At 36.5% G+C, this 72,089-nt stretch overlaps 4 protein-coding genes and 1 pseudogene across 5 annotated transcripts in view; 1 reads left to right on the top strand and 4 right to left on the bottom strand.

Annotated features, from left to right (window-relative positions):
- Positions 1–9,818: 9,818 nt before the first annotated feature.
- LOC146002270 (cuticle protein 19 pseudogene) lies at positions 9,819–11,131 on the bottom strand (annotated as a pseudogene). Its single transcript, XR_014443687.1, has 3 exons — positions 11,107–11,131; positions 10,192–10,260; positions 9,819–10,076 (listed from the first exon to the last, which is right to left on the bottom strand). The product of XR_014443687.1 is annotated as a cuticle protein 19 pseudogene (transcript).
- A 6,477-nt stretch (positions 11,132–17,608) lies between these two features.
- Positions 17,609–20,168, top strand: LOC146002576 (cuticle protein 19-like). Its single transcript, XM_083140516.1, has 3 exons — positions 17,609–17,659; positions 19,372–19,443; positions 19,862–20,168. Exons 1-3 carry the CDS (start codon positions 17,645–17,647, stop codon positions 20,117–20,119), a joined length of 345 nt encoding a protein of 114 aa, XP_082996642.1. The 5' UTR covers positions 17,609–17,644; the 3' UTR covers positions 20,120–20,168.
- Positions 20,169–35,314: 15,146 nt separating this feature from the next.
- On the bottom strand, positions 35,315–37,717 carry LOC146002101 (uncharacterized). Its single transcript, XM_083139821.1, has 3 exons — positions 37,686–37,717; positions 36,384–36,464; positions 35,315–35,756 (listed from the first exon to the last, which is right to left on the bottom strand). The coding sequence occupies exons 1-3, from the start codon at positions 37,698–37,700 to the stop codon at positions 35,364–35,366; spliced, it is 489 nt and encodes a 162-aa protein (XP_082995947.1). The 5' UTR covers positions 37,701–37,717; the 3' UTR covers positions 35,315–35,363.
- A 6,389-nt stretch (positions 37,718–44,106) lies between these two features.
- LOC146002103 (uncharacterized) lies at positions 44,107–47,516 on the bottom strand. Its single transcript, XM_083139822.1, has 3 exons — positions 47,492–47,516; positions 45,215–45,295; positions 44,107–44,493 (listed from the first exon to the last, which is right to left on the bottom strand). The coding sequence occupies exons 1-3, from the start codon at positions 47,504–47,506 to the stop codon at positions 44,122–44,124; spliced, it is 468 nt and encodes a 155-aa protein (XP_082995948.1). The 5' UTR covers positions 47,507–47,516; the 3' UTR covers positions 44,107–44,121.
- Positions 47,517–69,604: 22,088 nt separating this feature from the next.
- LOC146002269 (larval cuticle protein A3A-like) overlaps positions 69,605–72,089 on the bottom strand; it is a 6,310-nt gene continuing 3,825 nt past the window's right edge. Inside the window, exons 2-3 of the mRNA XM_083139986.1 lie at positions 70,785–70,865; positions 69,605–70,080 (exon numbers count right to left, since the gene is read on the bottom strand). Of these exons, the coding sequence (XP_082996112.1) occupies positions 69,667–70,080; positions 70,785–70,865 (495 nt within the window). The 3' untranslated portion in view covers positions 69,605–69,666. The remainder of the gene's footprint in view (positions 70,081–70,784; positions 70,866–72,089) is intronic.

Genomic DNA, 72,089 nt, shown 5'->3' with positions numbered 1-72,089 from the left:
CTCCAGTTCATGGACCATGGCCATGTTGCAAAGCTGGTTAAATGGTGTCTTGCGTGTACAAATATCTATTGAGATATCCATCCTTCTTTACCCCTACCTCTCAAAATTTAGTTCACAAAATTTGAACCCATTTTCAGAAGCCTAAATCTCAAAACTGACGCTTCTAATTGTATCATCACCGGAGAGAGAGCACAACCAAGTTGTTTTGAAACCTTGGGTTTCATTTTGGAATCCAGCTGCCGTATTAGATTCAAAATGCTGGAATTCATATTTTATATCACTTGTTTATCGGCTATTTATTAACGGATTTTAATTTTCATTTTTAAATTTGAATACTCTAAATAAGATCTTCAATTGTTGTTTTTGTATTTTTTTCGCTAATATCAAAAGTACTGCTAAAAAAATTGAAAAATAAAAATGATGTAGAAAATTTATAGTAATGTGACCAGTTTCAATTTCAATTTCCTTTATTAAAGGGTGAGGTTCAGCCTGCGGCTGTTCTACCACCTAACCCGAATGGATACATAATACATAAACATACATACTACACACATTATACATACTAAATGTTTGTACAAATAACAAACAAAAAAATAGAAAGAAACAAACCTAAAACACAAAAAGAACAAATACAAAATTTAGAAGAAAGATTCATCTATAGATTCACAAAAGGGGGAAAATATTGAAAACAAATACACAAAGGATACACAATTTAATTGACACAATTGTGCTTGGTGTGATATAGTTAAATCTAATACAAATTAATATTATGTAAAAAGATATAAATGTTCTTAATATACATGAAAGGACAGTTTGTGTGTTATGGGAGAAATTTACCTATAATGTAAGGTTCTCTTGTTTCTTAGATCAGGTAGATCATATCTGTCCGACTTTAGGCCGGGGGAGGCCATTTATGGCGCAGGGTGCCCAGAAAGTAGCTTGTTCTGATTCCGGATCTCGTATGTGTTAACGATGAGATATTGGCAGGTTCCAGATAATAATTATAACTAACGGATATGTCTGCACAAGTGAAAATGTAAGATTAAGGCATGTACGGTATGCCAGGGCCGCCAAAACTACGGTCCGAAGGATCATATCGGAATCACCATTGCTTCTTATGGTATGGCCATAAACTTCTAAAATAATCTGCAACTAGTCTCATATATAGTCGCTTTCTTTCTCGTAATAATGTTATTTTTAATTTGGTGCAGTTTCAGCGCTAAATGACAAAATTGGAGATTGTGGTTAAACCATAATATTTGTACTACTTCTATTGTTACAAGTTTTAAAGGAAGTGGTTATTCATTTCTTGTCATTATAATCTCCGAAGGCACATCTTTAGACTCAAGTACATGGCATTGAGAGAGAAACGTGTTGTATGGGGTGGAAACTGCAACAATTGCCCTCCCCCCGTGAAGAGACTTGGGAGCGTGGGAATGCGCAATAATTTTCGCTGAAGGAAGAGAGCATAATTCAAATTCATATTACAATAATAGGTCATCTTGGTTGTTTGTAAGTTAATAAATACTTATAAAAGGTAATTTGAGTTTTCGAATTCACATTTAATCTAATTCACGTTAAATCTAAAACCACAATTAGAATACAATTATCACAGAAATAAAACTAAATCTAAAACCAATACCTAATTCCCATTCATTACAGAAGAGACAAAGCCCATTGACAAGCATACGTACAGATTTTAAGTAGCCCATTAGAACAATGGGAAATGGAATATATTTTAGTATTTAATTTTCTTGGTATTTCTCACAGCAGACTTTTTCTTAAGGGCTGAGGTGCTGGGATTGTAAATTGGACAATACATAGCTGCCTTATAGGAAGAGGGGAGGGATACACAAAGAAGTATTTCGTATGTTTGGTGCTTTTTACTCAATTAAAATTGTACTTAGAGACAAGAGTGTTAATCAGTATTAAGGGAAGTCTGCATACACCACCTTGGTATTTCCAGATTTCTTTACTTGGGAAAAGTTTGATATTTTTTTCCCAAGTTTGTACCCTCCAGGAATAGACTGACACGGAATGCTTTGATTGTTGACAAACGAATAAACAGGTGGAATAAACAATTAAGAACATTTTGTGGAATTAAAAAATTTGGTATTTTTATCTAGGCTTCGGAAAAGCAACTAAGTAAATAAAATACAGCCGCTAGTTATTTATGTTTGTTCTTTTAATAGCAAACCTGTTTCCAATATAAATTTATACTTCTAATATTATCTTTAATTAATTCAGTGTGACATAAATAAAAACAACGGAAAATTTTAGTTTGTGACTTATGTGCATTTTTCGGAACACTCTAAATATATCATTCGGAACATCACACAAATTTGAATCTTCAGAAGCTTCTGAGATATCGAGGTAAGGCATATTCTTCTTGCTGACTTTCATTTCTAAGAATATCATAGACAGGTATGTTTTCAGGTCGAAATCCTATGTATTAATTTAGAATACAACTTGATCCATGTTTTTTTTTTTCAATTAAATATATTGATAATCCCCATTCAATGTGTGGTCTAGGAATGTACAAGCACGTTTGATTAATAATTTAAACAGATATAAATGCGACAAATTTTAATATGTATAATATTGTGTAGATTCATAAACAAATTGTGAAGTATAACATAAATATATTTCACATTATGCTATGTAATAAGTCTTTCAGTAAATAACATTCATCTTTGTATTTGAAGCGGTAGCTCTTTCAGGCCGCTGAAAAATATCTAAGTGTGACTACAGTTTCTGTATATTCGATTGATAAAAATGTGTCGATTCTTAACTATAGAACAGACAGATAGCACCCATGACACATACACATATGCATATTGAATCGCCTTGACACTTCAGTCTTCTCTTAGTTGCGTAATTGAAAGGTATAGCAATATAAAATTAACAGACTACTGTTTTCTGATGATTTTTCTGCAAGTAAAAGAGGGACACGATAGTTTTCAACTTCTGAAAAGCACAAGTCTTCAGATACTTGTATATTAGTTTGTGAAATATTGACAGGTTACCTAGATAAATTTCCCACAGACCTATTAATCTAATTATATTATTTATTATCATGGTAGAAAAAATTGGTAATTCATTAAGTTACCTAACTTCGTCTGTGTAGCTTGTTCTCTATAGAATATCAATATTTGACAACCGGTATGGAGTATACCAGGTGTGGCTAGAAAAAAAGAAACGGATTGATGTTGCTGTCGACAAACGGAAAGCGCGTCAAGGTCAGCGGTACATGAGTGTACGATAACGTGATATCCTGCCTATCGACTGTGTAATTGCCCAGGGTGCGCGGCGCTCAGTTCCGCTGTAGCTTGTGGACGAAGTGAACCGTACATCTGTGCTCCGTCGGAAAAATGTTAGTGTGAAAGTGGAACAGCGTATCAATGTGAAGTTTCTTATGACACTCTGAAACTCCGTCACAGAAATTTATGGTTTGTTGAAGGAAGTTTTCGGAGATTAGTGTTTATCAAGCACGCAAGTGTTTGAGTGGTTTCAAAAGTTTAAAGAGGGACGAGACGTGATCACGGATGACTCTCGTTCTGGACGGTCTTGCACGTCAACAACGAAATCAAACATTGCAAATGTCGGTTAATTGTTTCGGAAGGATCATCGCTTGAGTATTCGAGCTATTGCTGAATTAACAGGAATTGACAAAGTTGTGTTCGTCAGATTTTACAGGAAAGTTTCAACATGAACAAATTGTGTTCGAAATTGGTGCCACGAAACCTGACAGTGCAATAAAGGACAGTCGATTGAACATTTGTGGTGACATTTTAACAATAATTGAAACGGACCCTACATTCTTAGCGAGAGTGATAATCTATGACGAATCGTGGGTTTTCACCTACGATCCTGAAACCAAGCGCCAATCAATTCATTGGAAGAGCCCGAGTTCGCCACGACAAAAGAAAGCTCAAATGAGCAAATCAAAATTGAAAGCCATGATGATTGTTTTTTCGACATACGTGAGATTGTGTACGTTATTTGGGTACCCGAAGGTCAAACTGTCAACATACATTATTACATTACGGTGCTGACGATCCTTCGTGAGCTAGTAAGAAGGCGACAACCTGATTTGTGGAAAAGCAAGTCATTGATTCTTCATCAGGACAATGTTCCTGCCCACGTGGCATAGTCAGTGTAGCATGGGATCCCAGTGTTAGAATATCCACCCTATTCGCCTGATCTCGCTCCGTGTGACTATTTTTTTATTCCCAAAGGTCAAATCAGCACTGAAAGGAAACAGATTTAATACCTTAGAACCTGTGAAAACAAAAACGACGGAGGTCATGAACATAGTTTCAGAAAATTATTTCCAGCACTGCTTTCAACAATGAAAGATTTGTATGGAGCGGTGTATCAATAGTGCAGGGGAATACTTTGATGGGGATAATGTTCGTATTGTACAAAATATCCAATAAAATAAATTGTAGCAACAGTCCGATTTTTTTCTAGCCACACCTCGTAAGAGTGGTTTTTCAAATGTATTATACTCAACACCCTAAACAAGCTAATTAGTCCAGGCAAACTAAGACAATTTTACCTCAAACTTGGGCAAAATTGCTTCAGAAGGTTTTTAAACAATTTCTAGCACAGCAGTCATTGCTGAATTACATATCCAAAATCAGACAAACTCGGACCACGGGAAAGAAAACCAAAACAGATTTCATAATGAAGGACTGCGTATTGTGAATTTCCTAACATTTTATGTTTATTTGTGAATATCTTTTTAATATTTTGGGTATTATTACTTATAATTTTTGCTTAAAATTACATATTGTCTCTTAAGAATGTCAATCTCTAAACTGTGCATGATTTTTGAGAAAAAATTGTACAATGGACAAGAGGTAGTAAAAATATAATCACCAAGAATGACAAGCATTGCATGAAACTTGAGAAATTCTGATAGAACCAGCTCGTGGACGATTTGGAGCTGCAAGCTATGCTGAAGATTCTCTCCATCATTACAGCAGGCAGAAATCACAATCACCTTAATCCCCCGTACTTGTACTTACAGAAAACATTGTTTGTCGTCTGAAAATCCAACCATTGTTGGGAATGTTCCTGGGAAGTAAATTTCTGACAAGATGGAGTGACTGATTATGGGCTGGACTCGGATGGAGTTTTGAGTTTTTGTTTTAAATCCACATTATGCGCAGAAATGCAAATTTGGACTAGGCCTACAGTTTAAAGTGGGATCCGAACCAATATGTTCCTCCGCCGGGTATCGAGTCCGGGACCCAGGGTCGGACTCTGATCAAACCTCGTAATAGAACAAGTACTAATGCATTCCCTGCAAAGAGGGTTAGGACTGACACGAGGAAGTGGATTTGCAGAAATCCAGAAAACAATATGGCTGTTTTTTATAGACTTACACTTGCAACTATATATATATACACACCAGAGTTTTGTTGGAGTGGTGAACGACACAATGAACAGCGAGATAGTAGACAGGGGACCGTAACGATATTAAAAAAGCAATCGAATCAATATCCCCATTCCATATTCACTCCCTGCAGCACTGGTACAGCACAGCAATCGCAGCTAATCCAGGAGTTAGTACGGACATAGTCTTCAAAATAATTGAGACAGAGGTATTCAAATATTCTGCCAAATTGTCGACAAAGTGAAAATCCTAGAAATTACTGTTCTGCTGCTGCTGTTGTATCGTATATGCGACAGGGCTCACAAGTAGTTGCAGCACTCTTTCAGAAAATGATGACTTTGCCACTGCAGTGCCACTGGTAGATGTCATATCTTACGAGTTTATGCTCATCCTCGTGCATCATTAGAATCACAAGTCACAGTTAAGTCATGCAATTCTCAAATACACAAGGAAGTTACGAATGGAAGAAGTTCAGTGTATAAACCAGTGCATTTTGAATGATGGATCTAACCTACATTGAGTTAAACTACGTAAAAATGAAACACAGAACAACATTGCAATCACTTCTGTAGATTTTACTCTGAAACAGATGGAAAAGCTATAGTTGTTTCTGATGGCTACAGAGGCTTTCCTACGATCAAGGACATAACCCTCAGAAGACTACATCAAAACCAGTAGCGATGTTAAATTCAACGCCGGCAAGAACGAACTCTTCCTGGCAAATGAAATCAACCACCAAGCAATTATTTCAATTATATGTGAGATGTTGAAGAAGCACCGGTGTGTTGTGTACAACACAGGTGAGGATGCTCATGTGGACATCGTTCGTGCTGCAGTCTCACCATCACAAAATGCAAGTATTTGTACAACAGTAATAGAGGGAAGAGGCCGACTTGCTTCTGTACCATGTCAATGACAATGGGTTTAAGTCGTACTATCGCAGTGACATCAGGCAGGGAACATCATCCAAACCTGTGTTCGATATTCTCGGAATTCAATTATTTTCACGGGCTGTAATACCATACTAAAAATGTTTCTGGCATCCCCGATGGCGTAGTGATAACGTCCATCGCCTTGTATTCAATGGGCTCAGGGTTTGATACCTGGTGGAGGCACGTAGTGATTACGATCCCACTTTAAGCTGCGTGTCATGTCCTGATTGGCGTGTATGTGAAAAAAGTGGACGTAAAACGAAAACTCAAAACCACGCCCAGAGTGTGTTCGATTAGAAAGTCCTCTGCATTAGACAAACTGATAAAGGTAACACCATTCAGGTGCAAATTCATTTTCTTTATATTCCTGTCAACATTCAGATATCAAAGAGTTCGAAGAAAATCAATGATTCTGTTGTGTGACTGCGAGTCGATGAAATCCACAAACGAACTCTGTCGTCGATCGTTAATTGAAAGATAGCTGCAGGTACATAGTTTGTTACACCTGAGTGTTTCCCACCTACCGATTCGTCTACAAATTACTATAGCTTTCGCACAAACTTTCAAAGATGAATCTGAAAGTATACAGCAGAGATCAAGGTAGAAGGGTGGAGTTGATAAGTAAATAATAATTCCTGTTATAGCTGTACTCAGCAATGATTTCTGAGATAGAAACTCGTTAAAAACCTTCTGAAGTAAAATTTTGTCCAGGTCAAAGGAAATTGCCTGAACTAAATGGACTCGATTACAAATTGACAAAATCAATTTATATGTACACAATGTTTTTGCCTTGTACATTTAATGTAATTTTCATTAATTTGTTTTGATAACGAATGTACTATGAACTTACTAAAGCTATTACCTCTAAGCTGTAATATTAAAAATACTCTTTTTTTGTTTTCAAGGTGGTTGTCAATTTATCAAAATATTGTTTGAAAGCAACATTTATTTTTTGCCATTTTTTGTTTTGTGATCTAATATTCCTTAGTATTAACATTAGATATAATATCTTATGGAAATTTAGATGAATAGAAAAGGCATATTTCATATGTCATTAATATTTTGCAAACAGTGTTATCCTATATTTACCTTCTTTAAGAATGTAAGAGTTATTATCTACAATCAGCAATTGCTCAAAGGGCCTTCCGAATAGCATAGTCGTTAACGCTCTCAATTTGTAAACACGGAGGACGAGGTCTATTCTCTACATAGAGTGGTTAGGTGAAAATGAAAACGTCACGCGTATCTCGAAAATGGTACGTGATGGAGAAAAATAAGTAATAAAACCGAAATCAGCATGCCGAAATTAGTTAAGAACACATATTCGCTAACATGATACAAAACGGCTGTTCCCTAGTGTTATCGTCATAGGACTAAATTTCGCTCTGATTGGCTGTTCTACAGAATCCAGCAGAGGGAACCAGTTGCAATTAGAACACTTTCTAATCGTCAAAACCAGCCAAGCAGGCATCAAGGCAGCCATCATTTCCGTCCAGGTAGCTAGTACAGAGCCAACTAGGGCATTTCTACTGGAAATGCAGGTCCGCGTCATTCGGCCTTAAGTTACTTCCTCATCACATAGTAACTTGTTTTGTTAGTGAGTAGGTCTTTAGGTGGGAAAAACTATTTATCAATGGATTTTCATATTTCTCTGTACAGAAAATTCCTATAAATTTAGCCATTGAGCTATATTTAAATAAACTTACCTAATTTCTACAAGACTACATAGAAAATGTAACATTCTATAGGCATTAGAGATGAAGTGTTATAAATTTTAATAGATTTTTCCTTCTGCATTGAAGTAATATTTATATTCACTTGTGCAAATGAACTAATCCGGAGACAAGTACTAAAACAATATGTGCAAAGATTTAATAATTAATTAAATGTGTGCCGTTGTAATTGAAATTTCGTGTTGCACAGATTTCCTAATATTCTTAAACGTCAGATCCACTTGAAAAACTTAGAAAGGAAAATTTCATTAATGCTAGCTCAAACATGTTGGAGCTGTATTTGTGATATAGCTGGTACAGTGGGAGCCATGAATATTACCGTGCAAAATTGTCCATCACCATGTTCGTGCACTTTATTTGACATAGTAAGAGCTTCAATAATTAAATGTAAACTCAATACAAACTGTTCATAACTTCTGCAACAGCATACATAAAAATCCATCGTTAAAAAAACACATAAGATATAAGAGAAAAATTAATGAAAATAGTCATGGACAATTTACACAGTAATACTCATGGATCCCACTGTACATGCCTCATGGATATTAATCAGATCATAATTGCACATCCGTCGACTTATTGGTTACAGATGTTTAAATAAATTGCTAATGAGGATAGTTTATATTATAATTGATTTCCATGATTAGTTAATGAATCTGGATCGATTAAAAAATATATTGTTGTGAGATATGTAGTTTCTGTAAAAGAGAAATCTAGATAAATGTCTTGCATACTAATTAACCCACAATATTATGTTGTTTCACCATTTTTACTATTTGTGTTATTTACTGTTAATCGACTTAGGGACACAAATATCAATATATTAATATATACTGGAATTTCACTCAGTCTCCAAAATTATATATTTTATCTGTAGCAGTTTTCATGTAATCAAGTAATATCGAGTGGTTCGATTGTTGTCATGGACAGACAATTGAGGAGGCTAATCAAGACCGTTCCCTAGAATTAACTAGATATATTACGTACCTTTCCGTATACTATATTCGTTGCTTGTAGCTCCCGCAACAATTGTTTATAAGTCATAGGCGCAGACTCTGATCAAGATTCTTTACGTGACATACAATTAGTAGAGCTATTGGTTACATTTTTCAGTTCAATCAATGTTTGTCAATTGATTTGGATTGTTGCCTAGAATTCTGTAATGATAAGCCTTATCTTGAATATAAATATCGTATTGTGTTGGAATTTAGCACATTTTTCTGGTTACCATTTCTTTTATTTTAAACTCAAATGTTTCGGAGACATCGTAACAATAAAAGAATGCCGATTCTTGATTTCCAATTGTTTGAACCCCCTAGACTGAATGCGAATAATGTATGTCGTCTTAAACATGCAGCTGGCATGCCTACAACTTTAGAAAGATATTTAAAATCTCCATATCTGATAGTTTCAAAATGTGGAAATTTCATTTTTTATGGATTTTTTTTCTCACGGCAAAACAGATGAGATTATCTTGTTAGCTAATGTTCCATTTTCTAATAATTGGTAAATATATCAAACCACTACATTTTTTCTTTATACGTTTCAGAAACTGACACTCACAACGGTCGCCTAACGGTAATTTTCTCACATTTAGCTCATTAGTATTGTCAAATGACATACACATCTAATATTTAAACACTGATGCATCCATAATATTAATTATGTTTCCCTGAATATTGAAAAGAATAATGACTACACGTAGGTATATATTGGAACTGGTTTATTAAGAATTTTTAAGGTCCTTGTTTATCCAAGCAAGCCAATGCCAGCGTGGCCAAGACCAAGATGGGGTTGGACGTGAAGGTTGTGTCCGTGTTTCTTGACCACTGCGTTGAATCCATTGTGAACGTCAGCCACGTAGTCCACAGTTCTAACACTTCCGTCTGGTTCTACAAGACTGTACTGTCCCTTCACAACAGGCCCATCACGTACTTCATACTGGCTCTTGTGATCTCCAGTGTGGTGGTCGCTCACGGCGTACTTGAACTCGTATTTGGGATAGGCCTGAAATAATTATCAAAACTTTATTAAACCCGGAGCAGTGACTAGTAAATATTAATAAAACATTGCACTACAATTTTATGTAAAGCTAACGGATAATGTACGAGATTTTACTTACATAGTAATCCACGTGTCCCAGTGGCGGAATGGCTTGTGACAAAGCCACGACTCCAAAGATGGTAAGTATCTGAAAAACAAAGTATTGTATGAAGTATTGTAGAAGGTATAACAAAGAAATTAACACTACACCTACCTTTTCAACTCGTCATTTGAAATTTGAAACTACTTAAAATTAATTTGTTCATATTATATGAGTCTAACGTGAATATTGTTTACGTTATATACATGAAATGATAAATTTTAGAACAGCAAGTTCCACTATAATACTTCCCACAATTTGCGATGTTTCAAAAATCCACATAAATTATTACATAGATTTAGAGAACCATATTTTCTGTAAATTGAAGTGATGTAGAAAAAATCAAAATCGGAAAAAGCTTGATTGTATTTTAAGTCCAGTTTGTATCAGTAAGGCTAACAGGGACTAGGCTTACAGTTTGAAGTGGGATCCCAACCTCCATGAGCCCCCACCGAGTATCTAACCCAGAACCCATTGATTACAAGGCGACGACGTTACAACTACGCCATCGAGAAGGCTCAAAACGTTACCGTGTGCATAGGAAATTTTAACATAGCTCCCCTCCCACACACATGAAATCCTTCTATTGTTATGCAACTATAGAGTTACAAGTAAAAGAACCTTTCGACGAAAATTCTCCGCACAGTTTCCCTTCTTCCGTTCAGCTCGGGCCATAAGGAAGCATGCTCCACTCTGCCCCCTCCCCTCCAGGCAAGAGTACGGTGTACAGGAGTCGCAGGTTTTCTTGCTTGTGGTTCGGCTATAATTCTTGGCTTGATGTTCAGTAACATTCAATGACACGTTAAGGAAATAATACACTAGACTCCATAATTTTACTTTCTAATTCACATTGTCATTACCAATAAATGCACAAGTTTTGTATATGTTACTCACCACTATCGTGTTCATTTTCAACTGGAGTACTTCAAGAGTACGAATGATACTCAATGCACGATTTGAAAGGCTTTTATATGAGCGTGGAGTGAAACTTCGTGAATGGTTTCGTTTCCGTAAGATTCGCTTTTAATGAGAAATTTCCTGTTGCTTCCAGAAGTGTGAAAGAATCCGCAAAGAAGTTTTAAAGTAGGAAGATGGCGTTTAATATTTTTTCCCCTGAGTGAGTAAGCAATATGCAAAATTTAAAAGCATAACCGTTAAGGGTGCGTTGAATTTAATATGTAATTTAATATTTCAGACTAAATGTTTGTACTCTACAATCTACATAATTTTACCTTCAATTGAAATAAAAATCTATTTTAGCAATAACTTTTCTAAAAGTCAATGTATAATAGGAATATTATAAACACATACACTGATGATCTGGTATTGCTAAAGAAATGGAAGGTTGCACAGACCAAATGCATAATAGTATTCCTTGAATGATGAGAGAATCAATTAGGAAATGATAGGTCGACATTTTGTATTATGTTAACGATACATACAACATACTTTTTATCTTTGGTCATGGATCATATGGAATTAGTGTTTCGCTATGAACTGCATTCCGAAATCATTTAATGTCCGTCCAACTTTAATACGCAAGTCAGCCAGTTACACAATTTGCCTATTTTAACCCTTAAACATTTTCGACGCTCGTTGGGCCTACCTTAACCGAGTGGGTCAAAGCGGTCTTTCAGCAACGTAAAATGGTAAATCTTCCCAGATCGGTATCATAGTGTTAGTACCGAAACATGCAAAGCCCGCAGAGATCACTCATTATCGCCCCATTTCATTACTGTGCGCAAATTATAAAAGTTTCTGACGCTGTATGCTTGCACGACTAACGCCGCACTCTGTCAACTTGGTAGGTGACACACAATATGTGTATGGTGAAAACAAGAACATCTATGCCGTCCTGCAAACGTTGCGTGAAGTTGTTACCAGTAATCAAAATAAAAGAAGTACACTTGATCAGGCGATTCTAGCTCTGGATTTAGAATGAGCGTTTGACTCTCTGAACCATAACTACATGTTTCACGTATTCCAAAAATTCGGAATACGGGGGACATTTCTCTCAGCCCTGCACGGGCTTTATAACAACTCCGAATCGAAAATACAGATTAATGGTTTCCAGACAAAATTACGACAGGAGTACGGCAATGTTAGCATTTTGTATTTCGCTACGTCCCCTTCTTGCCTCACTGGAAGCTCGGTTACAAAGCATTACTATTCGGTCAAAATCTCTAGAAGCGTTAGCTTACACCGATGACGTCAGCATTCTAGTTAAGTCACATGCCACGGTACATAAATTAACGACGGAATTTGGTGTGCATTCAGACCTCCACATTAATGTACAAAAATCTTGTCTGATGCAATTAAGTACCGACCCGACACACACACCCGTACAATACTTCCCTGTTGTTAACATCTTTAAAATACTTGTTGTGATATTTACGCATTCTCTGCAAGGAATGATACAAATAAATTATGATCGAGTGATTGGAGGTGTAAAAGCAGTGCTGTAAATTCATATGTTTCGAAATCTCAGTTTGCAATCACGTGTCACGTTTGTTAACTTGTATGCTCTTTCGAAAGTGTGGTTTGTAGCCAAAATACTTCCGAAACGCAAGCTTGATGTAGCAAACCTGAAGAGTGCAGTGAACTGGTTCGTGTGGAATGGGCAGTTTCTACGTGATAATCATGAGACCTTGTGTTTACCTACTGCAGGCGGATGCTTGAACCTCGTTCACGTGGAACACAAGAGCCAGGCTCTCCGCATCCAAGCGGACATAAACACGATGATACAGCGCCCTGATAGCCTTACTAGTCATATCCTTCGAGACTGCTTGGCTCACATACAATTTGAATCTCCCATAAACGTTACTATCCTCCCCCACAACCTTAGGTACCTCAGAGATACTTTAGTGGAGATCTGCTACGCCTTGTTGCAAACTCCTACCCTGCCAGTTCCAGTGGTGTTGCAAATGTACAGAGGAATGCGTGCAGCGTTTCGACAGGCGTGTAAAATAGTTACAAGACACCCAGACGTTCGTTGTCCTGCGGTGTGGAAAAACATTCACGCGAGACATCTCCCCTCAAGGATAAGATCGGCGTGGTGCGTAATTGTGCATCAAATACTGCTGACCGGCGTGCAACTACATGCCATGCACATGGCAGAAACCTCACTTTGTTCAATATGTCACGTTCCTGAAACCTTAGTGCATAAGCTCAGTGAATGCCAAATAACTGATATGTCCTGGAAATATGTCTCAAAACTCGTGAGCGTAATTTGTCGCACAAGCGAGAGGAATATAACAGTTGATCACCTTCTATTTCCCACCTTTAATTATTTTCCAAGAATGAAACAGAACAGTGCACAGTGGTTACTGGGGCATTTTGTTGGTTTTCCTCCACCTATCAGCAACCTGACTTTCACGTACAATTTGTAAATTACTTACATCACATATTTCAAACTATGTCGTCCACCAAAAATAACATTTTATATGAAAATTTTTTAAATGTATTGTATCCTAGTATGCAATGACCTTTAAATGTAATAATGAAATAAGCTTGTTCCACTCAACTGTAAATAGTAAATTCAGGTAATAAAATTTAAAGATATATAAAAAAAGCCCTGTTCGAAAAAAAAGTCGTTACGGGGTCTGACTAGCATGCGAGAGACCCGGGTTCGATCCCTGGCGGGGGAGAACCGGGATTTTTTCCACCTGTTCAAACGGCTCCGGCGCCCACCCAACGTCGCGTAAAGTGGGTGCCTGGAAGAAACTCTGGGGGGTAAAGCCGGCCAGGGACGTGATGCTGATCACATCAACTCCACCTTCGGCCGTGATCAAGAAAGTGTGTGGCCCTAACTCCACACCCCCTATACGCCTTCATGGCTTGGTGCAAAGCACAGGAGAGCACTTTGCCTTTTATAATATATATTTTATTTTATTGTAATAATAATAATAATAATGATAATAAAAATAATAAATAACCATTTTATGGAACATTTTGTGCCTGTTCAGTACCTCAGCCTTGTTGAGTCTGTGATCCCATACTGTGGATAATATTCCTACAAGTAATTTATTACAAGTAAACCTATAAGATTTGATTACAAACCCTGCCAGGTGCTTGAACACTTTCCGTTGATACATAATTAGCTTTGGCATCTATCAAGACAAGAGCAACCAGACCTGTGGCAACCATAGCAACCAGACCGGACCCTGTGGCCTAGTGGTGCAACATCGCGCTGCAACACTAGGGGTCCCGGGTTCGAATCCAGCTCGGGCTTGGTTGTTTGTGAATGACCATTCATCAATTTCTTCATTTCATCACTCATCCCCATCTTCGCAAATTAGCCAAGAGGCACAAAACTCGAAGTAAAATAAACTCAATCAATCAAGAGCAACCAGATTCCACTGACATTGAAAACAAATTTAGAAAGGATGCAGCCCCTCTTATACACATGCTAAGTGCACATGAATATCTGAGGCAAAAATTCTCCTAACTTGAATTTGGATGGCAAAGCGCTCAATACTATATGTCATAATTTCGTGTTAAATTGTAGGGAGATTGGCAGCCCATTATAACACAAAGGCATATTTTGAAAGACTTGATGTATGCTGTTGGTCTACCAGTAGTGTTCATATTGAACATATCAAATGTGTTGTTGGACTTCGCATTCCATGTTTCGATGACAAGTGAATATTCAAGAGTGATGAACAATATGTGAACATAAAGCAATCATTATGCACTAAATAGTTACCTGAGCACGTTTAGCTCCGAGAATGTGTGATGAATGTACAATGGATGCATGATATTTGTGTTTTTAAAAAAATATATCAAATTTTGAAAGTAATTTTAAGCTTAATTCGAAAATTTCCAACTTTTCAAAAATAATCAATTTGTAGGGGTGTACGTTACCATATGGTAACGGGCCATATTTCGTAGAGTAAGAATGAAAATTTTCTAAAAACGATTCAAAATCGCTTAATAGTGCATAACAACTGATATTAGTCTAAAAATAAGAAAAAAAGTGACACAAAATAATCCGTGCGTTTAAGGGTTGATAAAAGGTATACGACAGAAAAATTATAAGAATCAACCAGTTCACCTCATAGCGCCAACTACAGTCCATAAAAGCCCAGATAAACTTGATAGTTGAACAAATTTTAATCAAGTATGCATTTTTATATGACAGGGATAAATGTATGTGACTTAATCTACTTTAGCCTTCCCATCAAAAAACCCACACATCCGCATTCGATTTTATCTGATGACGTTTCTTCAGAAATATATTACATAGGATCTTTGGACATGGGCTTGAGAAATAAGTCTTCAAAGCAGAGTAATTTTTACATTCATGTGGTTTCATCATACTGTAATTATCAAGGAGTTCGCTTCCTACCACCAAAATCAGAACAACTTTTCAGAACAATTTTTGAACCCCTACAAACATGTCACTTTTGTATTAATTATAATTATTTTCGAATTCAGTAACATTGCAATTTTTATTTTCTGTTCTACTTTTAATATGGTTCAGTAGCGTTTCGTCCGAGTTGCAGTTCGTCCGAAAGCGAAATTCTTTGAAAAATGCCACAGTTCGTCCGCGACCGTTTAATGAGTTGCGTTTCGTCCAAGCTTGGATCCAGAAATTTTAGTCATGGCAGATGGCAAACACTTTCTTACTAGCTGACGACTGTGAAGGTGAGAGGTTATTAATATTTGCAAGTCCCAGAGGGAATAAAATATTAAAACAACAAAAAAATATTTTCTTGGATGGAACATTTAAGAGGGTTATCAAGCAGTTTGCTCAGTTGTACACAGTTCACGTAGATTTAGGAAGCACTAGAGAAGACACAAATGTAGTATGTATGCTTCGGGATTATGAGTTAAAAGGGATTTTATAAAAATATATATATATGATATTTTGACACTGCACTTGGATCAGCCCGGTACAAATAAGCATAACATATTTGTGATATAATTTATTGGATGGCTGAAGCCCAACAGCACGTTTATAAGAACAGATACGCGTAGATTTCAGAAATACAAACCTTTTTCGACTAACCACATACAACACACACAGTAGTGCGTGTGGATTAATCTTTATTTATTCACAATTTCTATGTGTAGGATTCTGTTACTTCCCTTAGCATCTTGAAATATTTTGTGTATTAAAAAGAAAAGAACATAATGGTGAATGAAAGTGAAAGGCTGCACTAAAAGGAAATAAAAATATACAAATTCTAGTTCCTGCTTGGAAATATATTTAGGTTTGGTTACACAAATAATAACAACAATTTTGTATCTATAACTCTTAATAGGTACAGAGAAATAGCATGAATATTACGTTAATTATGATACTTTGTACTCTACATTGTTTTTTTAATCCGAGTACCGAAGGTAATATGTAACTTAATGTGCAGAGTTCAGCCACTTAGCTAGATATTTTGCTGCTCTAGTCAGGATTATTGTTTATAGCTCTATCTCTGCCCTACGCATACGCACTATCAAACATGGACGTCTTATGTTCTTCTTGTGTGATGGTTTCTGCAAATCTTGAAATGAGAGAATAGAAAAATAATTAAAAATATAGCATAGGTAATGTTTACACTCCTGAAAATTTTCCTTGCGAATAGTAATAATACTGAATTACACTATGCACTATTGTATAGTATTACGTATTCTTAATATATTGTTGTCTTTTTAAAATAAAAGCTTTGGATGACGCCCTCTTTACATGGAGCCCCCCCCCCCCCAAGCCTACCCCTCGCTATGGGGTTGGTAGACTTGTAATAGATGTGAAAGCTTCGGTTGATTGATTTGCTTTATTTTAATTCGCCCTTTGTGCCACTTTTGGCTAATTTGTGACGATGTGAATGAGTGATGATATGATGAAATTGATGAATGGACACTCACAAACATCCATGCCCTGGCCAGGATTCGAACCCCTGGCGTCGTAGCGCTATGTGTTAACCACTCCGCCACGGGGGCCGGCTTCGAGAAAGTTAAGAACATCATATACAGTAAAAATTCAATGAGCGAAAATATATGTCTAAGTGCATGTAGCCAGGTAGAAGATAAAATAATACCAATTGGTGCTTGTGTAACTTTGGGACAGTAAAGACGTCCGCGTGATGTAACTTTTATGCACGTGGGTGCACCACCCAACTTGAAAACAACTGATTGCGTGTTCTCAAACGTCGACAGAAATATTTGGAGAAGAATCTAGCTTCCGTTTCCACTGTTATGAAACTTTTATTTCCCTCACAACAATTACTGCGTAACGTGATCCCAGCGTGCTTCTTCCTTGTAATGGCAGATTCGCTTTGTGAATTTCACGCCTCGTCTCTCCCATGTGGAAATTACGCATTGCTTCTTAACTGTACGGGAAAGATCGCTGGAATTTCACTTCTGAACCGTATAAAAGATGTTTTACTCCTTTCATTTTCGTCAGAACTACTGTGGAAGTACCGACAATTAACTCAATATGAACACCATCGTGGTAAGTTATCGCGAACGTGCAGTTACTTCATGAGCATTTGCTAGCTTCTACTGTGTGGTTATCATATAATAACATTTTCTTTACTTTGAAATAATTATGTTTAAGATGTGTGCAGTTCGTGCGTTTTTACTTCATTATACAGAACACAAGCTGATAAAATTACTCTCTGATGCATTTCTCAATGTATTTTGATATACTAAAAGTGCATCATTAGTTGCTCATACGCTTTAATGTGATGTTGGAGTCAAGATAATGAAGCATATTTTGTATCAGTTGTTACGTTTTGGATTATGTGTTTATTTCGTATATTCAACACTCATTTACATTTTCTCGATTAACCTTAGAGAAGTAGATAAGCGAAAAACAGAACTTCAATTTGATTTAATTTTTGTATTAAGTCCGCTTAATACACATATAGGCTAATCGCGACTGGAACTACAGTTTAAAGTTGGATGTGAAACACTGTGCAATGTGCCTCGGCCGTGTATCGAAAAACGAAAGTAGAATAAGTTTCGTACTTACTTACTTACTTACTTACTCCTTGGCACTTTAAGTGATAGCGTATATACCAATTAGTTTTACTTATTCTGTCCTCTTTCTTGACTGAAATATAGATGTGTCAATAGTTTTTAATTGCAGACAGTCAAAAATTCAATGTCAACAATTATTTATCTGTAATCAAAGAAAAAACCTTTTAATCGAACAAATCACAATAAAATGCCCTGTTGCAATCGGTGTGATGTATACACCTTACAGTATGGTAATTATTGATGCACAATATTTGCAAAACACCTTATTTTATCTATACATTAACCAGGAGAGATAACTTAAGAAGTTTCAATTATTGTTTCTCACTTAGAATCAATATGTCTGATTAATTCTTTGGATATTCTACTATCTCACAAATGTTTTTACATAGTTTGTAGTTGCAACAACAACAAAAACAAATAGTTACATTGTAACACACTGCCAAAATACCTGTATACTTAAGTTCAGCTACTGAATTACCTAAACCAGAAAGTTTAAAACATCCCAAAGCAAATAACTTCTTCATACTACAACTAACGTAGGCAAAGTGAATCATTTCAGACAATTTTTTTTAAAAATTCAATAAGTATTAAACAAGTGTTTTCACATAAGCTGTATAAATATGCAAAGCGTATGATAATATACTCTCGTTCGCAAAACGCTCATTACCAAGGAACATTCACAAACATGTTTTCGCCGCATAGTTTACCTAAAAGGGAAGAGTAAATTGTCACTTTTAATAAACTGAGTGAAAATTAAAATATATGTTCAGAATATATTATACTTAAAATAAGTGAAGGTACATTTGTTTTATTCTTGTGTAGTTCAGTAGAAATGTTGCCACCAATATTGAAATGCGAGAATATCGCTATTATCATCAAAATATAAATTTGTTTACATATAAAAGATGTATGTATGTCGGATGGTGTACACTAGAAGAGAAAAATCAAGGCTTTATATAACATTTCTGCCTACACAAAACTTTAATTACTTTCATAGAACTTCATATTGGATACTTTTCTGCATGTATATTATATTAAAGCATTGAAAGAAACTATGTCTGCATTGGGCCTGTTAAGGCAAAGGAAAGTGGTTTTGATGATTTGGTACACTATTCTTCTGTAATTCATGTGATATATTGCAACAATACATTAGTAATTTAATTTTTCCATTTCTATTTTCAGATCGTACTCGGAATTCTTGCATTAGTGTCAGTTTCTCTGGCAGTTCCTCCAGTTCATCATGTGGATTATTACGTAAGTCTAAAATATTTGTGCTATCCTCTGCACATAATTTAAAAATAAACTTTCAGTTATCATTATATGTGTATCTACCCCAAACATCTATCTAGAAGAGAGAGAAAACCTATTTTGAAGTTCTCCATACCGTTCGTATGAACGGTGTAGATTTTATGTTGAAAGTTTAGAAAAGTAAGCCGACCGTATCATGCAGTAAACTAAGTTCAATTGAACATCAATATATTGAAATAATATATTTCTTTTACAAAGCAGCATTTTCAATTGTGGAACATTTTATGAGGTTTCAAATCAAATCTACTTAGTTCAATCGCATTCTTACTTTGGCATAGAAAACAGTTTTGTGGACTAGTTCTATCATTATGTTAAAAGGAATCAGATTACAATCGTTCCAATAATTCATCCAATGCATTTTCAGGCCTATCCCAAATACGAGTTCAAGTACGCCGTGAGCGACCACCACACTGGAGATCACAAGAGCCAGTATGAAGTACGTGATGGACCTCTAGTGAAGGGACAGTACAGTCTTGTGGAACCAGACGGAAGTGTTAGAACTGTGGACTACGTGGCTGACGATCACAATGGATTCAACGCAGTGGTCAAGAAACACGGACACAACCTCCACGTACAGCCTCATCTTGGAGTTGGTCACGCAGGCATCGGTTTGCTTGGATAGAAAAATTTTAGTAATCTGTTCATGCATAATTTATTAAACAGTAACAATTATAAAAGCCTCTTTTTTGTACCATTCTGATTACCTTAACCAGAAAGGAACAATGGTTTTCGGACAGATGTAGACGACGGTGTTTTATTCTGCAAAAGTTTTGGTTCTATTGGTCACAATTGTAAGAGGAAGTGCAAATTGTTCACATACCAAACATTTGGCAATTCGTGAGTAAATGGGAAGCAAGAGAAGCAAGCCAGAGAAATTAGATGATTATGCTTGAAAATACTATCGTGGTGAGATTTACTCTGAATATTACAGTTCTTTTTATGTTTTACTTCTTGATATTAAATGAGGACGACGAAATTTAAGAAGATACAATTCCTAGGGAAGTAGAAAATGCACAGGTTTTGTAAAATGAAAGAGAAACCCGATAGTTTCTTTTTACATCAATTTAGTGTTTGTGCCGGTTTATCTATAATACTATTTCGATTTTTTGTGTGTCTCTTTTCTGTTCCCTCCGTTAATCGTGTCGATGAGGATGAATAAGAACTTGTTAAATACGCGTTACAAAATGTTTCCAATCATGTGACCTCTGGTTTTACAGAACCAAGCACTGAACACTATGTCATTTGAATCGAGAAATCGAGTGTGTTCTCGGGTTTCTCTGAATTTCTGTGATGATAATGAACGGTTCTGAGAATATTCTGTTCATCTTCAATCCATTTCTCATTTTTTGGCATGCGGCCGATGGATTGACAATAATATCAGATGGGCCTCCCCGATGGCTCAGTGGTAGGTAGCGTCGTTGCCATAAAATCAAGGGGTCCCGGGTTCGATACCCGGTGGAGGGACATAGTGGTTCGGAACCCACTTTAAACTGTAGTTCTAGTCCCAATTTGCCTTACTGTGCATAAAGTGGACTTAAGACACCAACTCAACCAATCAACCAACAACAATATCTCATTGGATTTCTTCACTGCAGCTCTAGAAGAGATAGCCCTGCGATATTTCAAAGTTGATTCTAATATTCTACTGAAACTGGACTGTAGAAAGACTATAACAGAGATAACTTTCACCTCCCTCGATTCATGAAGTGCACTCGGTGTAAGTTATATTTATGCAGTGGCACCATGATCATGGTCAAATACCACACATTAAGTCTTGGGCAATTTTACGGAAATGTCAACTTCCAGTCCAAAAAGGCAAAAAGTTTGTACATAAAAATGAATATGGTATCATACGAGAGTTATACTTGTAGTTAATTAATGGAACATGCCGTTATTTCATTAAAGCATTATACGTATTTACGTTATTATACGTATAATACGGTAGGTGCTTAGAAACTCTATTTTTCAAGATGGCATGATATGTTGATTGTGCATCTTAACGATCCATGAGCTCACTATATAGGGAATTAATATGTTAGTAGGGTAAGATTAACATGCCCTAGAAGAAATAATTGGTGTATGTATACTGAGGCGTAAGACAAAATGGTTACAATACGTAAGACAAAATGGTTTTCCGTCACATTTTTTTCAAATTCTTTGGCATAAAAACGCCGGTTGCTGATTCATGGAAGTAAAACTTTCCGTGCAAAGGTATGTTTTGGTACTACTTGCATGCGCAACACTTACGTGTCCAGCAATGTTCATGAAATGGCTGTGCATCACTGACGGGAAAACCTGGTGTATGTGACGGAATTACCAACTGTGTCGTGATGGAATTACCAGTGATATTTACGAATTGCTCCAAATGGTATTTGCGATGTAACATAATGTTACCTTATTATCCGCATATTTCTAACTCATTTTCGTGTGAATCTGTAATGTTGCTGGAGTAAAATGGCTAAGACAGCAGCTGAACGTCAATACGAAAGTAGGAGAAGGAAGAAAACAGGTTTTTATGATAAAATGAAAAAGAAGGACTATGAACAGAAGCGAATGAAGAGTAAGTAGACGAATTCACAACTGGTAATATTAAAGGAACAGAGAGCTAATGGCAGCAAGGTGCTTCGGGTACTTCAAGCATCAAGGAGATACTTCAAGTGGTATGTCTTCATACAAGATTAGTCAGAGGGCCTCCCTGATGGAGCAGTGGTAGTGTCGTCGCCTTATAATTAAGGGGTCCCGGGTTCGATACCAGGTAGAGGCACAAGTGGTTGGGATCCCACTTTAAACTGTAGGTCTAGTCCCGATTAGCCTTTCTGCGCATAAAGTGGACTTAAAACACCAAATCAAATAAAAGAAAGATTAGTCAAAGTCTTGGTAAACTATCCCGCCGTGTCCAAGGAAGACTCCACAAAAGTTTTCGAAAGTTACACAAATTGTACAGTGCCTTCAACATCAGTTCAGTCACGGCCATCTTTAATCCTAGGGAGGCCGGAGCCTTCAATTTGGCAACCCTGTAAACCGTGACATCAGCCGGCCGATGTTACTCGGAAGAAAAAAAACATTAAAGAATGAACGTCTAAAAGTAAATAATAATAAAAAATAATAATTTTATGTAGCCTATTCATCCCGTAATCACTTCATTCGCTCAAATTGTATTCGCTTGTGTATTGAACGTTATTTTTCCTAAGTAAAGCAGTATGTTATGAAGTTGTTAAAAGTATACATTACATTTCTTGAGCCGCATACCAGCATTTCACGGAGAATTCCGTACGTTTCACATGTGGTGAATCATCGAATATAATAAATATACAATATTGATGTCATTAATATTCTTAGTTATCATGTGCAAAATAAATTAGCGACGTCGAAGAGCTATAACCAAGACATAGAGGCTTAAAACATATGTACGCAAAAAGCAAATTCCACACGCTACGTTTTTACTTGTATTAAGTACAAGGATTAAACTACAACACTTAAACAAGAATTCGGGAAACAATACAAACTCAATCAAGCCTCTAAGAGCATAAAACTGTCTGACCTAACAAAAACAGTAGAACACAAAATCACTAATTCCTTCACTGTATCATATCTCCACAAGAGAAAAAAAACGGAAATGTATCATCTTCTAATCTCTAAGCCATGCAAAATTATCCACTTTCTCGCAGGGGGTACATAGTCTCCAGTACTCGGCATTTTTTTAGCCTTGTACATACACGGGCTATATGTCTATCACATCCACAACTACTTTGTACGTCTTACTTTTAGAACTTTTAGGCCAGTATGTTAGATCTTCCATCATTTAAATACATAGTTGATAGATTCGAATGTCATTCCGAAATGCTAGCAAATAAAATAAGGGCAAGCTACACATTATTGGAAAGTTCCATACTGCGTATGAAATGCAAAATTGGCATTGTATTTTCTGCTATTATTCAAGTTATGTAACGGAAAATTTATATTTCTATTGTTAATGTATGTTTTCCACTTACATCGTAATGTCAATCTTCTGTCCAGAATTTGTAAAAAGAAAAACATTTTATACAGATTCCCGTGTTTCTTTAAGAGTCAACATCAATTTTGCTATTCGCGCCCATGCGCCCATGCTATGTAGTCTACATAATTTGAGCATTTGCAAGAGATGTTTGATATGTGCAAATATAGTCAAGGACGGAGGCCCAACCACAATTTTTTGTGGGGGGGGGGGCGAAGTACCAGGATAAATGTACCAATAATAATCAACAACAAGAATAACAAGAGCAATAATGGTACTCTTATTATTATTATTATTATTATTATTACTAGTGGTAGTATCAAAGATTTGAAATATTTTTTCAACACCGTCAATTTTGCATTAGCTAATAATGGAAAACAAGCAAACAAACTGTATTTTTGAATGGCAGAAAATAAAGGATAAATGAATTCCGAAGATAATTCTCTTTGTACATATAACATGTATAACTTTCCTACACAACATATGTTTTACACATATGCAATATGGACGACACAAAATAAGAAAATACATATGCAACTATAAGTTGTGTACGTATTCAAAGTTTGTTCAATACATATATACAACACATATCATTTAAATAAATTACATTAAGAAAAGAACTACATTCCAAGCGAAGAGAGCAAGAAAATTTTTAGATCCAATTTTTGCAATTGAAAACAATATTGATTTAATAGGTCGCAACGTTTTTTTCATTTAGATCGCTCTGCATCCATGGCCGACTCCTGTCGCCCCTAGCTACCGCTCTGAACTTGACGAGTCTGAGAAAAGAAGGTCTTGCGAGTGAAACGAGAAAGATAATTTTACGAAATGTATTTTTATTTGCATAAAATTTGAAATCAAGGGTGCAATTGCTCCCCTGAGCCCCCCGGAGGTGCCCTTGGCCGTCAATGTTTGCCCCCCTTAGAATTGTCTTCTGTCGAAGGTTGGGGGTGGGGCAATGCCCCCCTGGGGTTGCGCCACTGGTCAAGGAATGATCTTTTCCTATCCAAAATATATGTGAAAATTATCAGGATAATGTCCAACTTGAGTCTAATTTCAGTCTAGAATATATCCTTATCCACTATAAAAACAAAAAAAAATGAAAATAATTTCCCGTTCATGTAAACCATGTCACGTTGATGTCCAAAACGAATCCCTGAAATATCAAAAGAATGTCCAAAAACATTATTCCTGAATATCGTATGTATGTCCCCTGAGCATGCGTATAGATATCCAAGGTGTATCCAATGAATATTTTTGGATAACCACGTGAGACCAGTTGCTGTGGGTATCTGCACGATTTTATTAATTTATTTTACAAATACTAGTTCATTAAGTGGAAGATATTGTCACTTTCGTAATGTTCCTGTTTTATGACCATTCCAATACCCTTCCATCTCTCGAGAGTAAATCCAGTGTTCACGTGATTTCATGAATTGAAAACATGTATAGACCTCATCGCAAAATTTTTAGGTCCCGTTTTCTTAAAGTTGTGGTTAGTGCATGTAAATTCTACCACTGCATATAACCTAGTCTCACGAGGCCGGTTGCCTATTCAGAACTTTGATATGAATATGCAGAAGATATGCATTAGATGACTCCTTAATATTTGTGTGCTGTATCAGATAGGACAAGCACAATCCATGCGTAGCAAAACAATAACAGAAATGTTATATTTATTTTTACTATTCTGTTGAACAATTGTATTAGTAACTTCGCAGGAGATATGTGTCTACAGGCGAGAATGAATTCTCGAGCATTCACTAGAGAAGATATTCATATTTTTAAAATATTGTAACAGTAGAATGACAGCACTATGTTCCTACGCGTCAGCAAAAATTTGATGCGCCTGGTGTTATGTTACATCCGGTCGTAGCGGGCCACGAGCGGTTTTATTGTTGAGTCAGCAGAACGTGTCTGATCACCTTGAAGACATCGGAAGCGGTGGGGGGAGGGGGTCAATGGATTTGTCACGTTGTTTCTTGATGTATGCTAACCTAACACGTGCATATGTTTGTGTGTGTGTGTGTGTGTGTGTGGAGGAAATGCGCGCGCGCGCAACTATTGCGTATGATGGAAAGACATGAAGAAATGATTTAAAGATGGCGCCGAAGGTGCTGTACCCCCGAAAGTTTAGCGGCTAAGGTTATTGCTCTGTAAAACAAGAGGCGTCGAGGGTTCGATTCCTGGTAGTCAATATTGATTGATTGATAGATTGAGTTAGTTTTTTTTTTTTAAGTCCGTTTTATGCACGGTAAAACTAATCAGGATTGGACCTACAGTTGAAAAGTGGTGATTCGGACCACTATGTGCCTCCACCGAGTATCGAACCTGGGACCCTTTGATTACAAGGCGACGATGTCAATATTGAATGGTCTCGATTAGCCTGTGTGTAAATAAAGGCAACAAAATGGTTGAGTTCGAAAATCGAGTTGGGTTAGTGGTTAATGTTGTCACCTGGCAATGAAGAGGTCGCGGGTTCGATTCTCTAGGTAGTTAAATTAGGCCAATTGTTTAGTCCCGCCATTATAGGTCCTCGATTAGTCCATCTGTGCATAAATAGTGTTTGAATAAAATCAATATGGCGGCCTTGGGTTAGTGGTTAATGTTGTCGCCTGGTAATGAAGAGGTCGCGGGTTCGATTCTCTAGGTAGTTAAATGAGGCCAATTGTTTTGTCCCGCCATTATAGGTCCCGATTAGTCCATCTGTGCATAAATAGTATTTGAATAAAATCAATATGGCGGCCGCGTTTTGTGTTTAGCGGCGACCGGGGCGCGGCGCGGCGCGGGGCGGAGCGGGGGGGAGGGGGGGGTGTTTTTTATTCCGCGAGATGTTTCAACCAAGTGGTTGAGGGTTCGATTCCCAATGTTGGTGAAAATTGGATATTCAATTGTATTTGTTTAAAAGTTCCGATTAGCTTTTTGTGCACAAAGAGAAAATGAACTAATTGGAAATAGGATGTTTATGCTGTAATGAAAAGGTCCCCGGGTTCGATTCACAATGTCAAATTGGCTGATAATGATGTTGTTTTTAAAATAAAATAAAAAAGAAGTGTGTTGAGTCCCTATTAGTATTTATGCAGGAACAGATATTAAAAATCAAAACAAAATGGCTGTGACTGGTGTTTAGTATTCGAAAGGTTTTGCTGACGCGTAGGAATGAATAATTTCTACGCCATTCCTACGCGTCAGCAAAAATTCGATGCGACTGATGTTATGATACATCCTGTCGTAGCGGGGTACAAGCGGTTTTAATGTTGAGTCAGCAGAACATTCTACCCCCCCTCTACCTCTACTGCTATTAACAGCAATCAATCCAGACCCTCTGTCTCTATTTCTAGTGAGACCAACCAACATGTTGAAATGTTTGCTAACAAGTATAACAACCAGGATACAGGGATATTTGGGTGTATTGGAACAACCGATGAAAAATGTGGAGATATTTTCCATTTAGAATCTGTTTTAGAGACTAAAGAATTGGAGCAATGTACAAATGATATTTCGCCAGCGTTATACCAAATGGTTCTTCGGGATTGTATTCAGGAAGCGGAAGTGTGCAGACAGGTAGGCGGTGGCGATGATGCAGTGTTACATCATGTTGAAGTTATAGAAGAGACAAGAAGGCGTTACCAAAGATTCAATATGGAAGGACGAATGGTGCGTGCTCGGTTGCGGGGGGCACCACACAATGAGAATCCGGTGATATGGGTTCAGGAGGGATTGCAAGAACTGATCCAATATCTTCTACGTGATGTGGCCGAGCATGACCAAGTTGGTATTACTATCAGGAATGAAGATCACCCTGATCTCCCTTTTTTGTTATCTTTTCGGGAAGCACAGGCGATAAATATGGAGATATTGTGGGCAGCATTGGAAAAAGTATTGCAGAGCAATGCAACATTTCTTTCTGACAACAATTTCTATGTATATCTCCATCATGTCCAAATGCCACGAGGGGGGAGGACGTGTTCGCCAAAATGCAATGAATGGGGAACAATTCTGTAAACTAAAAAAAGGAATTATAACTATTAAAAATTCCGATAGCAGGTGTTTGGCTTATGCGTTGGTTGTGGCAAGAGGTATTAATGTTTACAAAAATGAACCTAATAAACGTTATCAGTATGTTAGACAACATAAATGTGTTATGGAAGAAGAAGTGGATAAACTGTGCAGAGAAGCTGGGGAAAATTTGAATGGTGGTGGAGGAACTACCGAAATTCAAAAATTTCAGGACTATTTATCTGATTTCAAGATTACCGTATATAATGGATTTTCCGGGAGTGATGTGATATATGAAGGTCCTTTATTACCTAAGCGCGAAACTTTAAATTTGGTGTACATAAACAACCATTTTAATGTTATAACATCTCTTACAGCTGCATTCTCCGCTAATTTCTATTGTGAAACTTGCCATAAAAAATATGATCATGTTTCTAGACATCTAGGATCTGTACAGCTGTTTGTTCACAATGCCAAGAAAAGCCCAAATGTACTGTTTCAGAAACCAAAATAAAGTGCACTGATTGTAACAGATTTTTCTATGGTCAAAAATGTTACAATAATCATAAAACATGTTACAATAGAAAAAACTCTCTTTGTCAGACAGTAAAATGTTGTGAAAAATGCCTGAAAGCGTATGCTATCCGTACAAACAGAAATCCTCATATATGTGGAGAGAAATTCTGTGTCAGCTGTAAAAATATGGTACCATCTGAACATCTATGTCACATCCAAAAAATTTATAGCAAACAAATATCTTCTATTATATCAAAAAAAGCAATGCTTGTTTTCTACGATATTGAATCGAGGCAGGACACAAAACTAGAAGGCACTGAAAACAATTTTCTGCATATTCCAAATCTTTTGGTGTGCCAAAATGTATGCTATAATTGCATTGAGAACAAAGATATGTCTCAATGGTGCAGTGTATGCGGAAAAAGACAGCACATTTTTGATAGTACAGAACCTGTTTACAATTTTCTGCAATTTGTTTCAGCTCACCACACCAAAATTAACAATATTGTGTGTATTGCACACAATAGTAGAGGGTATGATTCGCACTTTGTACTGCAAACTATGATCGAAAAAATGAAATGGACACCGTCTGTGATCATGAATGGAGCCAAAATATTATCTTTGAAGATGCACAATATCCATTTCATAGATTCTCTCAACTTTATTCCAATGGCGCTCAACAAATTACCGAAAGCATTTGATCTCCCAATGTCCAAAGGGTATTTTCCTCATTTTTTTAATACTTTGAAAAATAAAGAATATGTCGGATGTATCCCTGGTACTGAATTTTACGCTGTTGATTCTATGATGGAGAATCAGAGAACCAGTTTTTTGGAATGGCATAGTGAACAACAGAAAACAGGGGTAGTTTTCGATATGCAGAAGGAGTTGAGAAAATACTGTGTAGAAGATGTTAATGTACTACGTGCTGCCTGTTTGAAATTCATGACCACTTTTGAAAAAGAAACAACAGTGAACCCATTATTGGAAGCCATCACCATCGCTTCAGCTTGTAATAAAGTATTCCGTAAAAGATTTTTGAAAGCAGAACATATAGGAATTATTCCTAAAAACGGATACAGATGGTGTGATATTCAGTCTATAGAGGCTATTCAATGGTTGGTATGGGAGGAAAAAAAACATAAAATCGAAGCCAGAGGACCAGAAGTAAAAGTTGGAGGAAATTTGAAAGTAGATGGATATTTTAAAGATCAAAAGGGGCAAGAGCATGTATTTGAATATCAAGGATGCAGAACACATGGTTGTGTCAAATGTTTCCCTACTTCACGTACAGAACCTCTTCATGATGACCCATATGATACTTTGTCTTTTCGGTATGAAAGAACAGAAAATAAAATTACTAGATTAAAAGCACTTAACTACATTGTCCATGAGATGTGGGGGTGCGAATTTCACCAGCAGTTGAGAAATAACAAAACCATGAAACATTATGTTGAAAAACATCCGTTATCAATTAAAGCCCCCATAATTCCCCGGGAGGCGTTTTATGGTGGTAGAACTAATGCTACCAAACTACATTACACTGTGAAAGAAAATGAAACAATTCAATATAAGGATGTATGTAGCCTGTACCCTTATTGTTGTAAAGTTAAAAAGTTTCCAGTTGGCCATCCGGTGAAAATTTATGTGGGGGGAAGAATGCCCCAATATTTATTCTTTTGAAGGACTTGTCAAAGCAACAATACTTCCACCGAGAGATCTGTACCATCCTGTGTTACCATATCGAACCAATTCAAAATTAACTTTCCCTCTATGTAGAACTTGTGCCGATGAAATAAACCAGGCGGAATGTAACCATACTGCTAGGGAAAGAGCTATAACTGGAACCTGGGTTGTGGATGAAGTTCAGAAGGCAGTTCAAAAGAAATAGAAAATTTTAGAATTACATGAGGTATGGGAATATAATGTTGAACAATATGATCCTGCAAAAAAATCAGGTGGTGTTTTTGCAGAGTACATCAATACATTTCTCAAAGCAAAAGTTGAAGCAAGCGGCTGGCCATTGTGGTGTATTGATGAAGAATCCAAAAAAAAATACATAGCTGACTATTTTGAAAAGGAGGGTGTGTTGTTGGATGAAAACAGAATATGTGCTAATCCTGGATTACGAAGCTTAGCAAAACTTATGCTGAATTCATTTTGGGGTAAATTTGGACAGAGAGAAAACCCTGGTCAAGTTAGTATTATCAACAATCCTAAGGATTTTTTCGATAAACTAGAAAATCCCAATGTTGAAGTACATCAAGTTATACCTATAAATGAAGATATGTTGATAGTTCACTGGCAATATCTCGAAGAATCTGCACTTCCATTATCGACTGTAAATGTAGTTATTGCAGCATACACTACAACACATGCACGATTAGAGCTTTATGAATATTTGGATACATTAGGCGAAAATGTATTGTACTATGATACCGATAGTGTTATTTATATTCAAAGGCCAGGTGATGTTGATCTGCCTGTTGGAGACTACCTAGGGGAGTTAACAAATGAACTAGAACTCTATGGGAAAAATGCTTATATCAGAGCATTTTCATCCAGTGGGCCGAAAAGTTATGCATTTGAGGTAGTAAATCCAGACAATACTAATGTTACTACTGTTTGCAAGGTGAAAGGCATATGTCTAAACCATAAAAACAGCAGCACAATCAATTTCGAATCACTCACCAATGCTATTCTCAACAACACCTCCTCTTTAACTTTACTCAACTCGAACAAAATCGTACGCACAAAAACACATTCCGTTGTTAGTAAGCCGGAAATAAGGGTTTTTCAGGTGGTATATACCAAAAGAATAAGATGTGCATCAAATTTCGAGACTTTACCATATGGATTCAAACAACAGAAAACAGAATGAGTTAATTTTGTAATGCAGTGGAATATATTTTTATTAGATTAAGTTAATGCTATCCTTAGTAATAGTATATCTGTGATTTGGTCAACATACAAACTGGATACCAAAACAAATCTCATATTATATGCAAATGTTAAAGCTTTTCATTACCAAATCTGTTACTTAGTAAAAAATAAAAGTGAAAACCATTCATTTGAAACCATTTGCTGTCATTGAAATATAATTATGCATCCGCTATAATTTTTTTGCTTATTATCAGTGCAAATCTGATATTATGTTGTGCACTTTAATGATGGAGTGAGTGACTAGTTGACAAGTTGGTTCTTCGGTGCAACGTTGTATGGTACAAACGGCTTTGTGCCCCTCTCCAACTTAAAAAAAAAAGAGGCCCCCACAGATGGTAGCCACGTTGATGTCGTTGTGGGGCTTTCTACAAAAAGCTACCTGTACCAAGCCCAAAAACTTATTTTGAGATGGCGAATAAAAACTTTCCATGCCTGTTGACCTTTAGTTTCCTCAACACACATACCCAGTTGTAATCGACCCCTCGACCCCCTTTTGGTTTCAAAACACATCTGTTTGTGCATAATGGCTAATCGAGACTGGTAACGCATTTTTTTAAAAATTCGATACTATTATTTATTTTTGGTTTTAAAACATAGCATACATTAGTGGTAAAGTCTTTGCATTGTAATCAAAAGGTTCCAGGTTCGATATTCGTTGAAACAGCTTTATGCATTACGGTTAATCGGGACTGCGTTAAAAAAACGCCAACATTAGCCCCTTGGTTGCAAAAACTCCAAAATCACCCCATTTTCTATTTGTGTATCAAAAATAATCGGGAATAGTAACTCACTTTTTAAACAAATCAATGTTATTCTGCAAATTTGCCAGCATTGGAACCCAAAACCTTTTGAATACTAAACAACAATATCAGCTATTTTGTTTTGCTTTTTGAATATCTGTTCGTGCTAATCGGTTCTGATAACACACTTCTTTTTTATTTAAACAGAAAATCATTATTAGCCACTTTGACAACAATTTCTATGTATATCTCCAACATGTCCAAATGCCACAAAGGGGGAGGACGTGTTCGCCAAAACGCAATAAATGGGGACTAATTCTGTAAACTAAAAAAAAAAAATATATATATAACTAGGAACTCGAACCTGGAACCTTTTGAATACTAAACACCAGTCACAGCCATTTTGTTTTGATTTTTAATATCTGTTCCTGCATAAATACTAATAGGGACTCAACACACTTCTTTTTTATTTTATTTTAAAAACAACATCATTATCAGCCAATTTGACATTGTGAATCGAACCCGGGGACCATTTCATTACAGCATAAACATCCTATTTCCAATTAGTTCATTTTCTCTTTGTGCACAAAAAGCTAATCGGAACTTTTAAACAAATACAATTGAATATCCAATTTTCACCAACATTGGGAATCGAACCCTCAACCACTTGGTTGAAACATCTCGCGGAATAAAAAACACCCCCCCCTCCCCCCCCGCTCCGCCCCGCGCCGCGCCGCGCCCCGGTCGCCGCCGCCGCTAAACACAAAACGCGGCCGCCATATTGATTTTATTCAAATACTATTTATGCACAGATGGACTAATCGGGACCTATAATGGCGGGACAAAACAATTGGCCTCATTTAACTACCTAGAGAATCGAACCCGCGACCTCTTCATTACCAGGCGACAACATTAACCACTAACCCAAGGCCGCCATATTGATTTTATTCAAACACTATTTATGCACAGATGGACTAATCGAGGACCTATAATGGCGGGACTAAACAATTGGCCTAATTTAACTACCTAGAGAATCGAACCCGCGACCTCTTCATTGCCAGGTGACAACATTAACCACTAACCCAACTCGATTTTCGAACTCAACCATTTTGTTGCCTTTATTTACACACAGGCTAATCGAGACCATTCAATATTGACATCGTCGCCTTGTAATCAAAGGGTCCCAGGTTCGATACTCGGTGGAGGCACATAGTGGTCCGAATCACCACTTTTCAACTGTAGGTCCAATCCTGATTAGTTTTACCGTGCATAAAACGGACTTAAAAAAAAAACTAACTCAATCTATCAATCAATCAATATTGACTACCAGGAATCGAACCCTCGACGCCTCTTGTTTTACAGAGCAATAACCTTAGCCGCTAAACTTTCGGGGGTACAGCACCTTCGGCGCCATCTTTAAATCATTTCTTCATGTCTTTCCATCATACGCAATAGTTGCGCGCGCGCGCATTTCCTCCACACACACACACACACACACACAAACATATGCACGTGTTAGGTTAGCATACATCAAGAAACAACGTGACAAATCCATTGACCCCCTCCCCCCACCGCTTCCGATGTCTTCAAGGTGATCAGACACGTTCTGCTGACTCAACAATAAAACCGCTCGTGGCCCGCTACGACCGGATGTAACATAACACCAGGCGCATCAAATTTTTGCTGACGCGTAGGAACATAGTGCTGTCATTGTACTGTAACATTTCGTTTGGAACTAGATGTCTTTGAATCCATCAGAAACAAATGAAATATTAAATTGCAAGAAGAAGTTTTAAGAAGCTGAGAGATCTGATTCAAAATAAAAAGAACTAACTTAAAATATAAACGTTCACTCATCAGTTCGTACTGATCGCGTGGATCGTGTCATAGCTGCTAAAAGAAAGTCTACGTAAGTGTAACAAAACTCTTCAAATGTACACTGTGTTTGAAATTTCTGCTCTTATGATTTCGTTGTTTCGTTTTGTTCCGTCACGCATTAATCCTAAAGGTTAAGGCTAATCTAGTGATTAGAATGAGCAGTAACAAGTAAGCTTAGACTTGTGTGTCCACATATATTGTTAGACACATCATTACCAGTGAGTTCAACAGAACTAATCTAACAGTTTTTAGTTCAAAATTACGTTTGATTGTCATGTACCGTCATGAAAACTATAATCTGTCCCGGCTATCTACAGAGCAAGGCGCATAGCGGCAGAGATGGGAGGGAAATCAAGTGGGCAGAGAGAAGCAGTACACGTTCCAGGGAAGACTGGTAACATCAGTCGCTTTCCCCCCTCCACGCAATACCATTCAATCTCAGGTGTTCATTGGAGAACACATCACATCACTACTTGCGCAGAGACTTGGTTTCGTTCGCTTGCACCAGAGATAACTGAGACAGGGTATAGCTGCAAAGCATTTATTAAATATATTGGGAATGATAGTCAGTAAATAACGTAAATTATGAATAATTTATGAAAATAAATTTCAAAATTAATATTTGTAGATTCTTCACACGAAGTTACAGATTTCTTAATATAGGGTTTCCCGATAAGAACGATATGATTTTACAAAGAAATAAAATAAAAACTATTTCAGATACAACCAAACTTTTTATATTATTTTGAAACATAGTTTATTACATTATGTTTTGAATAGCACATCATTTAAGTGTCCACCTCGACTTCTTGCACACGAGTGAATTTGATGAACCCAATTTTCGATGCCTTTGTGCAATAACTCGGGCCTAATGTCGCGAATGCAACGTTCGATGTTCAATCTTAATGCATCAAGGAATCGTGGTCTGTTTGCATAGACTATAGATTTCAAATAACTCCACAAAAAGCAAACTAATGGAGTTAAATCACAACTTCTTGGAGGCCAACTAACAGTTGCATTTCTTGAAATTAGCCTTTCACCAAACTGTTCTTGCAATACGTTGGCAGTATGACATGTGGCACGGTCTTGTTGGCACCACATGTCCTTCAAATCAATTTCATCTAAATTTGGCCACAACAAATCTGTTAACATCAATCGGTACCGCTCACTAATCACTGTAACTGCATCTCCTACCTCGTTTTGAAAAAAAAGATGGTCCGATGATGCCACCATGAAATAAACCACACCATACCGTGACCTTTTGCCGATGCAAGGGCTTCTGGTGAATCTCCTGTGGATTGTTTTTACACCAAAAACGACAATTTTGTTTGTTAACATATCCACTTAACCAGAAATGAGCTTCATCTGAGAAGATAATTCTTTGCCCAAAATTATGATCCTTTTCAAGTTTCAAAAGAACGTCTATTTTCATTTTTTTTTTTTTTTTTTTGATAATAACCAAACGTTCTTGAAGCGTGTATTTAGCCATGATGAATTGTCACAATATACTAAATACAAATGACAATTAGTGACAGTTACAACATTTGAAGCATAGTTGCCAGTTCGTTTTAAATTCATATCATTCTTCATATCATACCCTTTAAAATTCTCTTGAGTTAGAAGAAACCAGAAAATTTTCTTCCGACTTCGAAAATTATATTTCCAAAAATTTATTGTAATTTCCGATATATTTCATTTCATTTCACTACAGCATCTTACTTTAATATACAGGAATTAATTTCAAAAATAGTATCTGCAAGTATTTATTATTTTCGTATATCTAACAATATACATTTTCAACCGTAGAAAGCTCCGCGATATCCTCCAAGCCCACCGTAGCCCAGTCCATAGCCTCCGACGCCTCCCAATAGTCCTCCGTAGCCTCCCGAGAGTCCTCCGTAGCCTCCCGAGATCCCTCCGTAGACACCCGATAGTCCTCCGTAGCCTCCAATGCCTCCGATGCCTCCCAAGCGGCTGAACACATGGACATTGGGGCCAACTCTGCTTACAACGGCGTTGAAGCCGTTGACGTCATCAGCGCCGTACTTGACCAATCGGTGGCTGCCATCGGCTTCCACCAGACTGTATTGGCCACTCACCAATGGACCATCCCTCACCTCCACCTGGTTCTTGTGGTCTCCGGTCAGGGCATCGGACACCGAGTACCCGAAGTTGTATCTTGGGTAGGCCTAAGTAAAGCAATAGAATAAAACTTAATAAAAAAAGATTTTTAAGGAAACTCAGAAAGAACAAAATATTCGTTATGTTAATCTACTGTCCAGAGTGAACGGACAGTTCTGATATTTTATTATAAAACCTTCAACTATACATAATTACTAGTGTAAGCAAAATTGCTAGTTGTACAGGTATACAATTCTAATAAAGAAATGAATGTCAAGATTTGTACACACTATCCCTATTATATACATGAAATGCATCAATAACATTTAACCTCAAATAATATATTGCCAATCAGGAACATTAAATGACACATTTGTAAAGTTGGGTTAATTTGAAATACATCACGGGAATGGATCTCGGTATATTTTTGGAAGACATTTAGGTAATTGTAAATAGTTCGAATTGTTTACATTCTAACGAAGAAGATTAAAATCCATTTACTGCTTTCATGATAGTGCCATCGCACATGCGAACCATTGTATTTATTCATCTACTTTCCTGTCACAATATGAAGCCTACAGAAATACCTATATTGAATTTCCATTATATTAATTATTTACATTATCATCACCGTATATGACAGAAATGTATTGTTTTCTGAAAAGGTTGATAACGAAACATAGTGCAATACTTACATAATGGCCAACTCCACCATAAGCGCCAATGGCACCTACAGCGCTAGTTGTAGCCACGAATGCGGCGAGGGCAAGGAGAACCTGCAACAAATAAGGAAATCGCCGGTTACGGATTCAAGAATCCATCTTGAAATGCACAAGTCTCTTTCAGACTGTATTACGTACTTACAGTCTATACTGCATTAAGTGCTTAATTTCCCTCTTAAAAAAAGAAAGAACGCGTGAATAACCGTCAGAATATTATAGAAATAAATACAAAAATATGGAATAGCTACACTCTCTAGATACGCATGTCATTGTAATTGATTTCCTGAACTTTTCAACTTGATACAATACATCACGACAGGTTAAAAAATCACAAATTGAGGGGCACACACTCATACACGTCCATACAAATATAGATTCACATTAACTGTGACCAATTGTATTAGTACTTGTACTCTATCCCTGTAATCTCTGGAGCAAGGCCGAGCACGAAAGGAAGAGGCCGAGTGGGCGGAGCGAATCAGTACACGCTCCTGCAATAGCTAGTAGCAGTAGTTGCTTTTCCCCTCTCCACGCAATCCCGTTCTCGCTAACGTGTACAAGGTGTCGATCAATTTCGAGTCACTACTTGTGCAGAGACTTACTTTCGTTCGCTTGCTCCAGAGTTTCCCAGACATAGTATAGTAAAATTTTCACTATGTGGCATTTGCAGAGTATATAATTCTTAGATATTTTGATTATTTTCTTAATTCACACATTTCATCTGCGTTAAACAAATTATATTTATATAAAACATGATAATCCAGTATTGTTATGTGTAATAATTATAGTGATCATACTATAACTTGCTTCAGCTCATCAGCATTCTAATTTATCAGTTCTAAAAACCTACACAACATAATTTACGATCAGGTATGTCAAATGATGAAATTATCTTAAAATCCACCACATGCTGAGTGATTATCACAACTTACTACAACGCTAGGTGTCCCGTGTTAGAATTTCTGGTTGAGCATAGACTTTATCATACTATCCTCTCCTTCGCGATTAGCCAAACGTGGTATAAAAGCGAAGTAAAATAAACTAAATCAATAACTAAAATTCACACAATGACCTAATCTGCTTTTTGTCCTTATAATGTATACACACATATTCAATAAAAATTATATTCAACTGCTCTGATTAATTGGATACACTATGTCTTATCTAGAAATTATTGGTAAGTGTTTGTTATAATATCAAGTGGAAACTATTTTCGAATACTCCCCTACTGTTCTGAAGCCACAAGTCTAAACAAATGAGTGAGTAAGTACTTACTGCAAGAGTGTTCATGATGAGATGTTGTTTGGAACTTGTTCAATATCTTCCGATGTGCATGTATATATACACTGCAAAATGGAAGAGAAATTCAGCTTCCGGTAGCCCCTAATTACATCCTTCATGGTAAAAATTGTTTGGAATGTCAATGCCAGAGACGAGGGAGATTCAGGAACTCTCAATTAAATCGGTTCTGCAAATACATATTTAATTGTTTCCTTGTGTTAATTGCTAAGGGCAATACATTAGCAAAATTGCACCTTGTTTCACCTACAAAACCCATGAAGAGAGAGAGAGAGAGAGAAAAAGAGAGAGAGAAGGAGAGAGAGAAAGAGATAGTGGGCTGGAGAGAACATTGACGTCTATTATACAACTCATCTTAATCCTTGCCTCTTCAAAGGAGAGATTGTTTAACATGAGCAAAATCGCATATAATCTAACTTACGAGTGTATTTATTATTTGTACATGGAATTCGTACATATGGTACTCATAATTAAAACAACACATAAGCCATCCACTTTACTAAAATCCTACTCACGCTACTTTTCTGGTATTTTCAATAACACTTGCCTTAAAAATGATTAGAAACACAATTTTTTTCCAACGTTACTTGTAAATTTTGGAGGAATCGGGTGCACTGATAAACAGCAGTGTCGTGAATTCCTAGTCTGTTATAGTCCGTTAGTGTTGCTAATTTCATTTTTTTAAATGCATGTCTCCACCTTTTAAATTTAATGTCGGAATATTGACTTCATTCGCGTCAGGGTACTTTTGTCTCATCCTTATCTACTACTTTTTTCAGCAAAATAAATAAGTATTTTTGGATAGTATTTAGGGGTATATTACAAGTGACTGAGGGCCAAAAAATATCAGTCCACTCCTTATGGGGGATGTTCCTGGTAAACAAAAAAAAACAATCAGACAATTCGATTATCGATGGCAGGGAAGGAACTTCGGGTTTGGCCAATTTCTCAATGCAAACAAATGGGATAAATATTATCTTGGAGCTTATTTTGTTATGATAGATTGCATACAGAATGTATAATTTGAAAATTTTAAGCAATATATACTGTAAAACAAAGGAAACTGGAAATGTTGGGAAGTTCCCGGATCCTTTCGATGAAGGTTTAATTAACAAAAGTAAACTTTTCCAAGAAAATGTCGATCTTCTATTCTATCTCTCTCCCCTCTCTCTCCCTCCCTCTCTCTCTCTCTCTCTCTCTCCCTCTCTCTCTCTCTCTTTCTCTCTCTCCACTCATCGATAAAAGTTTTGTCTTATTTTATTAAACAAGAAAGTTTATTCGCTTATAAATTAACAGTTTCTTTTATTAAAAGAAGAAGTATAATATTAAATTCTAAAAGGTAAAACCAAACGAAGATTCAATACACTAACACAAAACAAAGATATTCTATGTAACAGTTATAAAGTGCATATTTTATTTCGAATTAATTAAACAACAAATTAAATTTTACATAAACGTGAATTTTAAGTAGTTCTAATTCTAATTTGGCCATTTATCATTCGTTATAATTAACAGTCCAGTTAATCATATATATATATATATATATATATATATATATATATATATATATATATATATATATATATATATATATATATATATATATATATGCCTGTTGATTTGTAATTTCACTAAATCAAAAAAAAATGCATTTCCATACATGGGCCTCAGTCTTAAAGCTTACATTAATTATAAACATTCATATACTTTGATGCCTCCCCAATGGCGCAGTGGTAACGTTGTCACCTTGTATTTAAGAGGTACCGGGTTCGACTTCCGGTGGAGGCACATAGTGGTTTGGATTCCAATTTAAACCATATGTCCAGTCTCTATTAGTCCTTTCGTGCATAAAGCGTACTTAAAACAAAAACTAAAAAAAAACCTCAGCTACTCCGACTACAACAGAATGGATACTTTTTTCGACATAGTGAAGCTACTCGAGCACATTCCTCTTAATTGTTCATTCTACCACGACTATTAACATGCATGATTGTAAACAGTTACATCTTTAAAATTTGTCATGCCAACATATGCGTTAGACAACTATAATTTTAAAACACGTAAAATATTTGATTGGGTATATTTACCGGCGATGAAGTGCCGACTCGAGAGCCTACCCTGTTGTGTTGGTTCCCAGTCTTTCCGTTTAAATACCTGATATTTCGGCGTAGGTACTTGAAAAAAAAAATCGTTCCCAACCTCATGTTGAAACCAACAACCATGCCATGATTGTCGCCTTTTCTGTGAGACATCACCCTTACACAATTGGAATCCATGTTATTTTTTCAAAACCGGAAGTAACGTCCCCGTCTCCTCCGAACACGAAGGAAATTGTAAACATCCTGTGATTAGCCCCTATACCAACATTCGCATTTTTTCTCTGGTGCCGTTAGTGTGAAAGAACTTGGTTACCAATTTTTAAATGGAAATATAACACTTTCATTTCTATTTCATTATTGTATCTTCTTAGTGTACATACCAGATAACGAAAATAAAAGTTACTCGTATTTTTATATTAGTTCTAGTTATTCATACTCGTTCTTAGAAATTATATATTCCCCTGACATTTAGACCAGAGTGCTTAACATGTATAACATGTATACTCGATCCCTGGGCTTTCTGGAGCAAGCAAACGAGACAAAAAGTACGGCTGCAACTACCAGCTGTTAACAGCAGCGTGTACTGCTTCGCTGCGCCCACTCACTTTCTCTCCTTCTCTAACGTTGTGAGCTGTCTTGCGCAACAAATTTCCGGAATAGAGTATAGTTCATTGCAATTTATTTCATAGATACCTGTGATAATATGTCCAGTTTCATTATTGCTTGAACATTCAGGCGTGCACTTCTATCTAAGGTGTTGCTTCCTGTTGCAGCGAAAAGGGGAGCATATCCGTAAATGATTGTAGATGTAAACAGTGGCGCAGGAACAGGGTTACAGGTGTAAATTGTACGCCCCAAATACGGACCCCCCTAAATCGTGGATCCGAGTTGGAACCCTTGTTGTACACCCTAAAATAGTTTGAAAGATTCAGGGTGCTGCTGTAAAAGAAAAACGTATTTTCTAATACCTCGATAAAGTTTGTACCTTCCTTTCCAAAAAAATATTCGAACCACTGTAAACCTATCCTTGTATATTGTGATACTCTACATTAGTTCACGTCATCTGTGCTCTGGAAAACCATTTTCAGGGGATGAAAAATTGTTTAAAAGGAGTGCGAGAGAGGAATAAGATAGAGTTTAGTTTCAGGAAATCATCCTGCTGGCTAATGCTTCTTTTCATAACGCATCGGATCTGGATCTAAAGTTTAAATAGAATTATTTGCAGATTTTTCTATATCTTTTTATAAACTGTAGATCCAATTCCGATTAACCTATCTCAGCACAAAGTGAATATAGAAGAAGTGTTTGACAAACTTCTGAGTAGGGACCGAGACAAGGACAAGCACATACAATAACGAGAACGACCTCATCACACAGGAGTCTGGACTTGTCTCATCTCGTCATTGGTGCGTCGTTTCGGTGCTATAAACGTTCCAAAAAGCAGAAGTCTTCAAACCGACTATTCATATTACCCACCCATGGTAAATAAATTGTTTTCAATGTTTCAAGAGTTTCTCTAGGCATGCCAATTTCTTGCTTGATCCAAGAACTTATGAATTTCGGTCTTGCATATAGAATGGCGTTACTTTCAGTACTTGTAGAGCTGGGTGAGGCCTCTTTGAGGCCTGTGTTGTATCCTGTGTGTAAATGTCCTTCTCTAATCTCATCTTATCGTTACCACCATTCATCATGGTCTTCCCGATTGGCCACAGCTGGCAGAAAAACGAAGTAAAGAAAATTATTCAAGTGCTTGTAGAGAGTCGTAAAGTGCAGCTCATTCCAATGTAAATAACTACTTTGTCAAATCTTTTACGCACAGCATGATACGAAGCCAGTGGTCCCGAGTTCGAATCCCGGCATAAGTATGGGTGTTATTTGAGAGAGTCACCTCATTAATATCATCGTGCCAACACCCATCTACATCTTCGCGATTAGCCAAAGGTGACAGGAAAAGTGAAATAAAGTAAACCAAATCAATCAATCAATCAATCAAATCTTTTAAGCGGCCCTTGAAACTGGGACCTCTCGCGAGTGGATAGGGAACCATCACGATTTATTTCTTTTAAGACACAACAAAACATTATAGTTTTCAACTAGCGCTTGGATAGCATTAAACGACGAAGCAACGCAACATACATAAAAAAGCACGGCACAGTTTAATATTCGAAGAAAAGTGTTTGTGGAACACATAGAAACCTGAAACAATAACGAATACATGGCATCTATAAGAGACTAGTAATGGTATGCTAGACATCCCCAAAAAAATGCTTAACAATAATTGTATATACAGATATGGGGCTCTAAAATTATCTGAACTGGAACTCTATACGTGCGATACACAGAAGAGTTTACATATCTAGTGAGTGCGATATAATTATTCCTGGTTGGGATATGTTATTCATAACCAAGGTTGGAATGGTTCAAGGCAGAGGGTTGGAACCCACATTCCCATATCTCATTCAAATCGCATTCTGTATTGAAATAAATAGCTGCAGCTACATGTATGTTTGCTCGCGATTTTCATGTTTCAAACTTCTGATTTTCAGTTGCATTGAATTCCAAATGAGACTGGAACAAGGTCTAGACCTCCACATGTTTCGGAATGGTTGTGTTTTTAAAATAAATAAATAAAAGTGTTATATCCAAATATCCAAACAATCCATTAAAAAGCCGGAAATTTATGTGTATTGTTTTACAATGGAATTTTTTGCGTGCGTGTGTGTGTGTGTGTGTGTATATGTATGTGTGTGTGTATATATATATATATATATATATATATATATATATATACATATATTATTTACTTAACAGTGCTTAAAGACCATTTTATACTGAAACTGTGCAACAACAAGAAAACAAGACAATACAAGATGGCACAGAAAAAAAATGTTCCACGCATATTCTTAGCGATTTTCGGAAACTGCGTTCTGACAAGAAAATATCAATATATATGTTGTGTTGACGTGGTAAATTCCATTATAGAACAACATAGGCAAATTTCCTTTTTAAATAGAAAATTTACATAAATATATATATTTTTTAGAATTTATAATTATTTTAAAACCCACACACATACATGTCTATAATTTGTATGGAGATTGAATTTTGTACCTTACCAAATAACAAACGTTCCTGAGCCAATGTGGCATATAAATACACCAATATATATATATATATATATTTATATATTTATAATATAAATATATATATATATATATTAACATTTTATTACCTGGTATACCACTGTAGATGCTACCAATTCCGTACTGACATCAGCGCTCAAGTGCTCCAATGTAAGAATAGATTCTCAGAACAAATTTTCTTTCATTCGCTTTTAATTGCCAAGATCAAAACCTGCAATTGATTCGTTGAGTTTTATTATTTAATTTTTGATATTCCCTGTATACATTACAATGAATCAAGAAATATGTGTATCTCTTGAGTAGCTTTCGAAAACTCGTCGAATCCAAGATGGCGTCTTCAGTTGCATGAGAAAATGATTACGCGAGGGAGAGTGGCCTACAAATATGGATGTGGATAATCATGTGTTTCATATTTCTTTGGGGCAGGCCATGACACTATGAACATTATTGCAGTGACAGCACCAAAAGGAGACTGAGCGGTGGGCCTTCGCCAACCAGTCCCTCTCCCCTCCCAAAAAATTGGGAACACAGGATGCCTGAGAGGAGACCTTAAAGAATCATCTCCAACCTTGCTTAAGCCAGTCAACATAAAATCTAGGAAAGACAGTACGCTCTCAATCTCTCAGAGCCCACCAGTTGCACATATACCATGTCCCGACTATCTCCGGAGCAAGGGAACGAAAACAAGTCTCTGCGCAAGTAGTGACGCGAGACGGTTCCACCAATGGGCACGTCAGAGGGAACGAAATTGCGTGGAGAAGGCGAGAGCAACTGCATTCTTCGCAGCAATGTGTATTCCTTCATTCTGCCCACTCGATTTCCCCCCAACTTTCAAGACACTACTCCAAGTTTCAATCCCAACTAATTTTACATGGTGGATCCTTGGACACCGAGAAATAATCCTCCCTTACACAAAGTTGAATTGAATTTGCCTTACGCCATTGGTTGCATGGGCTACTAACAAAGTGAATTCTCAGCCACGGCTTACTAACTTTCCCAGCCATTAACCCTGATATCGGCTACTTTCCTCTCTTAGCAATGAATGATATTTATTCACTCATATGATTCAAAATGACATAATGAGGCACACTTATATTTTCTGCATACATGAGTCTATTTATTACATCATTTTTACAACAGAAGAAAATAGTCCACATAGAATATGAATATTTAACCATAGTAAGCTCCACCATAACCTCCAAGTCTACCGTAGCCTCCCAAGAGTCCTCCGTAGCCTCCCGAGAGTCCTCCGTAGCCTCCCGAGAGTCCTCCGTAGCCTCCTGAGAGTCCTCCGTAGCCTCCAATGCCTCCGACGCCTCCCAAGCGGCTGAACACGTGGACGTTGGGGCCAACTCTGCTTACAACGGCGTTGAAGCCGTTGACGTCATCAGCGCCGTACTTGACCAATCGGTGGCTGCCATCGGCTTCCACCAGACTGTATTGGCCACTCACCAATGGACCATCCCTCACCTCCACCTGGTTCTTGTGGTCTCCGGTCAGGGCATCGGACACAGAGTACCCGAAGTTGTATCTTGGGTAAGCCTAAATGAGAATGGAGTAATTTAAGTTATATAAACAATGAAACAGACATTCATACTGATATTAAAAGATTTCACAAGAAGATACTTTTACTATTTAGCAAACCTATACCACTTTCTGCATATTTTTTTTCTATTCTTAATTCTTATGCATATAATCTGAACACAGTAGTGCTATTACCTTTTCTCCAATTCCAGAAACAATACAAGGAAATAATAACTTTTGTTTCTAAAATAATATAATATTACACAACGTAAACATCTTTTGTGATTTGGCATTTGTACTCGAAACATATTCCTCATATTTTCAAAAATATTAAATTTTTATACTACTCTAATGTCCCTACTCATATCACATTTGTGGTTCAAACTTCTCTTGTAAGTACATAACATGTGCTATTTCCATTAAATTTACAGCGAATAATGTATGAAAATCTTGTAAATTCTTCAATTTTTGACACTTGTATCCGCATTTTACATTATTATAGCTACATTTAATAAAATTATAAGTTATTCATGTTGAATAATAATGCGGTATGTATGAGAATTTTACAGACATTCAAACAATGCTCAGATCAGATTCCCATCAGATTCTCCTATCAGATTCAATGATATTGGTTCAATGATATTGGTTCTAATGTTATATGTTTATACACAGTTGGTAACAGTTGATTATGTGTGTAATTTGAACTCCAAAAATATGTAGATATAAAACATATACTTACGTAATGATCAAGTCCACCGTAAGCGCCAATTGCGCCTATGGCACTAGTAGTAGCCACGAAAGCGGCGAGAGCAAGGATAATCTAAAAGAAGTGAAAACTGCAATTAATTATACAGTCCATTTGAGAACAAAATTTCCTATCTCAGCATATAATGAGCACTTTATCAAACTTTGACAAATATAGTCATAATACTTTCGTTATTGAAAATATTTTCCCACAGTTAGCATAATCAACATAATCTAGAAATTCCATCACTTTCAAAATTACAATGTTCCCCTCAAGATTAATATCTTGAAACAAAATTATGAACACAACGATGTCTAATTGTCTCCCTTATTCTCGTACGTCATTTTTCAGACCTTGTCTATTTCTTTGTCCTGTTAAAATGTAATACATTTCAAACTGAAATAAGAAATTCATAAAACTATATTCTAGAACTACAGAAAAGTTTTAAAAAATGGAAATTTCTTTTCTGTGTAACATACAGAGTAAGATTTTATTTATCTGTGCGCAGTATTGTATACATGGGTTCCCTTTGTCGGTAAGTTAATGAAGTAGTGAAATGAGAAAATGCATAAAATAAATTTGGCTATTTGTTTTCCAGAAGAATCTGAGATACCTATACTTGGATGTGAAAGGGCACAACAGTTATTGTTATCTGTTTCCTGTTTCATGCTGTAGGGCAGAATCAGAATGACATATTATTATCTTCGTGTGAAGATTATAATCGTACTTCCAGATAAAAGCACAACTGCATAGACGCAATGTGAAATAAATGTTAGCACCCAAAACTATCTGTGTGTCACACTATTTAGAAGTCACGACGAGTGCTTATCTAAATACAATTTTTTAACAATTTTGTGTTCTTTGGGTCGAATTTAATGATTCTTTGAAGATCAGGAAATACATAAACTATTGCTGCCGAACACTTGGATTGAGATTTACTTAGGAAGTGAAAGGAAGTAAATACTATTCAATTATCATTTATTCAAAACTTGAGTGGATGATGTTCATGACATAACTGTTATTATGGGGTATGTTAATAATGTAATGGGTGCCAATTAAAATCGGTATTATTGAAACGTTATTTTCACCGGAGCGAGCCATAAAGCATTAAGATAATGTAGTGAGTTACAAATTTCTGAAAACGCCATGCCATTCTCATTATATGAAAGCGCAACGGGAGGTTAGTTTGGATGTGTTAAGCAGCGTATGATAATGCACTAACAACAAAACGGCGTGTTACTTATTTTTCAGATGCCGTACGTTAGAAAAACAAAATATTTTATTCGGTATTATGCTATATTCTCTTCCTTGGTTATCAAGTATGACAAATTCCTCCATGTGCGTCGCAATCAACTAAAAATCCAGAAAATATATTAAGTGTTAAATATACACTTGTTATAAAGAGTCAAGCATTACCCATCTTCTAAGAAAATGAAAGAACTGTCATTCTGTATTATTATGTATTATTCTTTAATGCAATATATATCAGCAAAAAGCGATTAATTTGTGAAAACTGGAAGTTACATAATCAAGTACTAAAAAGGTGACCAACTTTCAGCCATGAATGTAAGCGAGATTTCCAAGTTTCGGCATTGAATTTACGGAGGATTTAGTCTCGACAAATTTAGTGCATTTTTAGCAGGCCGGCGTCACTGTAGCAAATGTTAATGGGGTGGATAATATTAAACGAAGGAATTAATTTACATTTTATATGATATACAGGCCATAAAGGAGAATAAATACAGCGGAAGCAAGCATCAATGAACTACTGCAAGATATTTTCTCACTGTCGTCCGCAGAAGCCAAAACGTGCAATATGTTGCAGTCAACTTGAAGTTTTGTTAGCCAAACTCATAATAAAGTATAAGGGAGAAATAGAATGCCAATACGAGAACCGATATAATAATAAAAAAGTGGCTCTAATACGGAAATTTTCGGGAATTTTCGGACATTTTCAGAGAGTTTTTCACATTAAGAACTACGCAGATATTAACCTTTTTTCAGTTTATATATTTACATTGGTGCTTCGAATTTCTGTATTCAACCTATATGTATTTCTTACACCCATTATTATATCTATTTCATTGGTTTATCAATGATCGTCATCGCAGAAATAATCTAGGAATGTTAACCAAAGAAGAAACTAAAGTAAGAACCCATACATCTTTTGCCTTCTGCTTTAGTAGTTGCAATTATAAAAATTCGTGAGAGTACGCGTTCAAACAAATTTTGAAATTCTCTTCCACCAAAACAAAATAAGCTATTACTTACTGCAAAACTGTTCATGATGAGACGATGTTTCTAACTTATTCAATACCTGTTACACATGTGAGTATATATACTCCTTGAAATGTGGAAGAGAAATCCATTTTCCGATGGTCCTAATTACACACCGATTGAAGAAAAATGTTTGGAATGTCAATGTCATGAATTGAGAAAAAATTGAGAAAGTTTGGCAACTTTCAAATCCTTGTTTCTACTTCCAGCAATAAATTCGCAGATTGTACTTCATATAACGTTTAACTCTTTTGGATATATTTGAATCTGAGATTAGTTTAAAGTACACCTTGCATGTGTATCGAATAACTCGTCTGTAATACAGCTAATCTTTATGCCACCTTACCTGGCTCTAAAAGTTTGGTATGAGAAGGAAGAATGTACTATAATATCCGTAAATTATGAATATGAAGTGGTACAAATGTTGCCCTAATTTCTGAATATTTCTTTGCTATGATATGCGTATTTATGATTTCATTTTGAGAGAAATTTGTATGCTACTTATTTGTATATGTATATATGTGTTACCAGTTAGTAAACTAAACTATTACCTTGGGGCTCTAAGTATCTTAGAACATTAGTTCTAACCTATGCCATTACATCTTAAGATAATATTTACTCGAAATTAGGAACACTTAGTATATTTATATTCTAAGATAAACCAAACTCTAAACAAAAAGAGCTATCAAAAAAGTAACACTAAGAACTTGACGAAATTTCTATTGGCAAGTTCAATCTTGAGGTCCATCTAACATACATGCAAATTTCTTCTGAACACTTTAATAAATGTAAAATATCAGCACTATGTCATGAAAACTTAAGTGTAAAACAGCCTGCTGTTGTCTGGGCTCGGTGAGGATAGTAAGTTTGACAATGGTGTCCTTCTTAAGTCCACAAGCGTGCATACTTTTCGGCAGGAAAATCTTTGATGACTGGACAACTAATGGACAGGAATTATTTTTTAATTGTATTTCTTATATAGTTAAGAAATGGTACAATAATGCTTCCAATTCTATTTCCTATGAGGAGTGTTAAGAACATCCCTGGAAGGGATCAAAATTAATGTTATTTTGCAGGGGATAAACATTTTTGTGGGTAGGAAATTCCCGGCATCCCCCCGTTAATACGCGCACTGATGATTTGGCAGTAAATAGGCCAGACAAATGCTGCGCTCTCCTTGTGTGGTCACTGCTTCTGCATGTTTCTCAACACTATTTTATTACTTGCCATGAAAATGTATACACGTCAGATTGGGTACATAAATTTCCCTCTACATCAGTGCATACAAAATCAATTTCATTGTATAAGATCGAACATTCATCCAGAAGCAATACGCGAGCTTGATAAGGGGCAAAAACGCCGCTTTCAATAGGCGAGCCTCCCATCAAAAAAGAAAAGCTAGATAAATAAGTATGATACATGTGCATACATGTGTGGTATTCAGGTGTACTATGTTAAATTAAATACCCTCTCCAAAAATCTCTTCAGTCTGTTTTATGCAAATTAAAGCTAATCTTCACGTTCAATTTAAAGAGGTAATAGAAATGACTCACTCCAAAAATAAAATCCCGAAATATCCACGTCTATATCCAAGGGGCATGGGGGCACAGGCCACTCCCCCAAATTTTCGAAACTAAAGTGAAATTTACAATAAGGAAAATTCAATTTGGATAATTATGTTTATTAATTTTTGAATCTTACAAGCACATGGGCAACATGTTTCTTTCACTACTAACCTTAATTACCTTCGTCAAGAATTTGGAATCAATTTGAAGAAATTGAACAACTTGTGAAGCGCTTACAGATACATATCTGTACTTTTGAGAAATGTAAGAATATGAGAAGAAACGATGTAATGATGAAAGTTCGTCGAACGTTTCCTAAAACATTTTTGTCGTGGTATTGTTGATGTTGGTGACGTTGAACAAATTAAGTGAAATATTGAGTTTATGAGAGTTTGTTACAGCATCATAGACCATTATAGAAGCCGAAATAGAAAATCACAGCTATCTGATTTGGTAAAGTACTGTACCAAACAACACAAAAAAGTTGAAAAATTGTCACTTGTTATGTTAAGTTATAACAAAGACTCGGATTCAGATGACATTTTACTAAAATTTCCAACGTACAATAATAGCTAACTGCCACTGGAATTGCCAAGTATTAGGATTTAAATAGCCTTATGTAGTCCAAATTTGTGTTTAGAAGGTTTACTACTATTCTTATATATAGAGCAGAAAAAATAAATTACATACGATCAGGTTTTCTTGTCTAACTATAATAAATTTAGCTGAAACATTCGAATTCTTGATCACATATGAAGTAGAGTTTTAATTGATTGATTGATTTGCTTTATTTTACTTCGTTTTTGAGCCACTTTTGGCTAATTTGCAAAGATGGGATTCGAACCCGTCCCGTAGAGCGATGTGCTAACCACTCCGACACGGGGACCGGCTAGAGAATTTTGATTTAAATTCGTTGTTAATAAATAGTCATAACTAATACAGTCAACAGGTACGTAATTGAACGGAATAACATTAGATATGGATGAAACTTGAATACTTGTACGAAAATAGCGTAGTGCAATGTTCGGTCAATAAAGAGTTTATAGACATTTCATCAAATACAAAAAGTTAATTATTATCATTATAATGACTTTTCCTGGCTTCAGTTTTATCAACCTTATATGCAACAATATAAAACAAATAGCATCTCGTTCCCACGTTTGTAAATGCAGCCCACTAGTCCCTATCATGGTTTAAAATTTCCAAAATATGATAATCTAGAAAGTCACCGCTCCCTCCCCTCTATAGTTGAGCGACAATGAACCTATACTCCATCCAGGGAAACTATGGAGCAAGCGAACGAAAACAAGTCTATGCGCAAGTAGTGACTCGAAAGTGGTCGACCAATAAACACATGAGCGGAACAGAATTTCGTAGATTAGGGAGAGCGAGTGCAGTTAATGGTTTCACACTTTCAGTTTCTCCCTTACTCTACCGTTATGCGCAAAGCTTGCTCCACAGATTCCCGAGACAGAGTATAGAAAGATCATACATGGAGTTTGGGACCCGAGCGATATTTTCCGGCCGTGTCGCACACAATTTGTTTTCTCATGAGGATTGGATTTCACGCCTACAATGTATATGTTCCCTACGGACGTGATGTATGACCTTCAAAGGATAGGATCACTATAATTTTCTTTTAAACTTGAGCTCAAAGGTGTGCAGATGGTCATGAAAGTGTCACAGAATACATATTCATTGAAGAATCATTTAATTGTAAACGACGATTTGACATCTTAAAGAATATTGGCACTGAAAATGACTGCAAATCGCAACGATGCTAACAGGCTGCTGTTGTGGCTTACTATGAGCTTCTATCTGTATTAGAAAACTAGCTGTATCCTCTTTGAGTGGCAGAGAGATAGTGTACACTCACTCCGCAATGAAGTCATCATCTTTTAGATGTCATACAAGCTCGGTCTTATTTTTTGGAAAGATCCTACTTATTCAAAAATGTAGAGTTAAAGCAGATCAAGAATCCTAAGTCTGAGAATCTAAACATTCTTTCTTGCATATTTCAGTCGTCAATTTGATGATCCTTTGAAAATTCCTTCTCAAGTATTCATCGGAAGAATTCATCGAACGTAACCCATATATTGATAGATGAAAAGTTACTTTAAGTAAATTAACTGCTGTATAATGAAATATTTGTTATCACTCGTCTGCTGACATTTTAACCACACATACTGACCAAAATGCTCAACTTCAGCTGAACCTTCCCCCTCCTCCTAGACACGGAGTGTACGCCACTATATGTTTAGTTCACAATCATCATTTTCTCCTCAGACACTAACGACTTCCTTCTTTGACAAAACACTCTTATTTGGGCGAATGAAATGTAATAGCTTAAAACTTGCCAAGCTACATTCTGATACAGGACTCTTAATTTGGTATCACCTAACTTCAGAATCGAATCCAAACGAGAGGTCGACTGATTAATTATATTGTTGTTTTAAGTTGCTTTATGTACATAAAGGTTAATCGGGATTGGACCTACAGTTAAAAGTGGGAACCCAACCAGTATGCTTCCACTGGGTATCTATACCGAGACCCCTTCATTACAAGGCGTCATGCGAGAGGCTACGAACTACATACACGTTCGTTCTGTATAACCTCCTTGGCTTACATTAAAATTCATGATTTATTTTATTATTAAAATACGAGAAAGTAACAAGAAATGCGTAATATGAGCTCCACTATGTACTAAAAACACACTTATATGCAATATTTCTCGTTACGAATCCTTCCATGACATTTGTTCAAGTTGAGATTAGTTTTTTGTGTTTCTACATTCTTTGAAAAGCATCGTCAGAAACCATGACAATACAATAATGGAAATATGATTTTTAATGAGAATTTATTGCATTATAACCCTTCACCAACTTCAGATTACTGTTGCCACACATTAGGATATAAAATTCAGTAGACACTTTTAATTGGAACTCCAAGAGGACAAAAAAATTTCGAAATATCCAAAATGCGAATTAACAGAAACATGTATCATTAAACATGATTTCACCTAGGTAATGATCGATTACTGCATCAAACGATATGCCTTGGCAAGGGCTCTATGAAACTGTGCAAGTATCGTTCTCACCAGAATAGGTCGATAGTGGGTTTCTGAAATAAAATTTTCAATTATGATTCACCGTTTTTATGTGCTAATAACTTTATGTATCATATTACATGTACCATTAGCACAGATTACATATGATATCACATAACATACGGTTACGTACATAGGTTACAGTTGTTTTCATTATATGATGTGAGGATTTAACTTATATTATGTTAGAATAATCAGTCTTGTTTGTCTTCGTCAAATTGATTTAAATGCTTTGGTTGCTTATTGGTTGGATGTAGTCTATGTCATGAAAGAGATAAATAAATGTGATAGAAATGGAGTTAAATCACACAACAATGATATTTTGTTATAGGCCTAGTGAATCGTTACTTGTTTGTAAAGATTGATTATATTATACTGTTTGCTGAATGGAGTAGGGTTTTTATATTTTAAATTCAAATGTAGAGGTAAATATGATTAGTAAGATGTTGGATTAAGTCCCCAATGAGGACAAAAAAAACATGAAATAAATAGTTGACTTTCTTGAATATCTACAGATGGGTTTAGTAGCATAAGTCAGCACTTGAAATAAATAAGCCTCAATTAGTCTGCAAATATGTGCATATTGACCAGAAATTATCGTTCTACAAAGCATTTATTAGGCAGTTACTTGAATGTTGTTCCTCTGTATTTATGGGATTAACAGAATTAACACCATGAAACTGAGGCAAATGAATTAGTCTATTCATAGTGTAAGAAATACGCGCACACAACTTCACGTGCAAGCAGAGAAGACCAGACGAAAATATGCATTTCTTAAATAAAAAGAAAATTCAATTAGCACACACAACCACTTACAAAGCGTTCATTTCCTTGCGAGGCCGAGATATCGGTAAAAGTATGGCACGCGGCGCTAGCGGAGATAACGACAATGTCGACCAGTAACGTCCCGCTTAAGTTTACCCTCGAAAGCGTTTTACTTCGCTCGGAATCGTTTGGAGGTTTCGAATGTCCAACACTGTATCAAGATTACGTTGCAGACTAAACCGTTAAAAGTCAATGGTTTTCGTGAGCATTGTGTGCAATCTGAAAGCTCCGAGCTTGAGTTGTTCTTTCCTTCGCGACTGCATGTGCCCTGGACAGTGCTGCGAATGGAGTGAGGAACAGACCTTGAACCAAGAGCGTGTTAATTTCGTACTGTGTGAAAGAGTGTGGTTTATGGTTACTTGCCGTACTACTTCTTTGTCTAATTGCAGTGTGTGCGTTGTGTGTAAGTGATGCGATTGAAATGCCAGCTGCAAAGTTCACGTTCACTTTTGCGTGTGAATCAAAATTTCATCAAACTATGCCAGAAATGTGTGAATGTAGGTGGAGAGCACTTTGAACAACTCTTATAACACAGGTTAGTGGTCGTGTTGCAATATTAACATAAATATCTGCATGCTAAAGATATGTCCATAAAAATAAGCGGGACGTTACTGGTCGAGAAAGTCGGCATCTTCGCTGGCGTTGTCCGCCACACTTCTCCCGATCTCTCGGCCTCGCAAAGAAATAGACGTATGGTATAATGTAGTCTATGATCTAATAATTACAATAGTTTCCGTGTTCCGAAATGCAACAAGGCAACACAATGATGAAAATCCTTATCATCTCTGCCAAGTAAAGGGTGGAATCAACTGCCGGTAAACTACAGAAAGGAGACAAACTTTGCCAAATTTAAACAACAAATTAGTACGTTAATCTGAATACTGACATCGTGCTTCATTTATCTCATTCCCCCCTTCACATAGACTAGTTACATACTTTTCATACTTACTTACTTTTTTCTCTTATGTTTTTTTAATTCCTATCAATCCCTAAGATTAGATGTTTATTTTATTAAGTCTCTCTGAATGCTTCACGTTGACTAGGGCATTCACTTGTTTTTCTCAGTTGTCTCAGCCTCTGAGGCATGTAAACAATACATACTCGTATAATTTTCTATATTCTGTACATTTAAAAACAATTACCACAACTGTACATTAATTCATGTAGGGCAAAAAGTCTGTTTTTATAGTTATCGTACTTCAAAAAATAATAAATTGTATTAATACAAAGTACAAAGATACAAAAGGAAGAATCAAAAAAAAATGGAAAACTTGCGTTGAAGCCAAAAAGGGTGGAGGAATTTAAACCTGATAAATTAGAATATGCTATTTGATTTCAACAAATTTAATGTAAATTCCAAGTAATTTTACAAATTAAAATTACATTTCACCGTATCCATAATTTGCTTCGGAGTTTTCAGGAAGCAAAATCGGTGTCGCAGGAGAAGAGGAGCTGGCTTCGGTTGATTATTTGTGTATGTAAAAGGTATGTCCAAATGAAAAGGAGACTACGGTTATATCTAAAGAATATCATATTACAGAATATTTGCATTACATAATATGTGAAGTATAGTTAATGTGTAACATAATACCTACACATAATTGCCATTGAAATTGATGCACTGATTCCAATGCGTAGGAAGGGAGTGGATGGCTTCAATGTAGAAACTCCTGGGTTGCTTACGGATCCAGTTTTCCACGGTGCTCTGCACTTCCTTGTCACAGGTTAATAGTTGACCTTTCAGTGATTGTTTTAAAGACTCAACAACGTGTTGCAGTACCGTTCAGAGTTCACTGTTTTACCCCGTTCCAGCCAGTTAATAAGTAGAGGACCTTCATTCCAAATTGAATTACAGCTCTCTGCGCTGATCGGGAGGAATCCATAATGCACCGTCCACGCAAAACAACTCTCGCCAACTGAGGAAACGGCAGGCTAAGCCGTTCGCTACACCTGCAAACTGGGACAGACACCGCACCATCTCTCGGCAAACATATTTTCCTTCTTCGATTAGATACAATGCCGCTACAGCAAAGGTCTCCTTTTCATTTTTGTTATTTGTTATTTGTTACTTGTTATTTGTTATTCTACAGCGTACTTCTAACTCTCTAGGTAATTTGCGGAGATGGGGAAGAAATGGATCACAGTTCAATGCATGTCTCACTCATAACTTGAGAGAAGCATACTTTACTTTGTAGCACCTTATGCAACCACGAACGCTATTAGGTAAAATCATTTACTGAATGTATGCATCTCGTATCAATGTGTTCATTTTACATGGGCCATTTCATGAATAATGCACAGTGTGGCAACACTGCGGAGTGTATGATGCAACCGAAGTAAGACTGGCGTAATTTTACCTTGAGGGCATGACGCAGCCAGTTGTGTGTTTGTGAGCTCTCTACTTTACATAGCGTGACTGTGAGACGGATTGGAAATAGAAGCTGCAGGTGTCTCGGGTCCTGTTACAGTTGACGATCAAAGGTCGTACATTAAAATTGAAACTCTAAGTGGCAAAATCCCGACAGAAATCCACAGAGCGTTACTGGAAGTGTGCGGCGAATCAACATTGAACCGTACGTAGTACAGTGTCGTGTTGGTTAAATCGTTTTCATAGTGGTCGTGTGAGTATACAGGATAATGCAAGACCAGGAAGGCCAAAATCAACAACTGATGGACGATGTGTGGAACTCGTGGCAGCAACTCTAGAAGAAGATCGTCGTGCAACTTGTGAAGAACTTTCTGACGCCCCAGGGATCCCACCGACGTCTGTATATGTATATCGCATTTTGATCAATGATTTAGGGAAGAGGAAAATTTCGGAGCGCTGGGTCTCCCACTTCTTGACAGCTGCACAGAAGAAGACACGGCTGAGCAATGCAACTGCGCTGAAACAAAGATTCAACGTTGAAGGAGGCATTCTTGCATCGGATTGTTGCTATTGATGAAACGTGGATCAGGGACTTTTAATCGGAACTGAAAATGCAGTCAAACGAGTGGAGAGTTTCATCTTCCTCACAACCCAAACAAATTCGACATGCATAATCAAAATTCAAACAAATGATGATTTTTTCTTATGATCATCAGGGAGTATTCCTCACAGAGTTCCAAGTGGCGCACGTGTCACAGCAGTGTATTACCGTGATTTCTTGCAAAATCTGCGAAGAAAAATGCACAAAACACACCCTCAGCTACTCGAGGCTGGTCCACTCATCCTTCAAGATAACGCTCGACCGCATATCGGCATGTCGTCAATGAAAAAATAGGCGATTACGGTTGGGATGTGATACCCTATGCTCCGTATAGTCTAGACATGAGACCCCCTGACTTCGACCTCTTTCCAAGTTGAAACTCCCTTTGCGTGGACGTCGTTTTTCATATATGGGAGAGCTTTCTACTGCCGTTACTCGAGCCATTTGACAGCTGAACAAGGATGGCGTATTGGATGGCATACAGAAGCTTCCTCGACGTTGGGATTCGGTCATTGCGAAGTAGGGAGACTACATTGAAGGACTGTGAAGATACATCGCCGGCACAGCAACATACGGGTGAGTAATAAATTAGTGTACATTATTTATGAAATGACCCATGTATTTAAAATATGAATTGAATGCCTCATTCTAAATATCAACAAACCATTATATTTGAAATACTACCCGTCTCACTCCTCGCTGTTCATTGAAGTATTTTCCAAATGTCCAAAAAAAAAAATGAAAGAGAAATGTAAAACGTTTTAAACCTAAAACTCAAAGTATCATCAATTAAATAATTATATGTCCATTTAAGTTAAAGTGTTTGTTGTAAGTCCACTTTATGCGTACTAAGGTTAATCGAGACTAGACCTACAGTTTAAAATGGGATCAGAACCACTATGTGCCTCCACCTTAATTACAAGGCGACGACGATTCCACTACACCATCGAGGAGGTCACTAAATAATTATATGTTTTTCTTTAAATAAAATTAAATAAATTTTGAAGTTGTCTCACATTAGTCGTTTCTGAAAAAGAATAAATGAAGAAGCACACTAATTTTTCTTGAATATACGATTTTATTTATTACGCGTCATTAGTTTTACAATAATATATTTCGTAAATTAAGATTATTAACCATAGAAAGCTGCACCATAGCCTCCAAGCCCAGCATAGCCCAGTCCGTAGCCTCCGGAGAGTACTCCGTAGCCTCTTGATAGTCCTCCATAACCTCCCGAGAGTCCACCGTAGCCTCCGACACCTCCCAAGCGGCTGAACACGTGGACGTTGGGGCCAACTCTGCTCACAACGGCGTTGAAGCCGTTGACGTCATCAGCGCCGTACTTGACCAATCGGTGGCTGCCATCGGCTTCCACAAGACTGTATTGGCCACTCACCAATGGACCGTCCCTCACCTCCACCTGGTTCTTGTGATCTCCGGTCAGGGCATCGGACACAGAGTAACCGAAGTTGTATTTTGGGTAGGCCTAAATTATAGTTAGATATATTGAATGAATGATAAGAGGAATGCAAGAAATGAAAATGGAAGTATATAAAGTTACTAGTATTAATTCGATTTCATATTGAAGAGATTTTAACAAATCAGTAAACATACACAGCTTTCTGCAAAGTTTAAAACTATCCCCGTATAAATAACACCCATTGTAGTAAAATTATAATTTTCTCAATCCCTGATATAAAACATCTATAGTAAAGGAAATAACAATTACATATTGCGTTTCTAAAATGAATAGCATTTCAAAATTATGTTTTCATGCATTCCTTATTTTGTTAATATCATCTTTGGTTTGTAACTTTGGCAACTGATAAATTACTAACCGTGCAAACCGATTGAATATTTTGATGTTTGCTGTATTCTGATATGTTTTCATATTACAATACTCTCTTCATATTTATAAAATGCAACCCACATCTATGATGGTGGACTTCAAGATGACAGCCGTTTTTAAGAGACAGTGTTTGAGTAGGCACACATACTCATTAACTATGGAGATATACCCATTTTATATTATGGATAATTATCCATAACCACCACCATTTCCGAACTACAGGACACTCAGGCAACTTGTGATTCACTGTCTACTGTACAGTGTCTCTCAAAAGTTTTAGGACAACGACATTTTAAACTAGACAACCCAATTTACACAAGCCGTTGGTGGGTTGCGTGCAGAGTTAGGCTCAATTTCAGGGTTGCCACATGCACAATAGATATTTATAAAATACGCGAAAGAAATATAAACAATTATTATTGTATAAAATTATTAAAAATATCACTATTATATCGCAAATGACAAAATTCGTTCTGAAAGAAAATAAATAGGTTTTCTAGTATTTCATCGCTGATGAGTCTACAGTAAGGAAAAGAGGTGAGAGGAAACGAAAGGTTACAAAGGAGAGGAGAAAGAGAAAGCGAAAGGAGAAGAGGAAAAGTAGAGGAGAGAAGAAAGATAGGATAGACGAGGAGAGGAGATGTAGTGAGGAGAATGGAAAAAGATTCAAGGAGAGATGAGGAAAAAAGAACAAGGAAGAGAAAAGAGGAGGAAAACGAGAGGAGAGGAGAGGAGAGGAGGAGACGAGAAGAGGGAAGTGGAGAGTAGAGTAAAGGAGAGAAAAAGATAAGAACGAAAAAAGAGAGTGCAGTGGAGTCGGAAAGCTAAGACAGGAAAGGAGGTAAGAGGAGTGGAGAAGAGTGGGATGGAGATAAGATGCGAGAAAAGTAGGGAAGGCGATATGAGATAAAAGCAGAACAGAAAGAGGGGAGAGAAGAAGGAGAAGGAACTGGAGAGAAGAGGTAGAGCGTCAAGAATGGATGCATTGGTCAAATTATCGACATGAAACATTCAATAATATTTTGAAATGTATTGGAGAATATATTAGATCGGTGCGAAATGCCTTTTGGCTGAGTTCAGAGCAAATTAAAATCTTCCATGTAAGATCTTTGATTTTACCTGCGATTACACCACTAAAAAAATTAACGTAATTTTTAATATTTATAAGAATTATTCAATTTTTCTCTACTTCTCGGTTCGTTGAAATTGAGATTTTGTAATTCAATATTTCCCCTCCCCCCATCGTTAATTCCAAACTGAATCATTCCGTTTCAGACGGCGTGGACAATGAACACAATGGGATATGTCTAAAACTTACGAAAATTTTCTGCCACCGGAAGGGTTCGAACCTACAACCATCAGATTGACAATCCTGAACGGTAGCCACTACCCTACAAGCTTTCGTTCCTTAAACCAGGTAGAAGAACCGCTACACCACGCCTTTACCTTCGAATGAAACAACAATTTATTTTAAGTATTCTGTCCCTTTAATATTGTAAATGTCGTTTGGTATACGTGTAGTTGAACTTTTACTTTAATTTTGATTTGCTTTCTTGTAGTATAACCGATATCTTCGAGAAATAATTTTCGAAGTGATTAAAAACGAGAATATTGGTAGTTGTGAAAATGCGAGTTATTTCTTCTAACTTATTATTGTAATTAGACATTACTAATGGAAAATATCTAGAGGCTTGAACATTACAGGACGATGTTCTTTTCCTGTGATACTGTAACAGACAAAATGCTTGTTTACTGATGCAAGTCTTGTGTCCAGAAGAACAGTCTTATGAAATGTATTTGCTGTTGCGTAAGGTAACACGAAATAATTACACCGTGTGCGAACTACCAAATCTGTGCAACGTTATACGTAAACAGGCGGAAAATTTTATTCATAAAATCATGTCACATTTGACAGTATTAGTCAAGAGAGACTCGTGGGACACTGTGTTAAGGTGCTGGACTAAATTCTTCTAATTTTTCTTCCTCGAAGAACAACAATTTCTAAGGAAGAGCAACAGTGATGATTTTTCTTATTTCTTTTAAATGCTTACACTTTCCTTTAATTGGTTAAAAATAAATAAGAATATTGCTTGTATTTCTGTCATTGACGTAGACCAGAGAGAGAGAGAGAGAGAGACAGACAGACAGATATTACAAAATAGTTCAAATAGTGCGAGCGCCATTAAAAAGTCATGATAATTCTATGTTGCGAACTTAGAATTATTCATACAATAAAGAACATGTCTAATTGTGAGTTAACAAAAAAACAATAATAAAGAGACATTTTCGCATCACGATTGCAGTTCGAAAATGTCGGGACAGGGATTGAAAGTAACGCACTGTCCTGACTAAATCGGTGAATCGGACGTCTGCTAGCCTTGCATCAATGATTATAAAACTAAAACCACCCAATATTGCAACTTGAAGACTTTTGCGCAAGAAACAGATTCATTTATGGAAGAGCAAAATTGAAATTTTTACGCATTTCAAAAATCGACGATGTTATTTTCGTATTTATTTATTTATAGGTTCACATTTAAATATTTTAGGGTTCGAGGGGGAAGCATGGCCCACATGGCCCCTCCCCTGGGTACTGACCTTACGTAGACAGTGGAAGAGAAATTTTGGAGAACCTTTGTATTAAATTTAGTATTTACATTCACCTTATGCTCAGATAGATTAAACCGTTTATTGACAATCGTGAACTTTTCGTTTAATAGATAATATTTGGTTTTAGACGACGGGAGAACATTGGTCGAATTTCCTTTCTTGCTCTTTTGAGAGAATATATACTTCTACAATAGCAATCGCGTTCGGAAACCGTGAAAAAAAAATGACTTGGTTTTCAAAGGCAGACAAGCTTGGTAGTCTAGCTTGCTCGCGATCAAGGTGACTCACTTACGCTATTCAAGGCCGCTTCTTATCGCAAAACACTGTGGTTCGATGCACAGTGCCTGCACCTAGCACGTTACAAGTGACCAGAGTCGAATTTTAAAGAGAATCTGAAGAATGGTAGATTTCATCAGAGTCGGCTAGGTAGGCACCAGCTCAACATGCAATAGTTTAAGTGATAATTCCTGACAAACCAAAAACCGTATTGAATAATTATTGGGATAGTAATACGTGTATCCGCTCCTTTTTAACAATGTAAGCTCGAAGACAATCTGTATTCCATTTATTTATATTGGCAACTTGGTCAACCGGAGGTTATTTTATCGCCTTCGATGATCGAATTGTCTGATCGATTATTTTTTGTTTACCCAGGAACATGCCCCATAGGAGATTTACAAGACCGGGTTACGCTACTGACTCGTAGCTCCCCAATTTCTTCACGATGGTGGGTTGCTACCGGTCCCATACACAGGCCGAGAACCTAGAGTTCTAATCTGTGACCTAGAGAGTGAGCATAGGCGGACTCGAATCCATGCCGTCCTGCAGTCGGAGTCCAAAGCACAGCTCCTTTGACCGCACGGTCACGGAGGAGGACTTTTCTTATCTTACCTTTGGCTAATCGCAACGATGAGGATGAATTATGAATAGAAAAATAAAGAAGGTCACGCACAAAGTAGAGGACGATCTTCAACCTCTTGGGATGATGAGTTCAAGCCCTAAATATGAGGATTTCAAACTTAGACGACCTCAATTTCAAAATTATAAACAAAATGCCTACTTACGCTAAACTTCTCATCAAGGCCAAAATAGTTTGTAACTGTGAAACTACCCCTGAATACAAATTGACATTTTTTTTTCCATGTGAGTAAGAATTCAATGTGTGGCATACAGACATAGATGATACCTTTTGAGAAACAATTAACTGTACCCTGTCCCAGCATCTCTGGAGCAAAGCCGCGCATAGCGGAAGAGAAGTGGGGAGAGGGGATCGAGTGGACAGAGCGAATCAGTGCACGCTGCTGGGAAGTCTGGTAACTGCAGTGGTTTTCCTCCCTCCACGCAATCCCATTCCTCTCACGTGTTCATCGCTGCTCAGATACTTTTTTTCGTTCACCTGCTCCAGAGATAAGTTGGACAGAGTGTAGTTCGCATACATGTAGCAAGTAAAGAAACTTATCCCAGAATGAAAATTCCACGTAGTTTTAAAACGTTTGTTTAAGCAATGAATGACTGGAAACGGATCACACATAATTCCCTTGCCAAAATCTAGTGTTCGAAAATTAATTTCAAGACATTTCATATCTATTCACCATATTCCAAGTTATAAGGAACTATTTCGTAGATGTTCATGAAACCGTTATAAAATTACAAATAAAATATATTCACAAGCTTAGATATACTAATACGAAGAAAGAAATTCAGAGTTAAATTTCAAATGCATGTGTATAAAGTAATTCTAGAAGTACAGAGCTATAGCTGAGTATTTAACTTCTTTTTTGCAGATAACGTTTACAATATTAAGGCGACAGAATAATTAGGAACTGTAGCTCCAAGAAAACAAAGGGCGTAGTGTATTGGTTAGAGTTCTTGAAAGCATTGCGGTCCCACGTCCGATCCTCCATACTAGATGTTCCTTAAAAAATAATCCCTTCCATTAAACAAGAGCATGGTAACATTATTTGTAATAGCAGTATATAGTGGCTACATTGTTCTGCATATGAAATTTATAAAAAAAAAATAAACAAATAAATGAATTGACACACGTTCAACGGGATATTTTTATATATAAGATCGTGAATTATGATACTCTAACGATAATTGTGTACTGCTTCAAAGACATTGACAAATATTAATGAAATAACTATTTATATGTGCGGCAATTCAGGACATGCTAATTTTACCCCTTTCCCCACTTGAGTTCAATGCAAGGATGCCTCCGCAAATATCGAATGAAAAGTTCTCACCATGTGCAATTCTCCATTAAATGTTTTCGCCGAGTCTCACTACTTTCGTTTTCTTTGTTACAAACAATACTTGTTTGCACGTTACATGCAGGAGAGTTACATCTACATATCACATTGGTCAGCTCCTTTTACCTGGCTTAGGGAGCGAAAGCTTGTAGGGTAGTGGCTACCGTTCAGGATTGTCAATCTGATGGTCGTAGGTTCGAACCCTTCCGGTGGCAGAAAATTTTTGTAAGTTTTAGACATATCCCATTGTGTTCATTGTCCACGCCGTCTGAAACGGAATGATTCAGTTTGGAATTAACGATGGGGGGAGGGGAAATATTGAATTACAAAATCTCAATTTCAACGAACCGAGAAGTAGAGAAAAATTGAATAATTCTTATAAATATTAAAAATTACGTTAATTTTTTTAGTGGTGTAATCGCAGGTAAAATCAAAGATCTTACATGGAAGATTTTAATTTGCTCTGAACTCAGCCAAAAGGCATTTCGCACCGATCTAATATATTCTCCAATACATTTCAAAATATTATTGAATGTTTCATGTCGATAATTTGACCAAAGCATCCATTCTTGACGCCCTACCTCTTCTCTCCAGTTCCTTCTCCTTCTTCTCTCCCCTCTTTCTGTTCTGCTTTTATCTCATATCGCCTTCCCTACTTTTCTCGCATCTTATCCCCATCCCACTCTTCTCCACTCCTCTTACCTCCTTTCCTGTCTTAGCTTTCCGACTCCACTGCACTCTCTTTTTTCGTTCTTATCTTTTTCTCTCCTTTACTCTACTCTCCACTTCCCTCTTCTCGTCTCCTCCTCTCCTCTCCTCTCGTTTTCCTCCTCTTTTCTCTTCTTTGTTCTTTTTTCCTCATCTCTCCTTGAATCTTTTTCCATTCTCCTCACTACATCTCCTCTCCTCGTCTATCCTACCTTTCTTCTCTCCTCTACTTTTCCTCTTCTCCTTTCGCTTTCTCTTTCTCCTCTCCTTTGTAACCTTTCGTTTCCTCTCACCTCTTTTCCTTACTGTAGACTCATCAGGGATGAAATACTAGAAAACCTATTTTTTTTTCTTTCAGAACGAATTTTGTCATTTGCGATATAATAGTGATATTTTTAATAATTTTATACAATAATAATTGTGAATATAGGAGTCATATATCCAATTGCAGTAGCGTCATTTCCGCCCAAATGTTTCAGTGCCTCAAGCCAATAAAGCATTCCTATGATATTAAATAAAGCTCTGATTACACTTAATTTAACATCGTGTAACTTGAAAATTTCTTTGTTACTCTTTCGCGTATTTTATAAATATCTATTGTGCATGTGGCAACCCTGAAATTGAGCCTTACTCTGCACGCAACCCACGAACGGCTTGTGTAAATTGGGTTGCCTAGTTTAAAATGTCGTTGTCCTAAAACTTTTGAGAGACACTGTACATGTATAAATACAGTCGTTAACAGTTGATTATCGGCATGATATTAACTCCATAAATGTGTAGATATAAAACATATACTTACGTAATGATCAAGTCCACCGTAAGCGCCAATTGCGCCTATGGCACTAGTAGTAGCCACGAAAGCGGCGAGAGCAAGGATAATCTAAAATAAATGAAAACTGCAATTAATTAAACAGTCCATGTGAGAACAAAATTTTCTATCTCAGCATAAAAATGATCAATTTTGTCAAACGTTGGCAAATGTGGTCATAATACTTTCATTATTGCATTTCTTTTTATCATAATTACAGCACCAACATAATCTAGAAATTTAGTTGATTTTCAGTATTACAATGAACCCCTCTGGGGCGGCGGCAGAGCGGTTCAAAGGGTTTCTTGTGCACCCTCAATTTTCTACCGAACCCACTTCAGCACTCCTTTTTAAAAAACAATTTCAAACCGAAAATACTTTTAACTCTTCCCAGAGGTAAAAAGTTTGGAACAACCAAAAATTGTTTATGGCTGGCAAATAACATTTGTTTAGACAGGCTACAAACAAATGATTATTCATCAGTACTAAATGCTCTTTAATAATCCAACACATGTGCTTATAGTTACCAAATAATTTGTTCTAAATTATGAACTTTAGTAAATGGTACTACGTTTATTGTTTATAGTTACCAAATAACTTAAACAAACGTGTTGTGTTAATTCAGCCAATTCAGTTTTTTCTGTGTTGCAATGTGACTTACGAAAATCATGTCGTAATGAGCGTATAATATTTAGTATTGAAGAGAAACAACTATTATTGTGTACCACACGTAAACCATTGGCACTAAACTGAATGGGAAGTCGCATTTGCTTCTTTCTTCACGTTGTGGTCAAAGCAAGCAAGCAAATATTAATGAAGGCATATTTTAATAGTTATCTACTAAAAGTTGATTGGTATTAGATGTAGTGGCTAAAGCATACATGCAAGTTTAACTTTCATTTATTTACAACATCTAACCCCATAAATTTCGTTCTGCACTCCTTCAGTCCCCCAAATGGTTAATCCTGACGCCGCCGCTGCTCAAGATTAAACTAAACTTTCCCTCGTGTAATGTCTTAAATTAAAACACCCATAATTCAGTGGCTCAAAATAAATGACATGTAACTGTTTCCATTATACGTCATTTTCAGACTTTCCTTCAGTATCATGTTAAAAGTTAAATGAATATTAACTTTAAACGATTTTAAATAGTTTATGTAATTATTTTCAGAAGCTATGGAAAAGTTTATCGGATACAATTGTACAGTTTTGTAAGATATGCTGAAGGAGATTTTACTACGTCTACACAGCCTCATGTTCTTTGGCTTCCATTATCAACAATTTATTAGATGTGAAGTAGTGAAGTGAAGGAATTAAATAATATATATATATTAGATGAATCTGGGATATCTCAAATTATTGAATTCTTTCTCTGTCTGTAGGGAAGTGGATGTAAATTTCAGTGCCAAATGAAATCGTTCTTCCAGATCTGAGCATACCTACATGCATTCAATGTTAGTACAATGTCAGCACAATGTCACCCAAGAAATATTTGTGTTGCAATACTAAATATGTTATGGTTGAATAAAATCCTTCCTGAGAATATGAAATGATGCGGGGAAACTGCAGTATAGTGGGGAGGGAAGACTCTTGACATCCCCCCAATAAATTCCAACCTAGAACATATCCTTAATTGAATGGTATAATAACTGAAGAGGTTTTGTGACGAGATGGTTATGTAGTGTAGTGTATGGGTCTAAGTTTGAATCATGGGCAAGGCACTAGGTTTTTCTCATCATCAAATTCATTGGCTTATCATTTAACCTTACATTCGCCATTAATCTAGGGAGGTTAACCAAAGTGGAATCTGAAATATAAATTGTACCTCTCGTGAAATTCAATACTGAACTTAAGTAGCTGACACCATAAAATTTCGTCAGCGTATGAACAAACTTTGAAATCCTCTTCCACCATAACAAGACAAGTGATTACTTACTGCAAAACTGTTCATGATGAAACGATGTTTCTAACTTGTTCAGTACCTGCTAGATGCGACTGTATTTATACACCCTCAATTGTGGAAGAGAAATCCATCTTCCGATGGCTCCTAATTACACATCGATTGAAGAAAATGTTTGGAATGTCAATGTCATGAATGCAGAGAAAATTAAGAAAGTTGAAATCCTTGGTGCTTTTTCGACCAGTAAATTTGCAAATTCTATATTCTCAAATTTAAATTATTCTGGTTACACTTGAAATCAATTTGAACTACCATGCTCTGTGTATACCTAATACTCATATCTAAATACCAGTATATTCAATTTTTATGTCTCTTTGCTGCCTGGTTTTACAAATTTTGACTGTGGAGGAACAGTATGTAGTTTTATTTGTTGTACCCATAAATAATCATTTGCATAATTTGACATGTATTCCCCTACCCTCTTCTAGCTTCTTCACTGCTTATTTTCTTGTAGATGTATATTAATTTATCATGAAATCTATTCTATTTCCATATTTTCACCAAAATACGTATATCATGCATATTAAAAGTTGTACAGTATATTTTTGCTTAGCACAAAAATACGTACACACTGGATTGAAAGTCCTCATATTGCATTTGCCACTGCAGAAGGCATTTCAACAGTCCTTGATCAGTTTATGAAATTTTAGACATTTTGAACCTTACTCTAGGTATTGTTTTGACGTCGGAACATCGTTACCTTGTAATGATACATGCAAGGCAGACAAGATCACATATTAGTTCATTCAAATATATATTTCTTCCTACATCAAAAGGAATCTTAGAAGCTTTAGAAATGTAAAATGCGCCCTTGGTGCATATGCTATTTTCGATACCTCAATGCAATTTCATGTTTGTCTTTCTTATTTGACCAATAGACCTATTAGACATCTACAAAATTAAAAGCTAAACTAATTTTTTTTATTGTGAATGTCTGTTTAAATGAGTGTAGCATACATAGTAAATTGTCGTTATAGAGAGTGTAATATAAAATTGTTTGCCTTCGGCTGGGATATACCCTTCTATGTCTGCATTCACACATCGACAACAAAAAAAAAAACAAATATATTTTCAACATATATTTTCGTTGTCCTACTATTTAAATAACATAATGCGAACGCATTATGTTATTTAATTTCTTTATGAATAATTTTATAATAATTTTAATTCGTCAGAAATTTTCCACAAAGTCTATTTTCTGCCAATTTCATGAAATTCTTGTTTTAACAGTCTAAAGAATTGATCAGCAGGATTGCTTTTGGCATCTTTGCTAGCTTTTGTTTGTTCCATATCAGGGCCTCCCCGATTGCACGGTGGTAGCGTCCTCGCCTTGCAATCAAGGGGTCTCGGGTTCGATACCCGGTGAAGGCACATAGTTGTTCGGATCACACTTCTAACTGTAGGTCCTGTCCCAATTAGCCTTCCTGTGCATAAAGTGGACTGAAAACACCAAAACAATCAATCATGTTTGTTCCATATCCATTTATTGTTTGAAACTGTTATTTTGTAAGAAAGTGAAGATGTCATAATACTATTTACGTGAGACTATTTGAAGGCCATACAATAGTTACAACGAGAAAAGATTACAAAAAGAATGAATGCTCTAAAACCTGAGGTGTTTAAGAAAAAGGAATCGAAAATTTTCAACAATCTGATAATCAGAGTTATTGGAAAATACAATCTGTCTGAAGAGAACGAATGAGTTTCAGAATACTCTTTGGAGCTGGTTGGGAAAATCGGGGTTTCCACTGATAATTCGCGATTAAAATTATCCGATATGCCATCTGGTGGGATTTTCCGGAACCACTCTATGTAGGATGCTATCACAGATACTATGTTGTGTTGAAGTCGTTCAAAGCATGCGAAATGTAAGGGAAAGGACCCGAATATCGTCCCTTTTTTTAAAACACAAAAAATTCAGTTGAAAAAGCTAACTGCAAAAATGGAAAACAACACAATTCAGTAGAATATTATATATATTTCTTATACAGAGTGTTTCTAAAGTCGTGCAACCCAAATTTTAAAAATTTATATCACAAAAACAGTAAGAGATATTTACATCGGGTTTACTGCATTATAAAGTCTCATCCTTTGAGATGTTTTTCAATGCTTAAAATTATCAATTTATTCCATAGGAAATATTAAATTTATAAATAACTGGCGGAAGGCAGCGTTAAAATGTTTCCAGAAATGCACTTTTGAGTGAGAAAACTATATAAGAAATTGTCGGAGAGTCACAGTTAGACGTCTGAAGACTCATCCCATGTCAATCTGTCATTTACGACTAATAATGATCATGTGCAGCATTTCATTGATTTATGACTGGCGATTTTATGGGTTGAGTGAAAAAGTGCCATTTTTTCGAACATATCTCCGTAGCTGCCAACACTAGCAGGTCGAAACACTGTAGGGCCAATATTTAAGCACATATTGCGTGCATCTGTTAAAAATTATTATTATTATTATTGGTACGTTTATCCTGTTACTTCCACCCCAGACAAAACTTCCTGATTGCGCATGTGGTAAGACTGGTGTCATTTTGTTCGTTCATTCGAGTGCACTGTACAGCATCAAAAATGTTATCTCTAAAACAAAAATGGAAGCAATAATGTTCCTTCGGTGATAGGTGAAAATGTTATGCTTTGCCCCTATCTCAGAATACGAGCCACATGGAAACTTAACAAATTGACCTATCAGCGTGCTAAATTAGATACCTATCTATTACAATTTCATAGTTGTAGGCCAATCAGCGTGCTAAATTAGATACTTATCTATTACAATTTCAGAGTTGTAAGCCAATACTTGAACAATGTAATGTTGTCAAAAGCTGTACGTATGTCTAGAGAACATAGTGCCATTCATCAATATGTATTGTTAACATACTGTTATCTTATAGAGGATAAGAAGAAGAAGAACAAAACTCGTATAGAGTCGCAGAGGGAAGGCACACCTGAAGCCTGTTATGTTAGACTCAAAATCCGAAATATGACCAATAGCGAAAAAGCACCCAAAATGCGATAGTCACTACAGAACATTTCGCGCCCAACTGCTTTGAAAGGTTTACTGTGCGTCTTGGCAACGGAATTTCTGTAGTAGTCCTTAAAGAGAAAAACACATCAAATTCTACCTTTACGTTAATACTTACGAAAAAGGGTTCTGCCATTGTTCCATAGATATTTGAATACGATAGGGAGGACTCCGTCTTTATTTATGGAAACTGTATATTTTCAACAACGTCATGTTTGCTTGTACAGGCACATTTCGTAATTACATCTTGAAATGAATGGGTCAATGTGCATGATGGAGGAAACTCAATTTCAATATATAATCGTTCGTGTGATTTTCATTCAATTAAGGATCTAACTAATGGTTGCAAAATGCAATTTGCTCTTTAAAGTCTCTTATTTGTTATGTGGCGACGAAATTAACGTAACAAAATATTCTTATGTGCATGACTTTATTTTCTTATCATCAATAATACACAACCAAACCCACTTCCATACCTAAAAATGTTTATTTAACCATAGTAAGCTCCGCCATAGCCTCCAAGCCCACCGTAGCCCAGTCCGTAGCCTCCGACGCCTCCCAATAGTCCTCCGTAGCCTCCAGAGATTCCTCCGTAGCCTCCCGAGAGTCCTCCATAGCCTCCTGAGAGTCCTCCGTAGCCTCCCGAGAGTCCTCCGTAGCCTCCAATGCCTCCGACGCCTCCCAAGCGGCTGAACACGTGGACGTTGGGGCCAACTCTGCTCACAACGGCGTTGAAGCCGTTGACGTCATCAGCGCCGTACTTGACCAATCGGTGGCTGCCATCGGCTTCCACCAGACTGTATTGGCCACTCACCAATGGACCGTCCCTCACCTCCACCTGGTTCTTGTGGTCTCCGGTCAGGGCATCGGACACAGAGTAACCGAAGTTGTATCTTGGGTAGGCCTAAATTATAGTTAGATATTTTAAATGAATGATAAGAGGAATGCAAGAAATGAAAATGGAAGTGTATAAAGTTACTAGTATTAATTCGATTTCATATTTAAGAGATCTTAACAAATCAGTAAACATACACAGCTTTCTGCAAAGTTTAAAACTATCCCCGTATAAATAACACCCATTGTAGTAAAATTATAATTTTCTCAATCCCTGAAATAATACATCTATAGTAAAGGAAATAACAATTACATATCGCGTTTCTAAAATGAATAGCATTTCAAAATTATGTTTTCATGCATTCCTTATTTTGTTAATATCATCTTTGGCTTTCTACTTTGACAACTGATAAATTACTAACCGTGCAAACCGATTGAATATTTTGATGTTTCCTGTAATTCTGATATGTTTTCATATTACAATACTCTCTTCATATTTATAAAATGCAAACCACATCTATGATGGTCGACTTCAAGATGACAGCCGTTTTTAAGAGACAGTGTTTGAGTAGGCACACATACTCATTAACTATGGAAACATATCCAGTTTATATTATGGATAATTATCCATAACCACCACCATTTCCGAACTACAGGACACTTAGGCAACTTGCCATTCACTGTGTACTGTACATGTGTAAATACAGTCTTTAGCAGTTGATTATCGGCATAATATTAACTCCACAAATGTGTAGATATAAAACATATACTTACGTAATGATCAAGTCCACCGTAAGCGCCATTTGCGCCTATGGCACTAGAAGTAGCCACGAAAGCGGCGAGAGCAAGGATAATCTAAAAGAAGTGAAAACAACAATTAATTAAACAGTCCATGTAAGAAAAAAATTTTCTATCTCAGCATAAAATGATCAGTTTTGTCAAACGTTGCAAATGTGGTCATAATACTTTCATTATTGCATTTCTTTTTATCATAATTACAGCACCAATATAATCTAGAAATTTAATTCAATTTCAATATTACAATGAACCCCTCAGGGGCGGCGGCAGAGCGGTGCAACGGTTTTCAAGTGCACCCTCAATTTTCTTTCGAACCCACTTCAGCACCTCTTTTTGAAGAAAAATTTCAAACCGAAAATACTTTTATCTCTTCCCACAGGTAAAAAGTTTGGAACAACCAAAAATAGTTTATGGCTGGCAAATAACATTTGTTTAAACAGGCTACAAACAAGTGATTATTCATTAGTACTAAATGCTCTTTTATAATCGAACACATGTGCTTACAGTTACCAAATAATTTGTTCTAAATTATGAACTTTAGTAAATGGTACTACGTTTATTGTTTATAGGTACCAAATAAGTTAACCAAACGTGTTCTGTTAATTCTACCAATTCAGTTCTTTTCTGTGTTGCAATGTCATTTACGTGTTATGACTTACGAAAATCATGTCGTCATGAGCGTATAATATTTAGTATTGAAGAGAGACAACTATTATTGTGTACCACACGTAAACCATTGGCACTAAACTGAATGGGAAGTCGCATTTGCTTCTTTCTTCACGTTGTGGTCAAAGCAAGCAAGCAAAAATTAATCAAGGCATATTTTAATAGTAATCTGCTAAAACTTGATTGGTAGGCTAAAGCATACATGCAAGTTTAATTTTTCCTTTATTTACAACATCTAACCCCATAAATTTCGTTCCGCACTCCATCAGTAAACCCAAATGGTTAATCCTGACGCCGCCGCTGCTCAAGATTAAACTAAACTTTCCCTTGTGTAATGTCTTAAATTAAAACACCCATAATTCAGTGTCTCAAAATAAATGACATGTAACTGTTTCCATTATACGTCATTTTCAGACTTTCCTTCAGTATCATGTTAAAAGTTAAATGAATATTAACTTTAAACGATTTTAAATAGTTTATGTAATTATTTTCAGAAGCTATGGAAAAGTTTATCGGATACAATTGTACAGTTTTGTAAGATATGCTGAAGGAGATTTTACTACGTCTACACAGCCTCATGTTCTTTGGCTTCCATTATCAACAATTTATTAGATG

Source organism: Lepisma saccharinum, chromosome 18 (assembly GCF_977018435.1).
Source record: "Lepisma saccharinum chromosome 18, izLepSacc3.1, whole genome shotgun sequence".
Classification (NCBI taxonomy): Eukaryota; Metazoa; Arthropoda; class Insecta; order Zygentoma; family Lepismatidae; genus Lepisma; species Lepisma saccharinum.
The sequence above is the reverse complement of the archived record's forward strand: the minus strand, read 5'-3'. Positions and strand labels throughout refer to the sequence as shown.

Bases quoted from the DNA above. Each gene is read 5' to 3' on its own strand.
- LOC146002576 (XM_083140516.1), top strand. The intron at 19,444-19,861 runs GTAAGTCTAAAA...ATGCATTTTCAG, and splicing joins TTCATCATGTGGATTATTAC to GCCTATCCCAAATACGAGTT.
- LOC146002101 (XM_083139821.1), bottom strand. The intron at 35,757-36,383 runs GTAAGTATTGCA...TGCTTTACTTAG, and splicing joins ATGGTGGAGTTGGCCATTAT to GCCTACCCAAGATACAACTT.
- LOC146002103 (XM_083139822.1), bottom strand. The intron at 44,494-45,214 runs GTAAGTATATGT...ATTCTCATTTAG, and splicing joins ACGGTGGACTTGATCATTAC to GCTTACCCAAGATACAACTT.